This window comes from Ziziphus jujuba, chromosome 2 (genome assembly GCF_031755915.1).
Source record: "Ziziphus jujuba cultivar Dongzao chromosome 2, ASM3175591v1".
In the NCBI taxonomy this organism is placed as follows: Eukaryota; Viridiplantae; Streptophyta; class Magnoliopsida; order Rosales; family Rhamnaceae; genus Ziziphus; species Ziziphus jujuba.
In genome coordinates this window covers 27,933,658-28,005,746 of record NC_083380.1, presented here as the reverse complement: position 1 = coordinate 28,005,746, position 72,089 = coordinate 27,933,658, and the positions used below count along the sequence as shown (strand labels likewise).

Sequence of the window (72,089 nt, the reverse complement as noted above, 5' to 3'; positions counted from 1 at the left end):
AGGTGGCCGGAAAGCTTCGGCCGATTTTAAACTTGAGGGATCTCTCAAACGGTGGGGATTTTGGGAAAACTAACCCCGGAAATGGACTCAGAGGGGTCGAAAATGGTGGGATAGAGGTATGGGTCGGGCTGGTTTGGTCGGAAACGGCTAGAATCGTCGGAACAACATAACCGGCCGCCGCCGGCTTCACCGGCCCGATCTGGGTGCGTCCGGCGGCGACAGGCCGGGAAATTTGCGGGTCGAGATCGCGGTGAGGTGGGCTTCCCCGGTGGCCGGCGCGTGTGGTATTCCGACGACTGAAATCCAGCCAAACGCCGGTCAAACAGAGAGAGGGAGAGAGAAAAATTTCTGCGTGTGTGTTTTGATGGCTCGGGGAAGAAGAAGGAAAAAAAGGAAAAAAGAAAAAGAAAAAGAAAAAAAAAGAAAAGGTGTTTTCCCACATGGGGAAAAGAAAAGAAAAAGAAAAAGAAAAGAAAAAGGAAAAAGGAAAAATAAAAATAATTAAATAAAAATAAAAATATTATTATTTAAAATAATAATAAAAATAATTTGATATTACACATGGTTGACATGTGGCACCTCACTATGGTGACACATGGTCACCTTCATTAAGTCACACATGGCACATCGTTACGCGTTTAAAAATAATATTAAAATAATACGGTATTTAAAAAACTCTTCAGGTCCATAACTTTCAAACCACATGTCCAAATCGGACGTGCCGCTAGTCTACGGACTCGTATCGACGAACACTTCACAACCATGCATGAGTCAAAGCTCAACCTTGCATGAATAAAAAGTCAACTCCAGCACCCCTTGGACAGTTTGGACCTCAACTTGTTTTGCTCGTAACTTTCAAACCGTAGCTCTGTTTTCAACGTGCTACCAGTCTACGAACTCGTGTCAATGTGTACTTCGTAAGGTACCTCAGTCAACCTAAAATTCCAATCGGGTTAAAAAGTCAACTTTTGACCCCTTCGGTCAATGGTCAACAGTCAACCTCGGTCAACGTGCAAAAATTTCCGACATGGTTCGGGACGGGGTGTTACACTAGCGGTCTCCATCCTTGGCCACAGGATAACTGTCATTACATATTAGCGTGCATATATGTATGGCCATCCTGTGGGAGCTATGTGTTCTAGGTATGGCAGATTATAAGCTTCGTAACTATGTTGCCTACGAGTTTAGGGGATCGAACTGCCAATATGGACAACCATCCTGATCTGTATTAGTAGCAGAGTGCCAGCGACAGCTGGAATCATGGATCGCACAGCATATTTGTCAGGACCCGTCCAAAATTCCTCACCGGAACCCTAGACAAGCCCTGATCTCAGGGAAACCCTACCGGACCCTCCAATGGAAAATCCTGCAGAACCTCCCCTAAGGGTTGGACTTACCACAATTTTCTTGCACTGAAAACATACTTCTATATACATCCCCTTATTCCTCCCACATTACTACAATATAATTCCACAAATTTGCAGCACTCCAAATGAATAACAGAAAATCAGTGCATAATTAATAACCAAATGTCCAATACAGTATACAGAGCATTATAAAAATAAATATGGAATTAATATAATGACAAATAAGGAAGCAATACAAGATGGAAAGGAAAAAGGAAAGAAATGCTTCTTGGACTTTCGGCAATGAACTGAGACGTCGGGCTCACCCCGGACAATCAACGTCTCCCAATCCTTGTACCTAGGGGAACGAAATTTAAAAATATAAGATGCTAATCATCTCAGTGAGTGACCCTATCTACTGCACAAATATAATAGTAACGATAATCACAGTACATTTGATTAATTAAGAATAAATAAATAAATAAATAATAATTAATTGAAAATAATATTTTCTCTCAAAACTTTCACTATTCACTCCGTTGGAAAGGTTCCCCTTTTAAAACATTTTCACAAAACCCGATTGTTCATATGCCCAAAAATCAAGGAATCATTAATTTAATAAATAACAATTAAATAATCCAAATATAAATAAAATGTAATAAAACACAATAAATAATTTTTGAACACTTTAGGGTTTGAAATTTCTATCTGAAAATTTATACTTGACGCACCACACCATATACCAGTGATGCCCTCCGATACCCAGCGTCCCGAGCACCGACTGGCGGGGAGGTTAAAAAGAGAAACTTGCATACGGCGCTTCGGCGTCCCGACAGCGACGCTGCTGAAACCGTCATCTCGGCCACGGAGGGGGGCGGCTATGGCCAATATCAAACTTGCCTGCCCTTGGTCCAATGTCAACTCACGGGAGATATAATAACTTGCGCGCTAATCACATATACAGCAAGAACACCAATACTGTATGAGTGCGTTTAAAACCAATTATTAAGTTTTTTATTACAGTACCAATTTTCCAAAATTCACCGTGGGAATTATACCATTTTTCAAATTCATCATCCCACATTTTCCTTTAACATTTCCGGTACAAAATCATCGATAACAATATACAAATAATTTTTTCTCGTATCACAAAGTCCATCAAATAATATTCCACGGGCATAATTATGAAATTTGAAACCACCAATTTAAATCAATATTTTCCTTGAAATCTTTAAACCAATCATGCCCAAAAATAATATTAAAATCTAGATATAATTAATTAATGAAAATACCTTGCTCATGCGTAATAAATACAATTAAATCACAATAATAAAAAATCGGGAATTTCTTAATAACCCAAAATTTCCGTTTAGCACCAATGGGTATATATATATATATAAAATAATATTTTTTCCACAATTATATTTAAATCCCACCATATGAGCATAATTCTAGATATCAAATTAATACCATATAAACATAATTAATCACCCCAAAATGGTTTTAAAGGTGGGTCACTCACCTGGAGCACGCAATTAATCCAAGATCCTTTATGGGATCAATTCCACGATGCACCCGTACTCCTAGAACAACAACATTACACATCGCAAATAAATTAATATTTTATTAGGGTAAATAATACCCGGTACCCAGGGGGTTAAACACAAACGTTAACCAAAATTGACGAGTAATATACCAAAACGAAACTTGAGTGACGAGGATTACGAATCCGGTCTTACTTCCCGGAGATCGGACCCGAGGTGGCCGGAATCTCGCCAGAAAGCTTTCGGCCTTTAGAGCATCGATTCTCCCAAACTATCATGAATTGGAGGAAAAGGACGCTGGATCTGGGTTCAGGGTATCGGAATTAGTGGAGAAGGACCGGCGGTGCAACTGGGTACTCACCGGAATAGTGATTTCTCCGGTGAGCCGTCGTGGTCACCTGCAACAGTCACCGACGGCGGTGCATCCGGTGGCCGATGGCTGAGATTTTTGGGGATTTTGTAGATCAAGGGGAGAGGGTTCCAACGGGACCGGCGGTGAGGCAAACGGAGGCCGGACGGCGAAGAGATCTGGGTTTGAAGATTTTCGGCCCCTCGCCGGAAAATACTCCGATCCCGGCGCGCCGGAGGTCTGGTAACCGTGAAATTTGGTGGGCTGGACGAAAATAAGGAGGTGGTGAGTGGTGGCTGGTGCGTGTGGCCTAAAAATGGCTAGAAATGGGTCAAACGGCAGTGGCCAATGGTGGAGGGGAAAAATCACCGTCGCCGAAAAACGCTCCGATCCCGGCTTGTTACTGGCCGGTTGGCCGTGAGATTTGGGTGGCCGGTCGGAATTGAGGAGGCGGAGGCAGTGGGGTGGTGAGTGTGGCCCTCCGGTGGCCGGACGATGGCCAACCGGTGGTGGCCGGTGGTTTTCTCTCTCTCTCTCTCTCTCTCTCTCTCTCTTTCTCTCTCCTCCCTCTCTATTTTGCCAAAATAAAAGCCACCGTGGGTGACACTGTTCACCCATGTGGACCTCTCAGATGTCAACACGTGGCATTACTGTTCACTTAAGCCAGATATATTAAAATATTATGGTATTCGAAAAACTTCACATGTCCATAACTTCTTAACCAGATGTCCAATTAAAGCGTGCCGCTAGTCTATGAACTCGTATCGACGAGCACTTTACAACCATACAAAATTCAAAGGCAAAATTCTACAACCATAAAAAGTCAACTCCTGGCACCTTTTGGAAAAAAAAAAACTTTATTAGGAAAAAATCTATATATAATATTATAATATTATATTATGTAAAATATTAAAAAATAATATTGTTATTATATATTGTTTGTACGTTTATATACAAAACTTTAAATTATATTATACATTATTTGTTATAAAAAATAATCTAAAATAATAAATTATAATTAAATAGCAATTTGATATACTGAAACATATAATAATAATAATATTAAATATATCGTTAATATGTAATAAAATTAAATAAATATATATATATATATATATATATATATATATATATATATATATATATATATATATATATATATATATATATATATATATATATATATATAAATATCCATTATAATCGTCTCAACGCTATTAATTTTTTATTTTTCATTAAAGTTTGGAACCTCACAAAGTTTCAGCAATCGAACTTTTAACATTTGTTGCATTTTGTTGGTGTTGATCTGATTGATAAAATCGATCTGGCTGGTGATTTTTAAAAGTTTTATTATTAATAAGTATATTTGAATCTGAATTTTTTTTTTCAGTCTATATCATAAAAATCTGTTAAGGAATAAAATTTTGACATCCATATAATAATATTTAATTATGGAATTCAAATTCAAATGTGTTTACTTATCTAATTTTTTCCATAAATAAAATAAAATCACATTATTTATGGAATTTGTTTTGGTAAAATTATGTTTATTTTTATTATTTTCCATCTGAACATGTTTGTATATGTTGAGAAATGATAAAAATAAAAATTAAAAAAGATGTGAACAAATCATGAAAAGTTGAATGTAAATCCAGTTACACTAGAAGGGGAAGTTAGTAGACTGATTTATGTGCTTTGGCATTCCGATAAGCAATTTAATCCATATGACTTTCGGATAAGATTAATAATAATGTATTAGAGTTGTATTTTGAATAATGTATAAGAGTTTGTGTTATTTGAAAAATGTTTTAAAATCCAGGAATTAGAGTTATATTTTGATTAATCCAATTATTAATTAGTAGTTTAATGTAAAAATAAATAAATCGTAGTGTGGGTAGAGCTAAATTAGTGTTCCATTTGAATACATTTAATTGAGTTTCTTGCGTACAAGTAAAAGTAAAGTGATCTTTATATATATATATATATATATATATTGTTAATATATATATATATATATATATGTATATATATAAATAAATTATACTGTAAAGTAAATTTGTTTTATTTAATTAGTAAGAATAAGTTAAAAATTTTATCTAAAACTATTTTAAAATTCAAACTTTAATTATGATTTCTTCAGTATATTTTGAAGCCAAACTAGAGATGGAAGGGAAAATAGAACATCTACTTGCTTGGCAATGGCATGGGCAGTAGAAATTGTGCATGGGAGGGAAATGATGAAAAAGATGCAATGAGTTTGCTTGCTAATGGAGGATTGTGAATGAGTTCCCTTGTGACCAGTTGGGCATGGATTTGTAGTAGCTGACCTTTGCTATTGCATTCTCGCGAAAGGTAACCGATGCTTTGAAATGTGATTTGAGTTCTAGATGCCTTCTGTACTAATTGGGACAGATAAAGTTCCATTACATACTAGAAAGTAGCAACACAACTCTGTTTCAAGTCTTTGCTCAAAAAACACTGTTTGAAGTCTAATAGCTTGGAAAATGGGGAGACAATAGATAGGTTCAAGCAAGAAATAATAATTCTTGGATTTGAAAGCAGAATAAAGCAAATGAAGTAATTGGGTAGGAAGAGGTTTCGTTGGTGCAGTGAAAGTAGACGATTCAAAGGCGAGATTCTGGCTAGCTCCAGGCCGTCTTAAGAATTTTTTAGGCCCTAGGCAAAAAACAATATTTGAGGCCTTAATTAAATATTATTTTTAATAAAATGGATTTTCTATATAAAATTTAAATATATATATATATATATATATTTTTTTTTTAATATAAAGTTAGTAATTAAATTTTTATATTCAAGATTTGATAATAAATTTTTTTAATTAATTAAATTGCTAAATTGTTTCATCTTGTTGAGACATAGTTGCACGTAAATAAGATTTTATTAATTTTAATTTTGAAAAACTTCTTTCCATTGAAACTATATTAACACATAATAATAAATCTCTACATTGAGAAAAGAATTTAATTTTTTTTATAAAATTTATTATCTCAAGTGCTATTTTTTTGTTTATGAATTTATTTTTCTTTTAGATTTTTAGTTATCAAAATAAATCTAATCAATTTATTCAAATTAAGATAAGATAAAAAGGGAAAAAAAGAAAAGAAAGCAGAAACTATAGAAACATAAAGTCTAGTTTTTATATACAGCAAAAACAATTAGTAAATTTTTATAAACAGCAAGAACAATTAGTAAATATGGATTCATAGAAAACAAAAAAAGAAAAATTAAAAATATTATAGGAATGAACAATATAAATTCATTAAAATAAATAATAATTTATAAACTTACTTTTTATTTTAGACCCATTTGAATCAAAATTGCAAATTATAAAGGTTGAATATCAAAATTAGACAAATATAAAAGATGAATGAATAAGAAATGATGAAAATAAATAAGTTAGATGAGAAAAAACGCATAGACAAATGAGAAAAAGTGTACAAACAAGAGGAGTATTTAACATTTTTTTCTCTTTTTTTATCATTAAAATCTAATCAATTATGGAATATAAAATATTTAATTAGATTTAATTAGTATTATTTTTCAAAAATAAAAATAATTAAAGATAATTATTCTAATAAATAGTCAATTAGAATTCGTCCAAAAAAAATAAATAATCAATTAGAGATAATTTAAAATTCTTTTTAAATCAAAATTTTTGAATTTTCAAAATAAACTAATAATTTTATTCTATTTAATAAATACATGTATATATATTATATATATATATATATAATGTTTTTTTTGGGGCCCTAACAAAATGGGGTCCTAGGCAATTGCCTTATAGGCCTATGCCTTAAGCCGGCCCTGGTTAGCTTCCTCTTGTATCGTTTTTTGATATATGCAAACAGTTGAGGTTGGGATTAGGAAATAAAATGATGGTTTGGTAGGAATTCCGGAACGTGCACAAGAAATGAATGCTTTTGCTGTTGTATTTCATGTATCAAACTATGATGCAAAGTGAGAAACTTTTATTGTATAATCCTTGTTGGTGTGTATTTATGCGGGGTGTCAAAAGTGTCCATTTGTTTATGCATCACTAAGTCTCACTCGCGTTGTAGTGTCAGAGTTTCAGTAACTGTGGGAGATTGTGATTGTGTGTCTCAGTAGTCTGTCCATCCCTCTGTCCCACAAATAAGCTGTTATCATGTTACTCCCAAAACATAAAAATAATAATAATAAAATTTAAAAAAAAAAAAAAAAAACCCATAATCAAATGGCTATCACAGAGCCATATTCATGATGGATGACCATGCTGTTTTATAAGCAACCAGTTCTACATCAAAAAGGATGCTTGCATTTTGAACCGAAGTCAATATCACCATAAAACACAAAAAGCCAATGTAGCAACAGATATACAGTACTAGTGAAATGTATCTCAAGGATACCAAATTCTGAAAAAAGAAAAAAATCCCTACGAAAAGTTACTACGAATAATATTCCTGTGCCATTTGCTATAAAATAAAAAGCTTTCATCTGTAAATGCAAATACAGCTGCAATGGGATAACATACATCAGAAACACAAAAGATTGAAAAATCCCGGAAAAAAAAAAGTCTACTTCGGAGCCATGATGGGTCGTGTTGTATACAGAATTGCAAATGCAGAATTTGCATTAAATGGCATCCTCTACAAATTAGTGGCTAATGAAGGTAAGAACATGCTACATGATTTATATACTCATTCATTTCCTATCTGTCTTTGTTATATAATTCTCCTTTGGAGTCTGAATTTGATTTTGTCATAATATCTAGTTTTGTTTTCATTACATTTGCTTTTTGCAATCCCCTTCAATTAGCTTTTTGTGTTGCCCTACTTGGAAGTATACAAGCAGTTCCTAGTGTGTATGTTACGCAGATTCTTCAAGGGTGTCGGTAATTACAAAGTTTATTTATTTATTTATTGTTTGGACTATAAAATAATTTGCATTAACTCAAACAGCTGTATACTTCAGAGTTCATAATTGCAGATGATAATTCGACAATTCAAATAAAAGGCAAAACAAAAACAAAGAAAAAGCAATCACACATAATTTACATGCTTTGGCATTCTGGTAAGCAACTTAATCTACATGGCTTTCGGATTAGACTAATAAAATAATAAAAATTAAAATAAAACTAAGCAAATAACTACATGTGAAATTCTTTATCAAAGACTGAATAATAAGGATTATGAACAAATTGATCAATTGGTCGAAGAACAGAGAATCTTTGTGAAAGCAGAGAAACTAGAATTTAATTTGTTCATTGTATTTTATATATATATATATATATATATGCAATTTAGATAACACTCTTTCTTCTTTTCTTCTGTATACATACACTATACAAAGTACTTAAACTAGTCACAAATCTGGCATTTGAAACCTACACAAGGGACAGAATTTGCTAGTTTGGAGCCACTTGACAATACAATCTCCATGAAAGAGATGCGAGCAAGGCATACGAGTAGCTTCACACCCAGTTTCCAAATCTTCAAAGCAAACAGAACAACATCCAGCTTCTCCTTTCAAACAATCTTCAACCTTGACCCTCTCCAACTATTCAATGGAAACTCTACTGGCTGGCTCAAACTTAGGGTCCAAATCATCTTCACCATCCAATTCCACCATGTATTCATCTTCATAATCATTATCCAATTCCGCCGCCATGTCTTCATCATAATCATAATCGTGATCGCTATCCACAAAAGAGTCAATGTGAACTCCAATCCGAAAAACTTTCCGACCCAAGAAGCGTTTATCTTTGGAGATGGAAAGAGCAGCGTCCAAAATCCTCTGCACCATGAAATCTAGAACCGGAACCACTCCAATGTCGGAAAGCATTTCTTGAGTGGCAACCTTCTACCTCTCCTCATCCATTACCACATCGTAATCCATAGCCACATGATCTTTGCAGACGCTATCTATAACAAGCAGTTGGTGTTCCTCTTGTTGGCCGTCTTCTTCTTCCACCTGATCAACAACAACAACAGGGCGTGAAAGCACGGCATGAAGAAAGAAGAGGAACATGGGGAATGGTAAAGATTGGTCTTCATTCTCAATGTGATCTACCGGCCACGCTTCACACTTTGAGTCACCGCCAAACAACTCAACAGCCATATCTTAAATAATAATAATAAGTAGATGGACAAGTTAACACTGAATGAACTATTAATTAAACAGAGAGAGAGAGCGATGTACTAATACGGTACGATTAAGATTCTAGTTGAAGAAGAAGAACGAGTAGAAAAGTAGATTAGATTTGAAAAGAAAAAAGGAAACCCACAAATAAATTTTGACTTTTAGATTTTGAGTGGTGGGATTATAATATATATATATATATATATGTCCATTAAGAGAGAGTACCCTAGTATATGTCGATCTAACCTATCCGTATTGGACTTGGATTTTGATTTTTGAATCCACTTTAATTGAGTCGCTTAACCCACAAGAAAAAGTAAATTCTGATTTTATTTTTATTTTTTATTTCTTTGGGTTAAAAAAAAAAAAGAATGATAAATAGAGAAAAACTAAAAATAAAACATTGATTTCTATATTGATAAATATGTATAATAAAATTTGTAAATAATTAGCAAAAATTATTTAACTAGTGTCACTATATATAAGATGCTCTTATTTAAACTGAATTGTTGATACCTTAAAAAAAAAAAAAAATTTAATTTTGACTTGTAGACGTATCGATTAATTTTTTTTTCTCTGCTTTTGCTCATTTGTTTTCATCAAGTTTCTTGGACAGAGTCATTTATTTAGACAAATTTTAAATAAAACAAACAGTAAAGAAAAAAATAGAACATTATGTATGAGCTGAGAAGCACAAGACTTTGTGTTGACTGCCTTGCTGACCTGGATATGTTTCTGGCACCAACCAGAAACGTGTGAGAGAGTTGTAAAATATCTTAGGCCCCTAAGTTTTAACCCTTGGTAGCTCTCAAAACTGTTCGTGACAATGATTTTTTGTTTGTTTTAATGGAAGTTACAGACCTATTTGGAACAACAAAATATTTTTAATAATTAAAATAAATTGATGATTGCGTTCAGTTTTCCATGCATTCTTATTGACTGATGAAATGACTTGGGGTAAATAATCCATATCAATTAAGTCCTTGTCCAGTGGAATATGCTCATTTGTCATATTATGAGCGATTGCATCAAAGCAGAATGTACTTTTTTCTCTTTTTTGAATGCAATTCTTATTTACCATACTTATCATTTTCAAGTGTTCTATTCTTGGATAAAAAATCTATATCTATGTTCGTTCTTTTCTCTTTTTTTTTTTTTTTTTTTCGCAATTTTCTGCTTTCGTCTGTTTTTTTTGACACTGCATCTTTGAGAGTTGTTTAATGTAATAGCTTTTGGTTGGGAGCTATCAGACTTGTAGCTGACACCTCTCACGTATTCTGTGTAATGCCAGAATGAAATGTGTTTGACATAGCATTCAAACCTCTTACACCCTATTATTTTCCTTTCCCTCTTTCTTGCGGTATTAAATACCATAATCACAGCTCCTAATGCTGATAGAATTGTTGATAATGGTGTGCAGAATGCAGAGTTTATACAAATGCAGAATTTACATTAAATGGCATTCTCTGCAAATCAGTGGCAAATGAAGGAAAGAGCACACCGCACACCATGGTGTTCATATTTTAACTCATTCATTTCCTTTCTGTCTTTATCCATTACATAATTCTCCTTAGGAATCTGAATTTGAATTTGATATTTGTCATTTTATCTACGCAACAGGTGGTCTTATAGGGTTTAGTGATGTTATTTGGACAATAGAGTGTCAGAAAGTGGATGGTCAATTTGGCACGAACAAATTGGGTATTTATAATGGAAGCCAAGGCTGTTAACAAAGCCACTCCCTCCGTCACTATAACGTTGGCGATATTGTCTCCCAAAAGCTCCAGATTTTCAGTTCCAGTATTATAACAGCTGACAAAAGCCTCATTCCCATAGGAAAAATTGTTCCTGCCAAAGGAACACCACACAATATCCTAGAATCCTACGAAATTGGAAGCTTGACTAATGAGCTACTAGATGGCTATGACATGAACAATGGGAAGGGCAAAGATGGAGCTGCTTACAACAAGTTTGCTGTGGTTTCTTTGGGAGAACACAGGGTTTCCCCGACTCCGTGAATCACCAAGTTTCCCTTCAAAAGTTATCAATCCAAGAGAGGAATATTTACATTCCATGGTTCAAAACCGGCTTGACAAGTTTATCAGTTTTATTACTTGCATCATTTATAATAATTAGCTATGCAGAAACCTCACCTAGTTAACAGGCTATTAAATGTTTTATTACACTTGTCTAACCTTGGTTATAGTTTGGAATAATAAAGAAATAGTTGCTATTGCCATCTGAATTTCTGCTTTCATTACTTTTGGTGGTTTTGGCAGTCCCCGTGAGTTATTAGCTTTTATGTTTTCCTACTTTGAAGTCTATTAATCGTTCACATTGTGTATATTATGCAAATTGATAATTTGCATTAGTTCAAACAGCTGTATAATTGAGCATTCATTAATTGTAAAGAAACCCATAACACATGATTTACATGCTTTGGCATTCTGTAAGCAATTGCTTTATGACTTTCTGATTAAGTTGAAACAAATACTAAAAATTAAAATAAAACTAAGCAAATAATAGTTTGGTCAATTAATCCATGAAAAGAGAAAAGTGTAAACAGAGAGGCCATAGGACCAACATCAATTTAATTGGTTCATTGTAATTGTATGAAACAATAGAAACATGTTCACTTTACAATTTACATAACGCTGTTTTTGTATACATATATATGTTATACAAGTATTTGATAACTAATTAAGATGGCAGCTGAAATCTACAGAGGGGTCAGATTTTGCTAGTTTGGAGCCACTTGACAATACAATCTCCATGAAAGAGATGTGAGCAGCTCAACAGCCAGTTACAAAATTATCAAAGCAAACAGAACAACATCCAACTTTCTTCTTTCAAACAACCTTCAACGTTGACCCCGTCCAACTCCTCAACGAAAACTGTACTGGCTGGCTCAAACTTTGGTTCCCAATCTTCACTATCCAATTCCACCATATTTTCATCTTCATATTCATCATAATCACCATCATCATCATCTAATTCTCCATGACTTCATTATCACCATTGTTTAATTCAGCCAAGAAGAGTCCATTGGCTGGGTGAAATTCCACCGTATCTTCATCATCATCAGCTGGTGGTGGTTGGAGGTCATCCACAATGGCCTCAATGCAAACTCCCATCCTGAAAACTTTGTGACCCACAAGACGTTTATCCATGGACTGTTGTGGTTCTCTGACCACTTTAGAGAAGAAATGTGAGAAGAAAAATAAAAATGCAATTCTATTACTCTCTTGGAAATAGTTTTCAAAAACACAAAACTTCTCTCTTGGATTCTCACGTAGAATCTCTCTCTATTCTATCAAATTCTCTTTGGAAGTTGATCACTCTTCTCTCAAGCTGTAACACCCCATCCCGAAGTACATTGGAAATTTTCCAACTTGACCGAGGTTGACCGTTGACCATTGAATTTGACAGTTAACCGAAAGGGGTCAAAAGTTGACTTTTTGACTCAGATGGAATTCTAGGTTGACTGAGGTACCGTTACGAAGTACACATTGGCATGAGTTCGTAAACTAGTAGCACGTTGAAAACGGAGCTACGGTTTGAAAGATATGAGCAAAACAAGTTGAGGTCCAAATTGTCCAAGGAATGCCGGAGTTGACTTTTATTCATGCAAAGTTGAGCTTTGACTCATGCATGGTTGTGAAGTACTCGTCGATATGAGTCCGTAGACTAGCTGCACGTCCGATTTGGATATGTGGGTTGAAAGTTATGGACCTGTAGAGTTTTTCAAATACTATATTATTTTAATATTATTTTTAAACGTGTAACAATGTGCCACGTGTGACTTAATAAATGTGACCATGTGTCACCATGTCAACCATGCTTAATACCATATTATTTTATTATTGTTATTTTATATAATAATATTATTTTTAATATTATTTAATTATTTTTAATTTATTTTCTTTTTATTTCTTTTTCTTTCTTTTTCTTTTCTTTTTTCTTTTTTTTTCTTTTCCCCCACGTGGGAAAAACGCCTAGCCACCCGAAGCCTCCTTCTTTCTTCTTCTTCTTCCTCCTTCTTCTTCCTTTCCTTTCCTTTCCTTCTTCCTCTCGGGCCCTCGTCGTTTCTTCGTTTCCCGCCACCGGACGGCCACATGCGCCGGCAACCGATGAAGCCCAGTTTCCGGTGACCTCGACCTCCAAGTTTCCCAGCCAGACGCCGCCGGACGCGCCCAGATCAGGCCGGTTAAGTCGGCGGTGGCGGGTTGAATTTTTCCGGCGATTCTCGCCGTTTCCGGCCAACCCAACTCGACCTATACCTCTATCCCACCATTTTCGACCCCTCTGAGTCCATTTTTGGGGTTAGATTGCCCAAAACCCCCACTGTTTGAGAGATCTCTCAAGTTTAATCTCGGCCAATGCTTTTCGGCCAAATTTCGGCCACCGCCGGTTGAATTGTGCTCAATGGAGGTCTGTAATGTGATCCTCATATCACAAGCTTTCCATAGACATATAATTTGTCAATTTTGGTTAACATTTGTGTTAGACCCCCTGGGTACCGGGTATTATTTACCCGAATAGAATATTAATTTATTTGAGATGTGTAATGTTGTTGTTCTAGGAGCACGGGTGAGTCGTGGAATTGATCCCATGGAGGATCTTGGATTAATTGCGTGCTCCAGGTGAGTGACCCACCTTTAAAAATATTTTTGGGTAATTAATTATGTTTATTTTGTGTTAATTTGATATCTGAAATTATGCTCATGTGGTGGAAATTTAATTATAATTGTGGAAAAATATTATTTTATAAGTACGTATATGTTTATTGGTGCTAAACAGAATTTTGGGTTATTCAGAAATCCCCGATTTTTATTATTGTGATTTAATTGTATTTATTACACATGAGCAAAGTATTTTCATTAATTAATTGTATTTGGATTTTAATATTATTTTTGGGCATGATTGGTTTAAATTGGTGGTTTTAAATTTGATAATTATGCCCGTGGAATATTATTTGATGGATTTTGTGATTCGAAAAAAATTATTTGTATATCGTTATCGATGGTTTCGTATCGAAAATGTTAAAGGAAAATGTGGGATGGTGAATTTAAAAACTGGTATATTTCCCACGGTGATTTTTGGAAAATCGGTATGGTAATAATTAATTTAATAATTATTTTAGACGCAATCATACAGTATTGGTGTTCTGGTTGTATATGTGGTTAGCGCGCAAGTTTATTATGTCTCCCGTGAGTTGCCATTGGACCGAAGGCAGGCAAGTTTTATATAGTGCACATAGCCGCCCCCTCCGTGGTCGGGATGACGGTTTCAGCAGCGGTACTATCGAGACGCCGAAGTGCCATATGCAAGTTTCTCTCTTTAATCTCCCCACCAGTCGGTGCTCGGGACGCTGGGTATCGGAGGGCATCACTGTTATATGGTGTGGTGCGTCAAGTATAAATTTTCGGATAAAATTTCAAACCTAAAGTGTTCAAAAATTATTTATTATATTTTATTACATTTTATTTATATTTGGATTATTTAATTATTATTTATTAAATTAATTGATCCCTTGGTTTTCGGGAAATACGAATAATGGGTTTTGTGAAAATGTTTTAAAAGGGGAACATTTCCAACGGAGTGAATAGTGAGGGTTTTGAGAGAAAATATTACTTCAATTGTTATTATTATTTATTATTTAATTGTTGGTATTAATTAAATTCCTTTATTTGTTATATTATTAATATTAAAAGTGTTCAGTAGATAGGGTCACTCACTGAGATGATTAGCATCTCATGTTTTTAAATTCCGTTCCCCTAGATCCAGGTTGGGAGACGTTGATCGTCCGGGGCGAGCCCGACGTCTCAGTTCATTGCCGAAAGTCCAAGAAGCATTAATTTCCTTTTTCCTCTTCATCTTGTATTGCTTCCTTATCTGTCATTGTATTAATTCCACATATATTTGTATAATGCTCTGTATACTGTATTGGACATTTAGTTATTAATTACGTACTGATTTACTGTTATTTATTTCGAAGTGCTGTAATTTGTGGAATCAAATTGTAATAATGTGGGAGGAATAAGGGGATAAATATAGAAGTGTGTTTTCAGTGCAGGAAAATTGTCAGGACCCGTCCAGAATTCCTTCCCCGGAACCCTAGACAGCCCTGATCCCAGGGAAACCCTACCGAACCTTCCAACGGAAAATCCGGCAGAGCCTCCCCTAAGGGATTTACTTACCACAAAATTCCCTGCACTGAAAACACACTTCTAAAATTATCCCCTGATTCCTCCCACAGTACTACAAACTGGTTCCACAAATTTTCAGCACCCAAAATGAAAATACAGTAATCCAGTGCAATGCAAATACATAAGTGTCCCATACAGTATACAGAGCTTTATGAAGTACTACAAAATACAGAATACAGTAAAAGTGAAAGAAATAGTACAACTGCAGTAAAAGAAGAACAAGGTACTGCACGAACAAATACAGCGAGGAAGATCGAGTCCGCTCCGAGTGAACACCGACAACCTGGTACCTAGAGGAACGGAATTTAAGAGTGTGAGATGCTAATCATCTCAGTGAGCGACTCTACTACTCTACACTATCATACCACGGTAATAGGTATATAAATAATAATTAGTTGGAAATAATATTTTCTCTCAAAACCCTTACAATTCTCTCAGTTGGAAAGGTTCCCCTTTTAAAACAATTTCACAAAACCCTTTATCCATATGCCCTGAAAACCAAGATATCAATTAAATACCAGAAGTGGTAACAATTATATTTTTAATTCCAATTCAGTTTCCAAACATTTTATTTTTAAAACACAGTTCTGAAAATCATTTGATGCACCCACTATATACCAATGGCGCCAATACGGTACCCAGCGTCCCAAGGTACCGCCAGACAGGAGGTTATAGAAAGAAACCGGCATACGGTCGCGTGGCGTCCCACTGCGCCGCTGCTAACCTGGTGTCCCGGCCAATGGGGGGTGGCCGCCCTCTCCGATGGCATCCACAGGACACCCTCATAATATCAACCGCGCGCTACTCACACCCACCTACGCGCTAATCACAACCGTGTGCACACTAACCATATCACATATACCATATCACATAATCAGAACACCAGTACGTGCACGGTGCATCTAAAAATTATAAAATCCATAAATTTAAATCATAAAACAATTTTCACATTTTTCATAAGCATAGCGGGCATAATCCATCCGCTTGAACCGGGAAATTCTCCACAATTTCCTTATAATCCATACCATAAATTCCATGATTTTCAAATCCACCAACTCCCAAATCCATCAATTCAAATATCCACATTTTTTCCAAGCATAAATAATTTCTCGAAATATCATAATCAAATCCCATAATATTTTATGGGCATATTTCATAAAAATTGAAATCACCAACATAACCAAATATTTTCCTTGAAATATTTGAAAATCGAATCGTGCCCAATTTACCATTAAAACCACACCAATTTCAAAATCCTCAAAACCATAAAATAATTCCACATGGCATAAATTGGTGAAATACACATTTTCTTAAATCCGATAAATTCACAAATAATTCCACAATAATTCAAATAAATATTTGGCACATAGAAATTAAATTCCAAATATTTAAATCACACATTATATATTCACCAATTAAATTCCCAAAATTAATTTGAAGGTGGGTCACTCACCTTGTGCACGTATCTCAATCAAGATCCTCCGCAGATCGACTCCGCTACTTGCACGTGCACCTAAAACATCCACAGTACCAAAACCACAAATATTAATATTTTATTCGGTAATCCCCAAATGGGTACCCTGGGAGCGAACACCAAACGATAACTAAAATTTACGAATTATATACCGAATCGAAGCTCGAGTGATGCTAATCACGTATCCGGTCTTAATTTCCGATGATCGTACCCGACGGGGTCGGAATTTTATCGGAAGCTTTTCGGGTTTCGGCTCGCAATTCTCCCAAACCGTCGCGAATTGGTGGAAACGGAAGTCGGATTTGGGTTCAGGAGGTCGAACAGTGCGGACCTGGAGCTGGCGGAATTTTTGGGTTCTCGCCGAACAAGATTTTCCGGCTGGCCGCCACGTCACCTAAGAACCGTCACCGGAACAGTATTTTCCGACGGTGGCCGTTTGCTGTGAAATTTTGCAGATTTGTAGATCGTGAGGAGAGCAATCCAACGGGACCGACGGTGAGCAAAACGGAGGTCGGACGGCGGAGAAATCACCGTTTGAAGATTTTCGACCCTCGCCGGAAACGCTCCGATCCCGGCGCGTCGGTGGTCCGATGGCCGTGATTTTTGGTGGGTAGGCCGGACTTGAGGAGAGGATGCTGGGTGTATGGCGCGTGTACTGTATATCGTCCGGAATAGTGCCGATTCGCGGTGGCCGGCGGTGGAGGGGGAAAAATCGCCGCCAAACTTCGGACGTCCGATCCGGGCGCGTCCGGCGGCCGTTCACCGTGAAATTTGGAGGTTTTGCCGGAAATGAGGTGGGCAATCTGGCTGGCCAGCGCGTGTACAGTAACTAGGCCGGAAAAACGTGAAAATGACCGGCGGCCGGCGGGTCCTCTTTCTCTCTTTCTCTCTCCTCTCTCTCTCTCTCTCTTCTCTCTCTTTCTCTCTCTTCCCCGAGAGTTTTTCAAAATTAAAACCCTGCGTGACACTGTTCATGCCACGTGGACCACTCAGAAGCTGACACGTGGCATTTCACTGTTCACTACCCAAAAACATTAAAATAATACGGTGATCCTAGAACTTCAAACGTCCATAACTTTTTAACCACATGTCCGATTTAAGCGTGCCGCTAGTCTATGAACTCGTATCGACGAGTACTTTACAACCATACAAGAGTCAACTCACAATTACATCACAAGAAAAAGTCAACTCCCGGCACCTTTTAGACAGTTTACACTTCAACTTGTTTTGCCCATAACTTTCAAACCGTAGCTCCGTTTTCGACGTGCTACTAGTCTACGAACTCAGGGCGTCATGCACTTCGCCACGGTACCCTGGTCAACTCGAAATTCCCACCGAGTCAAAAAGTCAACTTTTGACCCCTTTGGTCAACGGTCAACGGTCAACGGTCAACGTGCACGGATTCCGGTGCGATTCGGGACGGGGTGTTACAGCCTTCCCCCCTTACAAAAATTTCGTCCTCGAAATTTCCGCACGTCACTGGAACAGGATACGGTATCGCTCACGCATCTGTGCTTCGGGTTCCCACGTTGCTTCCTCGACCAAGTGGTTCCGCCATAAGACCTTAACTAGAGGAATAGTCTTGTTGCGTAGCGTGCGTTCCTCGCGATCCAAAATCTGTACTGGCTGCTCCACATACGAAAGATCTTCCCTTATCTCTATATCCCAGGACTCTCGAGTACGTGCGAAGTGGTCTGCAATATACTTAGTAGCATCGACACATGAAACACGTTGTGTACTCGAGCTAGCTCTTCCGTAACGCCAACCTATACGCCACCGGCCAATCCTCTCCGTAACCTCGTAAGGCCCAATATAACGAGGACCCAACTTACCCCGTCGTCCAAAACGTACTACTCCTTTCCATGGAGATAGTTTTAGGAATACCCAATCTCCTACCTCGAATTCCAAATCCTTTCTACGCACATCGGCGTAACTCTTCGTCTATCTTGGGCAACCTTCAATCGATCCCTAATGATCTTCACCTTGTCCAAGGTCATCCTTAAATACTCGAATCCGACCGCATTAGTTGTTGCAAGGAGCCTCTCTTCTCCTACCTCACTCCAACACAAAGGTGTCCGACATCGCCTCCCATATAAAGCTTCATACGGGGACATTCCAAGATCGCTTGATAACTGTTGTTGTAGACAAATTCTATCAGTGGCAATTTTTCATCCCAGCTACCGCGAAATTGCATAATGCAAGACCTTAGCATGTCTTCTAATGTCTGAATTGTGCGCTCTGCTTGTCCATCAGATTGCGGGTGAAAAGCGGTGCTGTAGTTAAGTCTTGCTCCTAGTGCATCAGCCAACTTCCGCCATAGTCGTGAAGTAAAGCGCGGATCTCGATCGGAGACGATGGCTAATGGTACTCCATGAAGACTTACAATGCGTTGCGGGAACAATCGGGCTAACTTCTCGGGCGAAAACGCTCTCGTACTGGTAGGAAGTGTGCCGACTTGGTGAGACGATCAATGATTACCCAAATGCCGTCGTACCTTCTAGGTGTGGAAGGAAGCTTGAATACGAAGTCCATGTTGAGTTCTTCCCACTTCCACACGGGAATCGGTAAAGGTTGGAGTAGTCCCGAAGGCTTCTGTCTTTCTGCTTTCACTTGTTGACAAATCAAACACTTTGATACGAAGTCTGCCACTTCTCTCTTCATACCAATCCACCAATAATACTTAACAAGCGTCCGGTACATCTTGGTACTCCCAGGATGCATCGCATACATCGAGCTGTGCGCCTCCTCTAAAATCTCCTTCTTGAGTCCTGGGGTATCCGGAACACAAAGTCGTCCTTTATACACGAGGGCTCCATCCCTCCTTATGGAAAATTCCGGATCAAGACCTTCTTGTACCTTGCCCTTAATTGTCCTCAACTTAGGATCTTCCATTTGGGTCTCTACTATACGATCCACCAACACCGGTCGTACCTGGAAGCTAGCCATAAGAACTCCTGAAGGGTCAACGGTCAACGATCAACGGTCAACGTGCACGGATTCCGGTGCGATTCGGGACGGGGTGTTACAGCATTGTAACATCCCACATCGGTTGGAGAGGGGCACGAAGCGGTCTTTATAAGGCTGTGGATACCTCTCCCTTTAGGACGCGTTTTGTGAGCAAAACCTTGAGGCCAGGGGGGAGAGAGGGTGTGAACCCTGGGCCAAAGAGGACAATATCCTGATGCGGGTGGTCTGGGCTGTTACAGTGGTATCAGAGCCAGGACCCGGATCGGTGTGCCAGCGAGGACGCTGGGCCCCAAGGGGGAGGATTGTAACATCCCACATCGGTTGGAGAGGGGCACGAAGCGGTCTTTATAAGGCTGTGGATACCTCTCCCTTTAGGACGCGTTTTGTGAGCAAAACCTTGAGGCCAGGGGGGAGAGAGGGTGTGAACCCTGGGCCAAAGAGGACAATATCCTGATGCGGGTGGTCTGGGCTGTTACAAAAATTGTGGTAAGTCCAACTCTTAGGGGAGGTTCTGCCGGATTTTCCATTGGAGGGTTCGGTAGGGTTTCCCTGGGATCAGGGCTTGTCTAGGGTTCCGGTGAGGAATTTTGGACGGGTCCTGACACAAGCTCTCTCTGGAGTCTTTACAATGCTCTCAACACTCCTTTCTTGGGATTGGTTTGAGATTGCTCGGCTTGGAGATGCAACGGGATGGAGCCTATTTATAGGCTCACAAGGTCGGTTCCATTTCCATAATTTTCAACCGGTTCTGACAGTTGCCCACAATTGCTGAGCAAGTTGTTTTTCGGTGTTAATTGCAGCAAACATTGTCGACAATGGTGAGCTTGTGGCAGTGCAGTTGGTTTCACACTGTCGGTGCAGTGGTGCGGCTGGACTTCACATGGACATGGAAAGGGCAGAGTCCAAGATCCACTGCACCATGAAATCTAGAATCGGAACCTCTCCAATTTCAGAAAGCATGCCTTTGATGGCAACCTTGGACTACTCCTTATCCATTACCACATCATAATCCAAAGCCATTTCTCCACTAACAATGACGCTATCTACCATGTTGTCCGGAGGAACAACAAGCAACTGATTTTCTTCTTCTTCTTCATCTTCTTCTTGTTGTTCCTGATCATCTACGACAGGGCGTGAAAGTAAGGCATGGAAATAGAACAAGAACTAGGGGGATGGTGAAGATTGGTCATCTTCGTTGTCAATGTGATCTAGAGGCACGCTTCACACTTTGAGTCACCGCCAAGCAACTCACTTGCCATATCCTAAATAAGAAGAAGATGAACAATTTAGACACTGAATTTCCAAGAACATGAATTTCCAATCAAGAAGAAGTATATCAAATTTGATTACGGTTCGAGGCAGAAAAAGAAAAAAGAGAGGAGAGCGATCTGACACTAGCTGACTGTATTACCGTTGGATTTTGAATCCACTTACTTAGCTGAGTTGCTTACTCCTTAAGCAAAAGCAAGTTTTCATTTTTTTTTCATTTTTATCATTCTATTTTTTGGGGGAAAAAAAAGAATGATAATTGAAGTAAAATAAAAATAAAGCATTGATCTCTATATCGATAAATATGTATAATAAAATCTGTAAATAATTAACTAAAATTTGTAAAAAAGAAAAAAAAAACATATATTTTTATTTTCAAAACAAGTAAACATTCAAATATTCAGTAATAGTGCCAAAAAAATGTGAAAAATATTTTCAAAATGAATTAAAAAAGATTTTAAAATTTGTACAAGTTAAATATCTATACAACTACTAACAAAATATTATAAATTATTCATAATTAATGATATAATTTTGTTTCATTTATATATACACCTAAACTGCTTGAAATAATGCTCCCCCCCCCCTCCTTCTCTTTTGAAATACTCCATCTTAAAGTACATTAATTTAGTTTTATTAAATGTTTTTAGGAAAAAAAAGTTTCAAAATCCATTGATTAATTTGATAACAAGTCCCAGCCCATCTCTGATATGAGGAGTAGAGTCTCTGCGATTGAAGGCAATTTGAAAAGATTTATCAATATTTTTGGGTAATTCCTTCAATATTAAAATTCCTATCTCTAATAAAATTACACTTTTATGTGGGGACAACTAAAAAAAGTTATGCTTACTATATTGAATTACGAGTACTCTTAAATAATGAGCAAAAATAATAATCAAACTAAAATATATATGTATATATATATATATATATATATATATTTAAAACGTTGATTTTTATTATATATATAGTCAAATTAATTTGCATACAATTAAAAATAGTGAATTTATCAATAATTAGTAGTCCATGGTAGATGCCATTGTATTTGACCATGGCATTACAATCGGATTAAACGATACGTTGCCATGTGCAAAAAGTTGGCCACCACATTGCATCATCCGTCGGCCCAAAATCAACTATGACAGGTCCCACTAAGGAAACTTTTCTAACACTCCAGCTGCACTAGTACTCAGTACTCCTTCCATTGATTCAGTTCCATGTGGACAATTTTATCCACAGCAAAGCCACCCTTCTAATACGACCAAACCTTTAACCTTCTTTCTCCATCGCCCTTATTTTACATAACCATCCTTTTTAGTTTTCTTTAATCTTTGTTCATTACCACCAAATAAATGGAAGAAGGAAGCCAAAATTATCTTTTTTAAAATAAATTTTCCACAGACATAATATCTATTTTTTCTCAAGTAAATATTAACCTTCGGCAATTTTTTTTCTTCTTCTTTTATTTTCTGGGTCTGAATTTTTTTTTTTTTTCCTCAAGCTTTTCTTGCTTTTTCTTCTTTTCTTTTTTGCGTCTGATTTTTTTGGTTAAGCATTTCTGGGTTTGATTGAAAGAGTTTTTTATTTTAATTTTTTGATAGAAATTGATTAAAAGAGTTGGATATGAAACTTAAAGAATAATACATCAATCGGTTTAGATGGGAATGATGCCCTGTTCTGCTATTGTGTTGGGAAGTTTGGGTTTGGGAATTGAGCGATGCTGTTTCGTAGAGGGAGAGAGAGAGAGAGAGAGAGAGAGAGAGAGAGATAAAACTGTTATTTGGGTATTATATCATATTGTAATGGTTTGGTGGGGTATTAGAAAGGCAGTTTGGTTGGTTGGGATGGTTTTGACAACTATCTGATGTGGATAAAGTTGTCCAGATGGCATTAAATTAATAGGAGTACTGAATACTCGGTGCAACCGAGTATTAGAAATTTTTCGCCCCTACTAAGAATCCTTGTAAATGACACACGGCATTACAATTGGATCAAATGACTGCCACGTGTCAAAAAGTCATTGGCACATGGCAACACATGTGGCTACGTACGTCACATACAACCGGTCATTGTATCCGGTGGAGATTAAATATGACGGGTTATCGTGAGAACCTTCCTGGTATCTTAAGAGCCCATGCCTCACAGTTAGAGTGGCAGCCAAGCAACTCCAACTCAACAAGATGATCAATAAGCACTGAATGAACAACAATTAAACAGAGAGAGCCACAAAATGCCATTGAATTGAATTGAACAATTCAAGTAAAATATGTACTTGCAAAATGACAAAAAATTCGTATAACGGACAACATCTACTCGGGCAACGCCCATATATTACAGCCAACCGTGCTTTATATGTATTGTATATACACACACACTAGGCATGGCCATATGGAACCACTATTTAATAATGTTAAATATTATTTTATTAAATTTTTATTATATATAAAATTATACAATTTGATATATCTAATAAAATTTTTATTGGATTAACTTATAATATAAATTTAAAATATTACAAACGATACTATCAATTTAAAAAAAAATTATTTAAAAAAAATAGTATAGAAAACTACAATTAATATGTGTAAATAAGTGTATGTGTTAATATTTTTATTATTTTTTGTTGATAAAATTTAAGCATTTTTATTTGGAATAAAATAAAATAATTTTGACCTTTCTTTCTAATGAATGAGAATATTGGGATGGGGATAAGCAACTCCATTTGTGTAAGTTTCCATTTTTTTTTCTTTTTTTTTTTTTCTTTTTCACTGCCAAGCTCAAATCTAGATAGGGATGGGTAACAAGATGGCAGTTGCCATCTTGATTGCGACCTCGGCCGCATTCTATTTGTATTTTTTAATATATATATATATATATATATACACACTCACACATACATGTATTTTTTAAGTGTTAATAGGTCCAATTTAATTATAAAATTTATATTTATTCTGTATTTTTAACTAAAGCAAAATAAATATTTTAATATAATAAAAACCTTTATTTTATATTTCCTTTTTCAATTGAGCCATTTTTATTTATTTAATTAACTAAAACTATAACAATTTATATAATATAATTACAAAATTAATACTATTTAAAAACTAAAATAATCAATAAAATTTGATAAATTAATAAATATGTATCATTAATTAATTAAATATGTGAATTTTTTTTCTCTTTTAAATTAGAATCCTTTAATTTTTTTTTATTAAGGTTTCCCTTATTTTCTATTCCTACAATATTTTTTTATTAAATTATATTACTTTCGTAAATCTATTTACAATTTATATTTTTTATTTTAATTATAAATAAATAAACAACTATCACATACTATTATTTTAGAAATAAACGAACAACTATCAAATGTTATTGTTTTCTTCATTTTGATTATAAAACAAATTAGCATTATTTTTTTAAAAAAATTTTAAAACTGGATTTGCATTCTTGTAAAAGAGATGAATGGCAGTTTCGTAATATATACTAAATTCCATAGCTTTTATTTAAATTAAAATATGCTTCGGTTTTCTAAAATGTAGAAGACACGTGGTAGATGCAGGAAAGGGCAAGTGCATGAGTAGAATGTCCAATTTCGCCATTTATCCAACTTGCAATACAGTGTTAAAACAATGCAATTTGAGAAAGAAAAGGAAGGGTATATCTGTATTTTCAAGGGGGCCCAAAATTTGGAACAGAGTTGGAGATTGCGACTTTTATACAAAGCTAAAGAAATTAATCATCTTTTTCTTTCTACATTGTGGCGGTGGATTGTTTCAACTCGAGAACTGGAGAACCCACGTAGGGCCCAAAAGGGGGGGTGGGAGAGGAGTAGCATCTGCCCCTGGGTTTTTCCCATAACTAGCCACCTTATAATTTCATTTTAAAAAAATAACAAAATTTTTTTTTTAAAAAAAAACTAACCACCTTGGGACAAAAATATCCTTTATAAAATTGAAAATTACACAAAAGCTTTCCTTTCTTCTACACAGCCGTTCGTTCGTGGGGGTGGAGTTTATACAAAACTGTTCGTGGGGTTTCTCTAAACTCTTTGCATCTCATCGCCTCTCACTCTCATTTTTTTGTATTTTCTCATATCTCAAACTAAAATCAGGTAAAAATTTTATCTTTTTTCTTATTAGATGGAAGTAAGGAAATATGTGTTTTTTTTTGTTTTTTCTCTTTCTATTTTTTTTTGTAAGTTTTATTAGTTTAGGGTTTTTTAAGCTTTTTATTTGATATGGGTATACAAGAAATTGATTTATGAGATGTTCTATGTGATTTTAAAGATACTTTAGGTGGCATATGGTTTGAAAATGGGAGAAATTTTGTGTAAAACTGAAAAATCGCGAAAAACAGTAAAAACGGAGGAAATTTGGCGAAAAAGATGAATTTCTGCCAATTTCCTCCAGTTTGTCAGTTTTCGCAAATTTCCGCCAATTTTCCGCCAGTTTTCCGCCAAATTTCCGCCAATTTTCCGCCAGTTTTCCGCCAGTAGGAAAAAGCTATATTTGGCCCGAAAAAAAAAACAGAATCAACTTTTTTAATACAGTTAATATGTTTGTTTAATATTATTCAAAATTTTATATATTTATTGATGTAGTTTAACGTTATTCATTTAATTCTGTAGTCAAATGGAAGATGATGACATTGTAATTGCGGTTTTATACAATGGAACATTGGTACAAAATGATAGTGGTGATTGGGAATATCGAAATGGTAAAAATGTAATGGTTTCCGTCGGCAAGAGATGCACAAAATCAGAGTTAGAGGATGAGATTTTCAATTCTATTGAGATAGATCGAAATGAATATTTGCTAAAGCTAAAATGGATATATGGACGATGTGCAGAAAAGTTGGATCCTACAGAAATACGATGTGATAGGAATGTGAAATGCTTTCTTCAAGAAGTGAGGAATGGAGGGATGACAATGATGCGGCCTCCATTGTATGTTGAGGTGATTTCAAAAGTTGAACATGTATGTAGAAATGTTCATCAAACAAAGATTTGCTTCGGATAGTGGGAGTAATCTTCATTCTTTTTCTTGTCCTCCAATTGGCGGTCGTCTACCACAAGCTTCCGCATCAACCAATTCGTGCTACATCTCAGAAATTATGGTCCAAGAAACTCAGTTTAGAGATCAAGTTGATGTTCGTGGGGGGGCCTGGACATCATTTAACATTCACGAAGGAGTTGATGTTGGAGGTGACTATGCTGAACGGTTTCCTAACGACGAGGAGTATGAGCAGTTGCATCATATTGATCATGATGAGACTTACAATGCAGCAGGGGATGATGTTGGTCATAATGATGTAGATTTTGATCATGAGTTGCCGGATAATGATAATGATATGCATCCTGAAATGAACAATGAAGGAGTTGATGATGTTAGGGTTCATCGTGCTACAAGTGACCACATATCATCTGTTGCTCGATGATAGGATGGAGTTTTTTTTCTTTGTTTTTGTTTTTTTTTTTTTTTTTTTTTGTTTTTTTGTTTTTTGGCTATGGCTGTTATCCTTCCTGATAGAAATGGTTGGTCTTTCTCTGCTTCTTGTTACTTTTCATTTTTTTTTTTTTGTTTTTTTTTTCACCCTGGATTTATATTTTGCTATTGGGAAAATCCCAAGAAACCCAGATTTTGTTTTTTTCTTTTTTTTCTTTTTGGGTGTAGTTATATTTGGTTGTTTTTATGCTTCCAGGGAAATTGGATGATGTTGTTCTTGGATTCGACACGCCTAAGGAGTATATGGTGAGATTCATAAATTTGGTTTAATGCTTCTTTGGTTTAATGCTTTCTTTTCTGTTCATTTATTTATTTTTATCTAGCTTTTTCATTTTATTTGTTTTAATGGAAGTTACAAATCCAGTTAGAAGAATTAAAATTAGTTCCTATAATATTTTGAAAATATATAATAAGTAATGATTGGATTCACTTTTCTATGCATTCTCATTGACTGATGAAATGACTTACCTAAGTAATCCATATCAATTAGCCTGATAACTGGGTCTAAGTCCTTGTCCCCATCGGGCATGAATCCAATAATGGAACAATTTGGCATACATTATGACCAATCGCAACAGATGTACTAGAACTATGCAGTATGCTCTTTTAATTTTGAGGTGTCATAAATGTTCTCACCATTCTTTTATTTTTGGAGTTCGTTTAATGTAACAGTTTTTAGTACACCTCTCACCTGTTCTATGTAATGACAGAATGAACTGGCTTTGGTATAGCATACAAGACCCTTATACCTTAATATCATTTTCTCGCCTCTTTCTTATGTTATTATAATAACATCACTACAGCTCCTAATGTTCTTAGGATTAATCATAAATGTGCAGAATGATACAGTCTACTTTGGAGCCCTTGTGGGTCGTGTTGCAAACAGGATTGCAAATGCAGAATTTACATTAGATGGCAAAGTCTACAAATTAGTGGCTAATGAAGGAAAGAACACGCTACACGGTATGTATATTTTTACTCATTCGTTTCCTTTCTATCTTCGTCTCTTACATAATTCTCCTCTGGAATCTGAATTCAATTATCAACTTTTTATAACAGGTGGCCTTATGGGGTTTAGTGATGTTGTTTGGACAGTAGAAAGTCACAAAGTAGATAGTCATATAACATTCACCTATAACAGCTATGATGGTGAACAAGGTATTATCTTTTTGGCTGATATTTGGTTCTCTTTTTACCATTCCATCCTTTCAATGTAACTTTTTGTGAAATGTAAATGTTAGAGCTATGAAGAATGTATTTGTTTGTTCTATATACTTCACTGACATTGACATTTGTCTAAAATATTTTAGGCTTCCCTGGAAATCTTTCTGTTATGGTAACATACATGTTCCTTGGCACAAACAAATTGGGTATTAAAATGGAAGCCAAGGCTCCCAACAAGGCCACTCCAGTAAACCTAGCTCATCATGGTTACTGGAACCTCCGTGGCCATAACAGCGGCGATATCCTCTCCCAAAAGCTCCAGATTTTTGGTTCCAGTGTTACACCAGTTGATAAAAATCTCATCCCCACTGGAAAAATTGTCCCTGTCAAAGGAACACCGTACAATTTCCTTGCTTCCCATGAAATTGGAAGCTTGATCAATGAGCTACCAGACGGATATGACATTAACTATGTGCTGGACAAAAGTAACCCAGAACATTTGAGGAGAGCGGCTTTGATGCAAGACCCGGTTTCAGGGCGAAAAATGGAGCTTTGGACTAACCAGCCAGGGTTGCAATTCTATTCAAGCAACATGTTGCACAACGTGAAGGGCAAAGATGGTGCTGTTTACCACAAGTTTGCTGCAGTTGCTTTGGAGACACAAGGTTTTCCCAACTCTGTGAATCAACCAAATTTCCCTTCACAAATTATCAATCCTGGAGAGAAATATTTGCATGTCATGGTTTATAGATTTACTGCAGACGAGATTAGAACCAGCTTGACAAGTAAACCAGTTTCATTAGGAGCAATCATTTATAATAATTAGCTCTGCAGGAAACCTCTCCTAATTGACAATTTATTAAATGTTTTATAATACTTGTCTAATCTTGGTTATAGTTTGGAATAATAAAGAAATAGTTGCTATTGCAGATTGATAATTTGCATTAATTCAAGCAGCTGTATAATTGAGCATTCATTAATTGTAAATGATTAATAAAAATAAAGGCAAAACAAAGAAAGCCATAACACATAATTTACGTGCTTTAGCACACTGGTAAGCAATTCAATCTTTATGTCCTTCGGATTAAAGTGAAAATGGCAAAAATTAAAATAAAAATAAGCAAATAACGATTTGACAATTAATCCGAGAACGGAGAAAAGTGTAAACAGAGAGAGAGATAGCAGGGTCAGAGATATATGACGGCCATGGGGACCAAAAGTCCGATTGATTGGTTCAATGTATAAAACAATAGATACATATCCACTTTAAAATTTACATAATACTCTTTCTGCATACATATATATGTTATACAAGTATTTGATAACTAATCAAGATGGCAACTGGAAGCTACCGAGGGGACAGAATTTGCTAGTTTGGAGCCACCTGACAATACAAATCTCCATGAAAGAAATGCAAGCAGGTTATACGAATAGCTTCACAGCCAGTTTCGAAATCATCAAAGAAAACAGAACAACATCCAACTATCTTTCAAACAACCTTCAACCTTGACCCTGTCCAACTCTTCAATGGAAACTGTACTGGCTAAAACTTAGGTTCCCAATCTTCACCACCAAATTCCACCATATCTTCATCTTCATATTCATCATAATCACCACCATCATCATCAGCGTCTATTTCTGCCATGTCGTCATCATCACCAGCATCCAATTCAGCCAAGAAGAGTCCATTGGCTGGCTCAAGTTCCACCACCATCATCAGCGGGTTGTAGTGGGAGGTTATGCACAATGGCCTCAATGCAAACTCCCATCCGGAAAACTTTGTGACCCACAAAACGTTTATTCATGGACATGCTGCGTCCAAGATCCTCTGCAGCATGAAATCTTGAACCGGAACAACTCCAATTTCGGAAAGCATGCCTTTGATGGCAACCTTGGACCTCTCCTCATCCATTACCACATCATAATCCAAAGCCTTTTCTCCACTAACAATGACGCTATCTACAATGTTGTCAAAGAGCAACAACAAGCAGTTGATTTTCTTCTTCTTCTTCTTCTTGTTCCTGATCATCAACGACAGGGTGTGAAAGCAGGACATTGAGACAGAACAAGAACTTAGGTGATGGTGAAGATTGGTCATCTTCGTTGTCAATGTGTTCTAGAGGCCACGCTTCACACTTTGAGTCACCAAGCAACTCAATTGCCATATCCTGAAAAAGAAGATGATGAACAATTAGCGCACTGAATTACCAATACGATTGAGATTCTATTTCAAGAAGACGAAGTATATTAGATTTGATTAGGGTTGGAGGCAGAAAAAAGAAGAAAGGAAACCACAAATATTTGACTAGCGTCAGAATATATATATATATCCGTTAAGAGAGGAGAGCGGTCTAACCGTATCTGACCGTATTACCATTGGATTTTGAATCCCACTTACTTTGTTGAGTTGCTTACTCCTTAAGCAAAAACACGTTTTCATTTTTATTTATTTTTATTATTCTATTTTTTTGGGGAAAAAAAGAGTAAAAATTGAAGTAAAATAAAAATAAAGCGTTGATTTCTATATCGATAATTATGTATAATAAAATCTGTAAATAATTAATTGAAATTTGTCAAAAAAAACATATATCTTTTTTTCAAAATAATTAAACGTAGTGCTTCAAAAATTTGAAAAATATTGTCAAAATGAATAAAAAAAAGGTTTTAAAATTTGTACAAGTTAAATATTCTGTACAAGTACTTACAAATAATTATAAATTATTCATAATCAATGATATAAGTTTTGTTTCATTTATATATACAACTAAAACCTGTTTAAAATAATGCTCTTTTTTTTTTTTTTTTGTCCCTTTCTCTTTTGATATTCAAAATTCTCCATGTTTAAGTACATTAATTTTTTTTTGAAATCCATTGGAAAAAAAATTCAAAATACATAATCTTTTCATTAATTTGATTTTTCTTTTCATTTTTTTGATTTTTTGTTGATTAATTTGATAGCAAGTCCCAGCCCATCTCTTATCTGAAGCAGTAGAGTCTCTGAAATTGAAGGGCAATTTGAAAGACACCTGAAAAGATTTATCAATATTTTTGGGTAATTTTCAATACTAAAAATCCTTTCTCTAATAAAATTACACTTCTATTCATTTGGGATAAAACTAAAAAAAGTTATACTTACTATTGAATTACGAGTACTCTTCAATAATAAGCAAAAATGATAATCAAACTAAAACAAAAAATATATAAAACGTTTATTTATATTATATATAGTCAAATTAATTTGCATACAATTAAAAATAGTGAGGTTATTTCTATTATTCTATTTTTATAAAAAAAAAAATCAAAAGAATGACAATTGAAGTAAAATAAATAAAACCTCAACAATTAATATTATATATAGAGAGTGTTCACTCTACATATATATATATATATACACACACACACACACATATATGATATATCACCCATACAAAGACATAAAGAGAAAAAGAGGAGAGAGAGAGAGAGAGAGAGAATTCAAAATGGGTTTGAGCACTACAACGTCCTGAACGTACAAAACTTATAAAGTGGTTCATGTCCTTCCAATAGTACGGTTATAAGAAGCACCTTATTGACTTCCTTCTTCTCTTGATTATGACGTATCTCAAGTTTATATCTGTTAGTTTTTGTTTTTTTTAAAACATTGGTGGGTTCAAACTAAAACTTAATATAAAATTTACAAAAATTATAAATCTAATTGACTACTATAATTATAATTATGACAGTGCCCCAACAATTACCAAAAAACTTTATTTTTAATAAAATATTTAGCTCATGAAATTTTTATTTTTATTTTTTAAAGAAAACGTAGTTTATTACCAAAATATATATATATATATATATGTGTATATATTTTTTTACAAATGCTTAATAGCTTATGAAAAATGAATTTTAATTAAATGAGAGAAGAATTTAAACTTTTTTTTTCATCGCGTTAACTTGTAATATGAAAAAATATATTTTAAATTCAAAATGTTTTCTTTTTTTTGGGGAATATAACTGTCAGGACCCATCCAAAATTTCCTCACCGGAACCCTAGATAAGTCCTGATCCCAGGAAAACCCTACTGGATCTTCCAATGGAAAATCCGGTAGAACCTCCCCTAAGGGTTGGACTTACCACAAATTTCCTGCACTGAAAATACACTTCTATACACATCCCCTTATTCCTCCCACAATACTACAATTTAATTCCACATATTTGCAGCACTTCAAATAAATAATAGAAATCAGTGCATAATTAATACATAAATGTCCAAGACAGTATACAGAGCTTCATAAGGTACTATTAAGTATAGAAATTATACAATAAGGATGAAAGAAATATTACAATTGAAATAAATGAAGACAAATATAACTTCTCGAATTACAACAGCGACGGACGATTTTTCCGGCGAAGGCTATTTTTCCCCTCCACCACCGGCCACCGCCGATTTGCCCAGTTTCTGGCCACCCCAAGTCACATGCGCCTTACCGGTCTCTCACCCATGGGAATTCCGGCCTACCCACCAAATTTCATCGCCACCGGACCTCCGACGCGCCTGGATCGGAGTATTTTCCTGCGAGGGGCCGAAAATCTTCAAACCTAGATCTCTTCGCCCTCCGGCCTCCGTTTGCCTCACTGCTAGTCCCGTTGGAACCCTCTCCCCTCGATCTACAAAACTCCCAAAAATCTCAGCCATCGGCCACCGGACGCGCCGCCGCTGGCGACGATTGCCGTTGACCGCGGTGGCTCCCCGGAAATCACTGTTCCAGCGAGTACCCAGTTGCACCGCTGGTCCTTCTCCACTAATTCCGACTCCCTGAACTCAGATTCGGGGTCCTTTTCCTCCAATTTGCGACGGTTTGGGAGAATCGAGGCTCGAAAGGCAGAGAGCTTTCCGGCGAGATTCCGGCCACCTCGGGTCCGATCTCCAGGAAGTAAGACCGGATTCGTAATCCTCGTCACTCAAGCTTCGATTCGGTATATTACTCGTCCATTTTGGTTAACGTTTGTGTTTAACCCCCCGTGTACCGGGCATTATTTACCCAAATAAAATATTAATTTATTTGAGATGTGTAATGTTGTTGTTTTAGGAGCACGGGTGAGTTGTGGAATTGATCCCATGGAGTATCTTGGATTAATTGTGTGCTCCAGGTGAGTGACCCACCTTTAAAAATATTTTGGGTAATTAATTATATTTAATTGGTGTTTAATTGATATTTGAAATTATGCTCATGTGGTGCAATTTAATTATAATTGTGGAAAATTATTATTTTATAAGTACATATATGTTTGTTGGTGCTAAACGGAATTTTGGGTTATCCAAAAACCCCGATTTTTATTATTGTGATTTAATTTTATTTATTACGCATGAGCAAGGTATTTTCAGTAATAAATCGTATGTGATTTTAATATTATTTTTGGGCATAATTGGTTTAAATATTTTAAGAAAATTATTTGTTTAAATTGGTGGGTTAAATTTTATAATTATGCCCGTGGAATATTATTTGTTGAACCTCGTGTTACGAGAAAAATTATTTTTATATTGTTATCGATGTTTTCGTACCGGGTATGTTAAAAGAAAATGTGGGATGGTGAAATTGAAAACTAGTATATTTTCCACGGTAATTTTTGGAAAATCGGTACGGTAATAATTAAATTAATAATTATTTTAGACGCACTCATACAGCATTGGTGTTAAGGTGTATATGTGGTTAGCGCGCAAGTTATTATGTCTCCCGTGAGTTGCCATTGGACCGAGGGCAGGCAAGTCTTATATATTGCGCATCAGCCGCCCCCCTCCTTGGCCGGGATGACGGTTTCAGCAGCGGTACTGTCGGGACGCCGAAGTGCCGTATGCAAGTTTCTCTCTTTAATCTCCCGCCAGTCGGTGCTCGGGACGCTGGGTATCGGAGGGCATCACTGGTATATGGTGTGGTGCGTCAAGTATAAATTTTTGGATGGAAATTTCATACCCCAAAGTGTTCAAAATTATTTATCATATTTTATTACATTTTATTTATATTTGGGGTATTTATTTATTGTTTATTAAATTAATTGATCCCTTGGTTTTCGGGAAATACGAATATCGGGTTTTGTGAAAATGTTTTAAAAGGGGAACATTTCCAACGGAGTGAATAGTGAGGGTTTTGAGAGAAAATATTACTTCAATTGTTATTATTATTTATTTATTTAATTGTTGATATTAATTAAATTCCTTTTATTGTTATATTATTAATATTAAAAAGTGTTCAGTAGATAGGGTCACTCACTGAGATGATTAGCATCTCATGTTTTTAAATTCCGTTCCCCTAGGTCCAGGTTGGGAGACGTTGATCGTCCGGGACGAGCTCGACGTCTTGGTTCATTGCCGAAAGTCCAAGAAGCATTTCTTCCCTTTTTCCTCTTCATCTTGTATTACTTCTTATCTGTCATTGTATTAATTTCACATCTATTTGTATAATGCTCTGTATACTGTATTGGACATTTAGTTGTTAATTATGGACTCGATTACTATTATTCATTTGGAGTGCTGTAAATTTGTGGAATCAACTTATAGTAACGTGGGAGGAATAAGGGGATGTTTATAGAAGTGTATTTTTAGTGTAGGAAATTTTTGGTTAGTCCTACCCTTAGGGGAGGTGCTGCCGAATTTTCCGTTGGAAGGTTCGGTGGTATTTCCCTGGGATCAGGGCTTATCTAGGGTTCCGGTGAGGAATTTTGGACGGGTCCTGACATAAATAAATAAATCATAAATACTAATTCTTTGAAAATAATATTTTCTCTCAAAACCCTCACTATTCACTCCGTTGGAAAGGTTCCCCTTTTAAAATATTTTCGCAAAACCCGTTATTTGTATGCTCAAAAATCAAGGAATCATTAATTTAATAAATAATAATTAAATAATCCAAATATAAATAAAATGTAATAAAATATAATAAATAAATTTAGAACACTTGCATGAAGGAAATATAACATAAAAGAAGAATTCAATATATAAATCATATAATTTGAATTAAATAAATTAAGATAAACAGTATCAAAAATATAAATTAAATAATTATAAATTGATGATAAAACAAATTAAATACATTTAATTTAAATACGATTTTAAAACCTTTAGGGTTTGAAATTTCTATCTGAAAATTTATACTTGACGCACCACACCATATACCAGTGATGCCCTCCGATACCTAGCGTCCCGAGCAACGTCTGGCGGGGGGGTTAAAGAGAGAAACTTGCATACAGTCACTTCGGCGTCCCGACAGCGCCGCTGCTTAAACCGTCATCCCGGCCATGGAGGGGGGCAGCTTATGCGTACTATATAAAACTTGCCTGCCCTCGGTCCAATGGCAACTCATGGGAGACATTATAACTTGCGTGCTCATCCACATGTACAGTATAGAACACCAGTACTGTATGAGTGCGTCTAAAATAAATAACCAAATTTTATTATAAAAAGATACGCAAACTTTTCCAAAATCCACCGTGGGAATTATACCATTTTTCGAACTCAACCTCCCACATTTTTCTTTAACATTTCCAGTACAAATCCACCGATAACAATATACAAATAATTTTTCTCGTATCACAAAGTCCATCAAATAATGTTCCACGGGCATAATTATAAAATTTGAAACCACCAAACTTAAACCAATGTTTTCCTTGAAATATTTAAAAATCAAATTATGCCCAAAAATAATATTAAAATCCAAATACAATTAATTAATGAAAATACCTTGTTCATGTGTAATAAATACAATTAAATCACAATAATAATAATCGAGAATTTTTTAATAACCCAAACTTCCGTTTAGCATCAATGGGTATGTATATATATATATAAAATAATATTTTTTCTACAATTATATTTAAATTCCACCACATGAGCATAATTCTAGATATCAAATTAATATAAAATAAATATAATTAATCACCCCAAAATAGTTTTAAAGGTGGGTCACTCATCTTAAGCATGTGTATCAATCAAGATCCTCCGCAGGATCAACTCCACTATCCACACGTGCACCAAAAATATCCACAATACACAAAACCAATTATTTTAATATTTTAATCGAGTAACTCCCAAATGGGTACCCGGGGAGCGAATACAAACGACAACCAAAATTGACGAGTAATATATCGAATCGAAGCTTGAGTGACGAGAATTATGAATCCGGTCTTACTTCTCGGAAATCGGACCCGAGGTGGCCGGAATCTTGCCTGAAAGCTTTCGGGATTCAACTCTTTGATTCTCTCAATCCGTTGAGATTTGAGGAAAGGGGACACCAGATTTGGGTTCAAAGGGTCGGAATTAGTGGGAAAAGAGGGGCGGTGCAGCCGGAAACTCTCCGGAAAGTGAATTTTCCCGGCCACCCGCCCTGGTCACCGAAACTCGTCACCGCCGGCGGTGCATCCGGTGGCCACTGGCCATGATTTTTAGTGGGAAGGTAGATCTGGTGGTGGGTAACTCAATGGGATTGGCGGTGGCCGAAATAGGGAGAAATCGGGGTTTGAAGGAATCGGCGCCGCCGTAGGAAAAAGCCTCGATCCAGGCGCGTCGGCAGTCGGTTGGCCGTGGTTTTTGGCTGGCCAGCCGATTTTCAGGTGGTCCTCAAGGTGGGGTGGCACGTGTGAGAAAAGGGTGGCCGAAAAATGGTTAAGTTGTGGTGGCCGGTCGTTTCTCTCTCTAGCTCTCTCTCTCTCTCTCTCTCTCTCTCTCTCCTTTCCCCACCGGCTCACCCGTTTTGCCAAAATAAAAGCCACCGTGGGTGACACTGTTCACTCACGGGGATTGGCTAAAATTGCGACACGTGGCATGTACTGTTCACTCAAGCCAGATATATTAAAATATTACGATATTCGAAAAACTTCACATGTCCATAACTTTTTAATCAGATGTCCAATTTAAGTGTGCCGCTAGTCTATGAACTCGTATCAACGAGTATTTTACAACCATACAAAAGTCAAAACAAAATTCTACAACCATAAAAAGTCAACTCGGGGCACCTTTTGGACAGTTTGAATTTCGACTTGTTTTGCCCATAACTTTCAAACCGTAGCTCCATTTTTGATGTGCTACTAGTCTACAAACTCGGAGCATCATGTACTTCGCTACGGTACCACGGTCAACTAGAAATTTCGACTGGAACAAAAAGTCAACTTTTGACCCACTCGGTCAACGGTCCACCTCGGTCAGCATGCAAGAATTCCGATGTAGTTTGGGACGGGGTGTTACAATAACATTTATGTCAAAATTCAAAGAGATGGAACTTAGTTTTTCCAAAATTAATTTTTTTGAAATTAAATTTTCATCCTATTATATTTATAAGAAATTAAAAAATTAAAATTTATAAATAATTAAATTTAATATTATATGTAAGTCAAAAATAAATTTATATTTAAAAAATTTTTAAATTATTTTTGAACTTTTAAAATGACATTTTTATCAATAGGAACAAAAATTCCAAACAAAAAAAAAATCATCAATTTTTCAAAATAATTAGATTTCTATAAATTTTATCACTATCCAAATAGAAATTGAAAAATGTTCTAAGCTAACCAACTAAAAATTTGTTAAAATTAAATAAATCAAATTTTAAAAAAATAAAATAAAATGATAATCAAACTAAATAAAAAACAAAGCAATTATTTACAAGATTCAGTCTTAGGTCACCTTAGTTGAATAACTTTCAGAACATCAAACAAAGAAACATGGGGGAAAAAAAAAACCAAAAATGTTAAAATAACATAAATTTTTAACAATTAAGATAAAAAAAGAAAACAAATTGAAGTAGTACTCCATCACCAATCACAACCAAGGAAGAAAAAAGTCGAAGAAGTCACCGAGATATAGTCGACAATGTCGAGTATCGTCGACCACCGACAACGATAGAGGGGGAAAGAAGTTTCCATCAGTGATGTCGACAAAAAGTTGCCGGTGCCGTTTATTGTCGCCGTTGTCAGAAGAAGTCGCCGAGATATCGCCAAAATCAATGGAAAGCCGGCGAAATTTCATGTAATGTCGCTGTTCACTCCTCTGAGATAATTTCAAACAACTCTTGTGAGTACCCAGTATTCCACGGATGATTTCAAGTGGGGAATTTAGGAAAAAAAAAAAAAGACAGAGTGATGTTTTCAAGTGGGCAATCGATCCTGTGCAATGATGAAGGTTTTTTGTTTTTGTTAAAGTTTTAACATTATAGCTTTGATTCTTTTGTGAATGAAATCGGGGGTCAGAGAAAGAATGAAGGGTAGTTTAGTAATTAGTGAAATCATGGAGTCCTTAACTGATTACACGTAAGCAGGAGCCGAGTAGAAATACTAATAGAAGTTGAGAAACTTGTGCGAGGATTAGATCAATAGCTATGAGCTATAGCCATGTGTTAATATTTGCTGTAGATTTTTATTTATTATTTTTTTGGACTGGCGTATTTATCTTTTCCCGAAAAGTTTGGGGTTTTTGAATAAATAAATAGGCATTGCAGTCTATTAAAAGTAAGTTTGAGAAAATTGGAATAACAACTTCTGAGACGTGCCAAAATAAAAAAAAATAAAAAAAAATCCTTTTGATACATGATTTTTAATTGCGTGTTTTGCAAATACAATTGTATCCTTGGTATCACGTGAAATGGTACCATTTCAATTAGTTAAATATTTGTTATATCTTTTTATTATATTAAATTATTCAACTCACTATTTTTTTTTTTTTAATTTTGAGAAATAAAAAAGAAAACTTTACTTCCAAATCTTCTTTTTTTGTGTCTTCCTTTCGATATCGATGATGTGTTCTAAATTATGTTTGATAATTTCATGTATCTTAATATTATTTGTTAAATTTTTTATATTTTGGTAATAACAAATGTAACACCCCGTCCCAAAGTACAGCGGAAATTTTCCAACTTTGACCAAGGTTGACCCTTGACTTGACTTTGACCTTTGACCGAAGGGATCAAAAGTTGACTTTTTGACTCGGATGGAATTCTAGATTGACTGAGGTACCGTTACGAAGTACATGTTGGCACGAGTTCGTAGACTAGTAGCACGTTGAAAACGGAGCTACGGTTTGAAAGTTGTGAGCAAAACAAGTTGAGGTCCAAACTGTCCAAAAGGTGCCGAGAGTTGACTTTTTATGGTTATAGAATTTTTCTTTGACTTTTTTATGGTTCTAAATTGCTCATCGATATGAGTTCATAGACTAGCAGCACGCTTAAATTGGACATCTGGTTAAAAAGTTATGGACGTGTGAAGTTTTCCGACTACTGTAATATTTTAATGTTTTTGAATCGGTGAACAGTGAAATGCCACATGTCGACATCTGAGAGATCCACGTGGGTGAACAGTGTCACTCACGGTGGTTTTTATTTTGGCAAAACGGGGGGAAGGAGAGAGAAGGAGAGAGAGAGCTAGAGAGAGAAATGACCGGCCACCACCGGTTGGCCACCGGAGGGCCACATGCGCCAGCTAGACAGGAGCGCCTCTCCATTTCCGACCGACCACCCAAATTTCACGGCCACGGGACCTCCGACGCGCCCCCAGAGTATTTTCCGGCGAGGGGTCGAAAATCTTCAAACCCAGATCTCTTCGCCGTCCGGCCTCCGTTTGCCTCATCGCCGGTCCCGTTGGAACCCTCTCCCCTCGATCTACAAAACCCCTAAAAATCTCATCCATCGGCCACCGGACGCGCCGCCGCCGGTGACCGCGGTGGCTCGCCGGAAATCACTGTTTCAGCGAGTACCCAGTTGCATCGCCGGTCCTTCCCCACTAATTCCAACCCCCTGAATCCAAATCCGGTGTCCTTTTCCTCCATTTCGTGACGGTTTGAGAGGATCGAAGAGTTGAATCCCGAAAGCTTTCCGGCGAGATTCCGGCCACCACCGGTCCGATCTCCCGGAAGTAAGATTGGATTTGTAATCCTCGTCGCTCAAGCTTCGATTCGGTATATTACTCGTCAATTTTGGTTAAAGTTTGTGTTTAACCCCCGGGTATCGGGTATTATTTACCCGAATAAAATATTAATTTATTTGACTGTGTGTGAATTGTGTTCTAGGAGCACGTGTGCGTCGTGGAATTGTTCCCATGGAGGATCTTAGGTTAATTGCGTGCTCGAGGTGAGTGACCCACCTTTAAAAAATATTTTGCGGCAATTAATTATATTTAATTGATGTTTAATTGATATTTGGAATTATGCTCATGTGGTGCAATTTAATTATAATTGTGGAAAATTATCATTTTATTGTGATTTAATTTTATTTATTACGCATGAATAAGGTATTTTCAGTAATAAATCGTATGTGGTTTTAATATTATTTTTGGGCATATTTGGTTTAAATATTTTGAGGAAATTATTTGTTTAAATTGGTGGTTTAAATTTTATAATTATGCCCGTGGAATATTATTTGTTGGACCTCGTGTTACGAGAAAAATTACTTTTATATTGTTATCGATGGTTTTGTACCGGGTATGTTAAAGAAAAATATGTGGGATGGAGAAATTGAAAACTGGTATATTTCCCACGGTAATTTTTGGAAAATCGGTACGGTAATAATTAATTTAATACTTATTTTAGACGCACTCATACAGTATTGGTGTTCCGGTGTATATGTGGTTAGCGCGCAAGTTATTATGTCTCCCGTGAGTTGCCATTGGACCGAGGGCAGGCAAGTTTGATATTGGCCACAGCCGCCCCCCTCCTTGGCCGGGATGACGGTTTCAGTAGCGGTATTGTCGGGACGCCGAAGTGCCGTATGCAAGTTTCTCTTTTTAATCTCCTGCCAGTTGGTGCTCGGGACGCTGGGAATCGGAGGGCATCACTTGTATATGGTGTGGTGCGTCAAGTATAAATTTTCGGATAGAAATTTCAAACCCCAAAGTGTTCAAAAATTATTTATTATAATTTATTACATTTTATTTATATTTGGGGTATTTATCTATTATTTATTAAATTAATTGATCCCTTGGTTTTCGGAAAATACGAATATCAGGTTTTGTGAAAATATTTTAAAAGGGGAACATTTCCAACAGAGTGAATAGTGAGGGTTTTGAGAAAAAATATTACTTCAATTGTTATTATTATTTATTTATTTAATTATTGATATTAATTAAATTCTTTTATTTGTTATATTATTAATATTAAAGGTGTTCAGTAGATAGGTTCACTCACTGAGATGATTAGCATCTTATTTTTTTAAATTCTGTTCCTCTAGGTACCAGGTTTTGTCGGTATTCATCGACCTGATCTTCATCGCTATCTTAGTTCGAGAAGTGCCTTTGTCTTCATTTATTGCAATTGTAATATTTCTTTCATCCTTGTTGTATTCTATGCTTAATAGTACTTCATGAAGCTCTGTATACTGTCTCGGATATTTATGTATTAATTATGCACTGGATTACTATTATTCATTTGGAGTGCTATAAATTTATGGAATCAACTTGTAGTATTGTGGGAGGAATAAGGAGATGAATATAGAAGTGTGTTTCAGTGCAAAAAATTTGTGATAAATCCAACCCTTAGGGGAGATTCTGCTAGATTTCCCATTGGAGGATCTGATAGGGTTTTCCTGGGATCAGGACTTGTCTAAGATTCCGGTGAAGAATTTTGGATGGATCCTGACAACAAACATTACATTTTTTTTAGTTATAATAATTTTTAATATTTGTGGACTATGTCATTATATTTGTATTTTAATTATTACATTTTTTATATTATTTTACTGTATTAATGATCTCATATGTAAAAATTTATATTCTAAATTAAATTTTAATAGTTTTCGTAATTTGGTCAATATTTCCATCAATATTTCCATAAAATCTTACTTTTGATATTTCCGTCGATACCGATATTTGGATCACTGATCACCACAGACCATGAATTCAAAGGTAAAAATATGAAGCATTAGTCTTACTTAAAATTAAGCATTAATGTTCTCTTGTTTACTCAAATCTTTTAGCACAAGGAGATCTCTATTACATTGCCGCTACAAATATAACCCCCGGTTGTGTACCTGAAACATTACACCAAAAGCACATATCATGTAAAAATACTATACAATATACATATATATATATATATATACACAAAATGTTAGTGTATATATGATATAATGTCCAAAAGAACTATAAAAGAGAAAGAATGGCAAAGAAATACTTAAAACTCTGTATAAAAAACTACAGGATTGAAAAGTATACTACAGCAGATCAGAGGAAGAAATTATCTACTAATTTATTCAAGTTTCAAGCAAAGAATTAATGAGGCATTTGCTTTCACTGATTTTGCTTGCTCTTTTTTGTTTTTAATTATATAGCTTCCTTTTGACCCAAAGTCACTGAGGCGTTCTGGAACTCTCATTAAAAAATCAAGTCCAGGAATAAAATTGTTCCTTAAAAAAATCATTATAGCCATGATTAACATACATTGGTAGGAATGCAAACTTTTAATTCGTGTGCAATATAATTGTCTATCCTATCTTTATTTTACATTTAGAATAAACATAATTGTTTATAAACCCATACAGGAAAAAAAAAAAAAAAAAAACTGGATTGTACGGTAACTATATATTTTACCGATCTAATACAACATGAATGAATGGATTGAATAAAAAATGATTCATATCTCTATAATAAGATGAATTAATTGCTTCCACCTTAAAAGGAAAAAAAAAAAGTCCATTTTCTTTTGCTTTTCCAAAAAGGCTAACATAAAACACATATTTCGAATAAAAACACTCGGTCTTCCTCTATTTCGAATTGTTCAATCCAAAATCCACACTCTTGTTTTTTTTTTGGGGATTTCAATCAACATCTCCAACAAAAATTAACAGACACAATAATGTACCAAAATGTGGTTTTTTAGGAAATTAGCTAAAATTCGGGATTCGTCAAAAAATTTATTCCAAAAAAAAAAATAATATTAAAGTTTTCAAGGAATGACCTGATCATCCATATACAAGACACCAAATTACTTGCAGAGACCACTCGCAATAGATATACATTTGAGGAGATGGCTATTCTTCAGACGGATTTAACGGAGTGATATCTGATGTAAGAGAACAATGAATAATGAATAGAGTTACTGACATGTATTTTGTAAATATTATTTGTGAAAATCTTGATGTATGAGCTCCTTCAAAACTACATATCTATTTTCTTTTTTTCTTATTAGAAAAAAAAAAAAAACTGATTTCTGTTATAAAAAAATTGTAATATAGTTTTGAAAAGCTCAATTTTTTGTACTAATAATATAACATTTCGGAGAATGAGTTGATATATACCTTTTTCAGTGGAGAGCTCTTGTAATGCAGTACGGCGATGGTGGCTCGGGCAGTGTTTTGCTATGATGCTATTAATACCAACCATCCAATTAGAAGACGATTCTGTTTCTGATTCTGATTTCAACTTGGATTCCAATTCTGGTCCTCTATAAGAAGTACCATTAATAGATATTTCTTCCAGTTGTTGGGTGCTTATAATACTATGTTTAGAGAAATTTTGCATGTCAAAGCACCTATTGACACTCAAAAATTCTAAATTTGGAAATCTTATTGTATAGTTCCCAGAATAGAAGTTCGTGAGAGTGGGTAAATCATCGAGCACCAATTGATCTAACCAAGTAAAGACAATTTCACCACCTTTCGAATGGTCAACTCCCGCATCAGAAATTATCTCTTCCATTCTTTTGCAACTTCTTATTTCCAACCAACGAAGTTGTGTCATGCTTTTGGCTGTATGGGAAGATAGTAAATGTAGCATTCCATGGCAATCTGTCAGCATCAAGGAGTTCAAGTTCTGCAAGGATATGGAGGACGGTACCAGGTTCTTTAACCTTTCACATTCCACCACTTGTATATCTATCATATCTGGAATGAACAATGTTTGCGGCTGCTGCAGGGAGCTCTCCTCCTCCTCCTCCTCCTCCTCCATCAAATGCATCAAGTTTGGCAGTTTACCTAGTTTTATTTTGCATTTGCAATCTCTACCAAATGGAACCTGCAAATTAATTATACAACTTTTATCTTTAAATTAAGTACTATATATACAAGCCAACTTTCTCCTCTGCTTACTGCTTTTTCTAACGTAATCGACTACTATCTATATGGTTGAAAAATGAAAGTCTTACTTTGGTGGAGAATATTGTAGAGAATAGTGACTCATGCCTGCCTTGATAGCTCAAAAGTTCTGAACCAGAAACAGCCTTCACCTTCAAGCACTCCGTCAGTTTTAAACTTTTTAACGAAGGAAATCTTAGGGTGTGTGTTCCTGCATAGAAACTCACTAGATTGGGCAAACTTTGGAGCTTGATTTTCTGTAATAGAGGGAATACAAACGCATCATCAGGGGATACTACTGTCTCCAATCCTTCCTGCTTACCAGCAACTTCTTCTATCCCACAATTTGATGTTTCCATTTCAAAGATCTCTTCCACCATTTCACATTCACTTATTTTCAACCTTTTTAGATTCCCCAGTCTTGTATGCATACCAGATGAAAATATCCCCATTAGATTCTTACATTTTTCAACTTCTACATCTTCCAATTGGCAAAAGGATTCAGCATTATTAGGGAGTCGTCCGTATTGCCATATCATCTTTAACCCATCCACGCCTTCAACGCATACAGTCTTCAAGCTGGGGAATGCAACCTGCAATGTAATTATCATATTAGAAAAATACTTGCTTAATTTTTTTCCCCAAAAAAAAAAAAAAAAAAAAAGAAAAAAAAGAAAAAAAAAAAAGAAGTCAGATACTATTACGAGTCTAAATGAGATAATCTCATTTTGTAACCTGCACTACACACACATTTAGCATGTGAGCACCCAATGCATGGGGGGGGGGGGGGGGGGGGGGGGGGGGTGTGAAAGGGTTTCTTTGGCTTTTGTTATGTTTTTCTGATCAAGAGAATTCAGTAACAACAAACCAAACCAAAATAATCAAAATAAATTATTTGAGGTTGAGAACAAAATCAGGGCATCCTAAAAGTGAACATCCAAAAAAAAAAAAAAAAAAAAAAAAAAAAACAAACATGTTCTCATTTTCGTTAATCACTAGGTATAAGAAAATATTTCTCTCCCAAAAGAAGGTATAAATCAATCACTGATCATCTACCAGCTGTTGGGTTGCCCATCAGCAAGTGCTCAATTGATTGGTTGGTTAATTCGTTTAAAAAAAACAAAAAAAAAAAAAAAAGTTTCAAAACAGGACATAGTTGGGGCAGTGTTGAAATATGGTGATGCGAATTTCTTGATGCCTAACAAAATTGCTTAGTCATTTTTGTTCATTACATGCAAACCGCATATGTTACAAGGTAGTATCATGCATGAAGTTAAATTGTATAAACTTGACACCTATTGTATATAACCGCATGAAGTTATGTTGTTTATTGGAGAGTACTCGTTTCTTATTCAATTACTATCAACTATTTTTTTGGAAAATACCAACTTATAAAATTTGATCAGCTCAGCTGAGCTCTAAACGAAGTAACTAATTCATCATTCGATTTAAGGAATTAGAAAATTATTTGTATTTATATTATCATTTTTGTAACTATATTTTTGTTTAAACAAAAGGAGAAAAAAATCTCTAAACAGGACATAGTTGAGGAGTAAAGCTACAAAAAAATAATAGATCAATAGATGATTGAAATATAAAAGAGAGAGGGAATAAAAATCAAATCAAGGGACAACAGAATATGAAGAGTATAAAAATAAAAATCATATAATAATAATAATATTAGATGCTTCATTTAAAAAAATAAAAAAAGGACCATTACAATATTAAAAAAAAAGAAAAAAGAAGGAACTTACATTTTCGTTGAAGAGAGATGGCATGGTGGTGTTTGCCTTCTCTTCGAATGACTCGGAAATAAAAGTCTTCAGTTCAGGGCAATTCCGAATATAAAGATCACGTAACATTGGAAACTCACTGAAAATTCCAGAGGAGAATTTGGACAGTCTTGGAAGATTCCTTAGCCTCAAAAGACTTAGTTTGGGAAATGACATCTTATCCATCCTCTCATCCCTTCTCACTATTAATTCCATGGCCTCACACTCCGTCACCTCAAGATGCGAGAGCTGTTTAAAGCTGGCAGCCGTAGAAGATGAAACTACACATTTCAAAAACTTGCAGTTGGCCACCACCAATTTTTTTAAGCAACAAAAAGAAGTAGAGCTTGGTGGAAACTGATCATCTCGTATCTTCTTGACACGACATCCTCGCAACTCCAAGTTCTCCAATTTCGGGAAACAAATAAACTGCATGGCACAATTAATGTCCGCATCTAAATATATTATTATTTTCTCATTTTAGAAAAAAAAAATTAAAAAAATAAAAAATAATAACATGCTGAATTGTAAAGCAATTTTTTTTTTAATTATGCCTAAACAAAAAGGGGGGAAAAAAATTAATCCTAAAACAGAACTTAGTTGAGGAATAAAGCTATATATTCTACTACTGCTACTACTACTAATAATAATAATAGATCAATAAATGATCAAAAAATTAGAAGGAGAGAGAATAAAAATCAAATTAAGGAACAGCACAATACAAAGAGAATAAACAAATTGGACCTTTCTTTTTTTTTTTCCATAAAAAAGTATAAGAAAATATTTCTCGTAGAAAAAAGGTATAAATAAATATTTACTGATCATCTACCAGCTGTTGGGTTGCCCACCAGCAAGTGGTCAATCAATTAGTCGGTTAATTCGTCAACATAAAAAGACATGAAAAAAAAAAAAAGATGAAAAAGGAAGAAAAATTGTTAACGCCCTGAGAGTGAAAGAAAAAATAGCTCATATATATATATATATATATATATATATATATATTTATAGATTTTGTATTTGAAAATAATTCAATACAAGTTCATTTCTCTAAAAATACCAATCCTCATGTGTTGTTTCCTATCCAATTTACTTTGGAATAAATTTATGTTTTAAAAAAAATTCTATCAAATTCCAGAAAGAAATATAAAGCTACATATATATTTCAAATATATTTAAACTAGATTAATTAATGAGAAAAAAACAAAGAAGAATTAGAGAAAATAAAAAATCATTGAAAATCTCACCCTTTCATCAAAGAGAGATAAGCCTTCTGATATCTTGGTGAAAGACACCATGTTGGCATTATGGGAGATAGTCAGAGACTGAAGCTGAGGAAATGAGATGTTATCCATGCATTCATTTAACTTGCTCATTATTTCTTCCATTGTTCCACAATCTCTTGCCTCAATAGATTGGAGTTGCTCGAAACACGAAGCCATAGCAGATGAGAATGCATACTTCAAAAAGGGACAATTGACTACCTTCAAACTCGATAAGCAACAAAAAGTAGAGCTTGTTACAAGCTGATCATCATCCCATATCCTCTTGAAATTACATTCTTGCAGTTTCAAATTCTTCAATTTCAGGAAACAAAGAAACTGCAAGCACAATTAATGACCATGTGAATAGATGCTTCTTCTATTAAAAAAATAAAAAAATAAAAAAAAAGAAAAAGAGAGAGAAAAGAAGATTATTTACATTTGAAGGTAGTTCATCTTTAATTTATTGGAAAAGAACCGCTTTTTATTTAATTACTATCAACCACTTTCTTAAAAAATACCAACTTATAAAATTTGATCAGTTCAAATCAGGTCCAAACAAAGTAACTACTTCACCATTCAATTGAGAAACTAGAAAACGATTTCGTTTTTATTATGTCTAAACCAAAGGGAAAATAAATCCCAAAACAAGACATAGTTGAAGAATAAAGCTATATAATAATAATAAATCAATAAATGATCAAAAAATGAAAAGGAGAGAGAATGAAAATTAAATCAAGGGACAGCACAATACGAAGAGCATAAAAATAAAAATTATATAATAATAATAATAATAATAATAAAATAATAATATTATATGCTTCTTTCTTTCTTTTTTTTTTTTTTTTTTTTAAAGGACCGTTACAATAAAAAAACTTACATTTTGGTTGAAGAGAGATGGCATGGTGGTGTTTGACTTCTCTTCGGATGACTCGGAAATAAAAGTCTTCAATTCAGGGCAATTCCCAATACCAAGATCACATAACATTGGAAATTCACTGAAAATTCCAGAGGAGAATTTGGACAGTCTCGGAAGATCCACTAGGCTCAGATTAATTAGTTCAGGAAATGACATCTTTTCCGTCCTCTCATCCCTGCTCACTATTATTTCCATGGCCTCACAACCTTTTACCTCAAGATGCGAGAGCTGTTTAAAGTTGGCAACCATAGAAGATGAAACTACACATTTTAAAAACTTGCAGTTGGCTACCACCAATGTTTTTAAGCAACAGAAAGAAGTAGAGCTTGGTAGAAACTGATCATCCCATATCTTCTTGACATGACATCCACGCAACTCCATGTTCTCCAATTTCAGGAAACAAAGAAACTGCATGGCACAATTAATGTCCAAATCTAAATATATTATTATTTTCTCCTTGAAAAAAAACAATAAATAAAAGATAAAAAATAGTACCATACTGAATTGTAAAGCAATTTTTTTTTTTTTATTATGACTAAACAAAAAGAGGAAAAAAATCCCAAAACAGGACTTGGTTGAGGAATAAAGCTATATACTAAATATATTATTTTTTTCTCCTTTTAGAAAAGAATATAAGAGATAAAAAAATTTGTATCATACTGAAGTTTAAAGCAATTCTTCAGGTTTCATTATATTGAACAAATAATAATGTACCTTCCCATTGAACAGAGGAGGCATGATGGAATCTTCAACAAATGGTTCCTTTTGTTTTTTAGATGAACCAATTTTCTTCAATAATATTTCGGAGCACAATTCTCTAAGCTTTGATAAATTTTTCAACTCCAAGGTGCGCAACTGAAGAAGCTCTTCCTTGTTATCATCATCATCATGGACGTCATCTTGTATTTCATGAGTAAATATCTCCTCCATCGCATTGCAATCACTTATTCGAATTTCCTCAATCTGTCTAGCGTTGAAGAGCGGCAACAACTTCTTCAGTCTGTTACATTTTCTCACCGTTACGGCTCTCAACATTTTGAATGACTCTACTGTAACTTCCCCATGACATATCTCCTGGAGATTGCTCAAATCTTCTAGGAACAATGCCTCTAATCTACCAAATACAATACAAAGATGAATTTGCCCCATCGAATTAACCAAGTGCTGAATCGTGTTGTTCCTTCTCAATTCCAAACTCCTTAATTCTGGAAAGCCCTCTGTATCTAACTCGTTCACAATGTCATTCACACCATTTAATCCCTCTAACAACAACTCTTCAGACCTTTTCATTAACATTTCAAGCCCGTGCTCGCGCAATAGACTGCTTTCGGTCTGCCTGATTTGCAACTGTCTTGAAACATGCTCGATTGGCAAGTGTCTTGACCTTTCGTTAATTTCTTTCTGCCGTCTCCATTTTCCGATATTAATTTCAATTTTATATTGCTCCAATTGCTGACTGAGTAAGTCTTCTGGTAGCATCTTGACGTCAACTACAGATACATCCAAAGCAGTCAAATGAACCAAATGTTTTAGCTCATCAAGACCCGCATTCCTTCTCTCCCCATTATTATCTACTTGATCAATTCTATGCCAGTTGTTAAACCCATCCGCATACAACTCTTCTAAAGATTTCAAATGCAGTATGACATTAGGTTCAATCATTTGAAGACATATACAATTACTCAAATCTAACATGCGTAGACGAGTAAGTTGCCCTATCTCACCTGGCAATTTCTCAATTTTAGATCCAGAAAGGTCAAGAATTTCTAGGTTCTTGAGTTTTCCAATTTCAGCTATGTATCTCACATCATAATCACGTAAACGCAAGGTGCAAAGATTTTGCAGGGGTGATAAATGTGAAGCAAACACGCTTGGAAGCAGATATACATTCGCGGAGAAAACCAACACCCTAAGCACTTTTGTCCTCCCAAAAAAATCACGTGGGATTATTTTTAGAGAAGATTTCTTCGACATACAAATCATTAACTGAAGCTGTGTGTATTCCGACCTTCCAATTTTGAAAACTAACTCATCCAGATAACCATTAGGCAGTGAAATTGCTTTCAAGTCTTCAAATTTCTTCTCCTTGAGAAATTTTTCTACCTCACTACCATCTCCAAAACAATGCATATCATGATTTTCTTTCGCAATTGATATGGCAACGTCACGAACGACGTCATGCATTTTAACTAGACCAGAACGATCACCATCCAACAACAAACAGCAATCTTTGAGTTCCTCAACCAAACAGTACACTAAATCTCTTGCCTCTTGCAATGTATCGGCATCATTAAACATTTTGATTAGGCCCACACAATATCTCATTAAATTCTCCATGCTTATGTTTGCATCCTCTTCGTGCAGGGAACAGAGCAAAAGTAATTGCTTTGCTTCATCACTCCGTAACTTATCATAACATAGTTTGATAGCGGTTTGCACAACTTCATCATGTTTAGAGCCCTGTAGTTGTCTCCAGACATTTCTCCATAAAGGCAACTTATCACAATTTTTCAATGAATGTGCAGCCGTTACAATGCAAAGTGGCAGGCGCCCACATTTTTCAACAATCTTATTTCCATATTCTTGGAATGCAGGAGTTGTAACAATCTTATCGCCCACTATGCTCTCGAACCAATTTCTTGCTTCATCTTCTGAAAGAATATCAACTTTGAAATTCTTATCAACACCTATATCATTACCCAATACTCTCTCAAATCTAGAGGTCATTAATATCTTACACCCCTTCTGATCACTTTCAAAAACTATTCCAACATCCTCAAGCTTCAGCTTATCATTCCAAATGTCATCTAAAATTATGAGGAACCTTTTTTCATTCTTCATTCGATTTCGGAGACGAAGAGCTCTTTCAGATATCATCTCCCCATCGAATTTTAGACCCAGCCTATCTGCAATTTGCTGTTGGATTGTTTCAAAAATTGGAGTTTCTGATACTGTAACAATAACAGCATCATCGAATAAATTCCAATCATTTGATAAGGCCTTTCTGGCAATTTCTTTGGCCAGCGTGGTTTTACCTGCACCAGGCATGCCATGAATGCCAATCATTCTGATATTACTGTCTTCCAGCGCCTTCCTAATTCCATCCACAAATTTCTCTCTTGTGGTAGAGTTTAGGTAATCTTTATTTTCAAAAATATTTTTGAGTTTAGGACGGAAAGAAATGTTATCAAACCTGATCTTGCCCTTGATTTCAACAACAGACTCCCTAATCTCTTTTGCTCTCTTGCTGAATCGATAGCGTGCCACCAAATAAGAAAAACACCCCCTCAAACCACACTTGATGTTTGTGTCGTCTATAAGATTTTGTGCATCTTGGGTGATCTCAACCACTTTGGTTAGGCAGTCTTCAATATCATCTTGTATATTTTCTCCGCGTCTTTTAGCTTCATCAGCCAAATCCTCCACTATTTTCTTCTTAACATTCATATCCTCTGTTTCTGTTTTCAGGTCGTGTACATTGCGTCTATAGTGGAAGATATAATCCAGATGACAGCCAACCGGTGCAACTGTATACTCTGCTATTTTTCCAGTAATCGAAGTACCACATGCAATGAGAAACTCCATGCTTGCCTTAAATATTTAATGTAAAACAAAGGATGAATAGTTTAGATTCTACTCAAAGGATAAAACTAAATTGAAACACAATAAGACAAATGTCAGGAAGCTAAAGGACGTAAACCATTAACCATGTACCTGTATATTATATATTATAGTTATATCTTTTGGGATGCCAATTGTGTGGAGCTTCAAGAGAAGAGTATATTTAAATCCTTTCTTCTTCTTGTCTGTTTTCCTCTATTGGGCGAAATAAATGCTGGGTTTTGTAAGAAACTAAAAACAGGTAGAACAGAAAAATCAAAACAAACGAGGATCACAAACCAGTAAATTTATTAGTACCAAAAAACACCAAAAAAAAAAAAAAAAACCAGAAAACCGAGGAACAGAGGAACTGACTTTCCACACTAACAGAGGAGCTGGTTAGTACCCTTTTTTTTAAAATTTTTTTTTTTTTTAAATTTTGGAAAGTGAGAAGGGCAAACCAAAAAATCTATTATAAAAAGAACAAAGAAGACATGAAAAAGAAGGAACAAAGGAGTGAGTTTCCAAACTGACAGAGGAAATATATATGTTTAATATATATATATATATATATGTTTTTTTAATTTTGCAAATTAAGTGAATGCTAGGATTTAAAAATAGAAAGATGGTGACAGCAACAAAATGAGGGGACAAGCGCAATCCATGAAGTGCGTAGCTCTGTTTTCTGAAGGTGGCCTTAAGATTCACAGAACGACTGAAGACTGCATGTGAGATGAGATATTTTAATTTCGTATATTTTAACTAGGAATAAGAATAAAAATATTTACATATAATTACAATATAATATTTTATATATTAATCTGCACATTATAATTTAGACTTTAATTTACTATAGTAATAATTATACGTTGCTTACATATTCTTCCAGAAAAACATTATCGTTACACTAAAAGAAATTTTGTCCCAAAAAAAAAAAAAATGAAAGATAGATTAGAAACAAACTAAAATAAAAAATTTAAAAAAAAAATGAGAAGAACGAGATTAAAAAAAAAAAAGTGAGAGAAAACAAGATTATTATTAATATTATTATTTAAAAAAACATGATGTGCTTGATTGTATATAATTTAAGATCCTTCCTAATTTGTTTTAAATGTAAATCTACTAAATCACAATAAAAAGACGGTAGGATCTCATCAAAACCAAAATAAAAAAACAAAACCAAAATCAGAAGATGATCTTAAAAATCCAAAGATTAATGAAAATGAAAGTAGGAAAAAGTAATGGATAGAATTGCGTACCTTACTGAAGCTTACACCCGATGGAGTGTTGTGGAAGGTTAAGAGGAATTCCTATAAAACCAGGTCATATAATGAATAACTATCCTTTCCATTTTTTACCCAACTTTCAACTTCTATCACTGTACTCGACATTGACTTCTAGTCTTCGGACAAATGACAAAACTAAATAATTAAGCACCAACTAGTTTTGCATATACAACTTTGTAATTTTTAGATATTACATAAATATTCCACTACATTTCATTTTTTGTTGCAATTCGTCACTATTTTTTTATTTATTATATACATATTTTATAAAAAGTTGGCAGTGCTGTACCTAAACAATTTATTTTGACATTTTCCATCTCAAATTTACATATTCTTTGCACAGTTGATCCTTTGTCGGAATAGCAAACGGAATTAATCACGTGAGCTGCACATAAGGGCAATGAATGTCATTTCACATTGCCTTTTTTTTTTTTTTTTTTGGTTTCATTTTTTCTTAAGTTTTTTACCTTCTTTTCTGGAAACATCTTACTGCACCGTCTGTACCCATTGGATTCATAGTCCTACAACCGATACCGTCGTTCAACCTATAAGCTGAATTTATTAAAGAAATATAAAAAAAATCCATATTAAAAAAAGTGCTGAATTTTACTTTGAGTCCACTCTCTGTATTTTGTCCACTTTCTAAGAAATCTTGGAGGAGAGCCCAATTTTACTTTTGTAAAATAAATGTCCAATGCAAGAATAATCATAGAATTAGAAAAACAGTGTAGCTCACGTGATCAGTCTGATACCAAATGCAAGAACAATCTCCGGTGAGGTAAGATTATTTCAGAAAAGAAAAGAAAAAAATTTAAAAAAAATGGCAATATGAAATGACAACTACTACCTCTGACAATGCATCACGTTATTAGTTTTGTTTGCTACATTGACTGACGAACCAACTGTGCAAGTGACACAGTTTGGCTTTCTTATATTGGATTCTGCTAGATTATCTATGCATTTGAGCCACATCATTTTTTTTAATATATATATATAATTAACAATTAGCACTCCTCTTTTTCTAAAGCCACTTTAATTAAAAGAAAAAAGAAAAAAGAAAAAAGTGGCTTTACACCTCATGTAGGTCAAAATTTGTCCACCTTCCCACTTACTTTCGAATTTGTGGCATTAAGTTCCTCATCTGGGCCACCACATGGAAAACAACTGCAAGATCATGAAACATGACTCTACTATTCCCTGTCAACATGAGGCAAAATTACTCTTTTTTTTTTTTTCTTTTTCTTTTTCTTTTTCCTTTCAGTTGGAAAAAGATGAATCTGTGCATGCTACATTTAAAATAGTAGAGTGAGCACCTATACATTAGTAAAACTATGAATAAATTACAGTTTTTAAAGGAAAATGTTTTATAAATAAAAAGAACCTAAAACATAATTTTGGAAAAGACAAATTAAGAGGGGTGTATTTACTTATTTTATATTTTGAAACTAGAGTAGACTGCAATGCATACAAATGAAATAATTTAATTTCACGCATCATAGCTAGGCAACCAAAAACTCATAGTTTGTATATGTATTTATTGATACAAAATACCAATAGAAATGACACAGTTTTGCTTTCTTGAGTTGGATGATCTGCTTGATTATCTTGCATCTGAGCCACATCAAATTTTTCTTTTATATATAATTAACAAATTAGCACTCCTCTTTTTCTAAAGCCACTTTAACTAAAAAGTGGCTTTACACGTCATGGGGTCGAAGTCTTTCCACCTTCCCTCGAACTTTAGAATTTGTGGCATTACAGTACCTCATCTGGGCCTCACATGGAAAACAACTGCAAGCTCATGAATTATGACTACTATTCCCTGTCAACATGAAGCAAAATTGCCTTTTTTTTCATTTTCTTTTTCTTTTCAGTTGGAAAAAATGAATCTGTGCATGCTACATTTACAACTGTAGAGTGTGCATATGCTACGTTAGTAAACCTAGGAATAAATTACAATTCTTAAAGGAAAATGTTATATAAATTAAAAGAATCCAAAATATAATTTTGAAAAAGAAAAATTAAGAGGGGTATGTTTTCTTATTTTATATTTTGAAACCAGAGTAAACTGCAATGCATGCAAATGAAATAATTTAGTTTCACGCATTATAGCTAGGCAACAAAAAACTCAAGGTTTATATACGTATATATGTATGATATTAATACAAAATACCAATTGAAGTGACACAGTTTTGCTTTCTTAAGTTGAATGATCTGCTTGATTATCTTGCATCTGAGCCACATCAAATTTTTTTAATTAACAACTAGCACTCCTCTTTTTCTAAAGGAAAGCCATTTTAATTTATTAAAAAAAAAAAAGTGGCTTTACATTTCATGTAGGTCAAAGTTCGTCCACCTTTACATGATGAACTTAAGAATTTGTGGCTTTACCGTAGCTCATCTGGGCCTCCACATGGAAAACAACTGCCAGCTCATGAATCATGACTCTATTGTTCCTTCTCAGCATGAAGCAAAATTAATTATTATTATTATTATTATTATTTTAACTTCTGAGTTGAAAAAAGAACCAGTCTTGAATCCGTGCATACTACATTTACAACCATAGAGAGTGCATAGGACACATTAGTAAACCAGTGTTTGTTTACTCTTTCTAAATATGAACATTCCCACTGATAAAAAGAAAGATGGTATATGTTACATGTCGGTTTATTTAAACTGACAACAATACTCCTCGACTCCTAGTTGGATTGGATTATATAGGAACAACGATAAATATAACCGAAATAAAGAACATATATTTAGAAATACAGGCCAATCAAAATTTGGAAAGTAATAGCGCCCTAACTTTTTTTTATAAAAAAAAAAACACGTTGATATAACACGCATTAAGAAGGAAAGATCGTTTTGGATTCTTCCGAGGGGAAGATGTGAGTAATACTAATATGCCCCTCTCTCTTTATTTTATTATTATTATTATTTTTCATTATTTTGACATGGGAGTTAATATTTCTCTTTGTTTTGCAAATTGATTGGAAGCCATATGATCAACCAGAGGGCTTGATCCGTGAAGAAGAGAAGAAATATTTATGGGTGAAATATTGTGAAGTTCCTTGCATGAGTTTCAACATTATGGACTACAACCATCCAGATTTTGTACCCAAACATCCAGATTTTGTAACCAACAGTCCAAATGTCACAATTAATTTAAGTCGCTGAAACTGTCGTAGAATGACTGAAGACTGCATGCAAGATGAGATATTTTAATTTCGTATATTTTAGCTAGGAATAAAAATAAAACAAAAATTACCTATAATTACAATATAATATTTCTTATATATTAATTTAGACTTTTATTTACTATAGTAATAGGGGTATTTACATGTTCTTCAAGAAAAAACATTACCATTACATTAAAAAAGATTTTGTCCCCCAAAAATTAAAAAAAAAACAATGGTAAAAATAAAAAATGAAAGATAAATTAGAAACAAACTATATATATAACAAAAATGAGAAGAACGCGATTAAAAAAAAAAAAAGTGAGAGAAAACAAGATTATTATTATTATTAATAAAAAAAAAATGTGCTTGATTATATATGGTTTCAGATCCTTCCCCTATCTAAATGTATATCTACTAAATCACAATAAAAAGACGTTAAGGTCTCATCGAAAACCAAAACAAGAAGACAAAAACAAAATTAGAGATGATCTAAAAAACCAAGGATTGATGAAAGTGAAAGTAGGAAAACGTAATGGATAGAGTTGCGTAAGCTACTGAAGCTTACACCAAATGGAGTGTTGTGGAAGGTTAAGAGGAATTCCTATAGCACTCCTCTTTTTCTAAAGCCACTTTAATTAAAAAAAGTGGCTTTACACCTCATGTAGGTCAAAGTTTGTCCACCTTCACAAGCACTTTGATATAACATGCATTGAGGAAGGAGACGAAACAGAGAAGACATTAGACAAAAGCAGAGGAATCGGAAAGAAGTAGAAAAGAAGATATAGATTTAGATAAGATTCTGATATGATATAGTGGTGAGGGCTTGGTGGTCTTAAGAATGGTTCTGGTGGGGGGTTCACTTAAGAATAAAGAAGACGAATAGAATCTAATTCATGTTCATGCTAACAGAAAAGCGGATCCACTACCAAGACGAGTGCATATTGCTCACCAAATTCTCTTAAGTATAAAGAAGACGAATAGAACCTAATTCATGTTCATGCTAACAGAAGAGCGGATCCAATACGAACACATTGCGCACCAGGCCAGATTCCGGTTTGGTGCACATAGCAAATCAGATGCTGCCAAATGTCAAGAATAAAATATAAATTAATAGCCTAATCAGCCATATTAATGCTGTTTTCACTCCCGATACAATAAAATAAAAATAAAAAAGACGTTGCCATCCCATTTCTAAATCCAAGAGGGGAAGCTTTTCAGAGAAAGAAATCTTGGCTACATTTGGATATATTTTTGGCAAAGATGGAGATGACAAAGCTTGGTTGGTTGCCAAGATCTCTAGTCTTAGGCAAGGATAGAAGCGGAGGACTCTGAAATTGACAAGTAGGCATTCCTCTTTTTCACTTTCCCTAACTTGTGGCTTTTGCTTTTGAATGGGGTTGAGAACAGAGGTTCCCCAACTGGACCATCTCTATTTTCACTTCCTAACTTCTGTTCTAAATATTAACTTCCATAGAAATTGGATGCGAGCTTCTACATCCTGTAGCTCATTATCCTCAAATTTATTATATATTATATTCTATGAAATATATAATCTTTTTTTTTTGGTCAACTATGAAAAATATAACATACAGCTTGATAGTTCTTATAATATATATATATATATATATATATATGTATATGTTTTTTTGGTTTGCATCATCCTAGACTTGATTCTCCAAACATAAGGCACAGGATAAGAGATCAGGTCCTTCTTCGCCGTTTGCTCACCGATTGTCAGATTTTTACCTTCTTGGTAACGCCAACAACATTCCTCTTAGAGTTTGGAAGGGAGAACGACGTTTGTTTTTTTTTTTTTTTTTTTTTTTTTAAATGGATTGGGAACGGTGTCAGTCGTGGCTAATTGGGTTATTCATTTATATTTTTATTCTTGACATTTAGCAGTATCTGATTTGCTATGTGCACGTACCAAATCAGAATCTAGTCGGTGCACAATGTGCATCGAATAATTTCTTCTAGTTTGGTTAGAGTTATACTTAATTTAATTTTGTTTCCATGTTTGGAAATTGCTTTTACTGAGTTGCTTGCTCAGCAAGTAACAAAAGAACAAAAACAAAAAGAATGATATTCAAACTAAAATAAAAACAATGTCTTGTCCCTAAAGAAAACTAAAATAAAAATACAATGTACGTTGATTTCTATATTGATATATATATATATATATATATATATATATCTATATCTATATATAATTTAATTTGATTCACTTATTTAATTTTATTTATTTTTTATTTCAATTTTCTCAAAAATACTTTAATCTTTTAGGTGACATGCTTGCATCATTCATTTAAAAAATATCCAACAAAGTATGGGGGGCATACATATGAAGCCAACTTTACATGATTATAAAACTAGCTATTTAAAGGAATAAATTACAAATATAAAGAAAAATTTTGTATAAATAAAAAGAATCTACAACATAATTTTGGAAGAGAAAAATTAAGAGGGGTAAATTACTTATTTTATATTCTAAGATAATATTATAAATTTTAATAAAGAAATTATTACAATATTTAAAAATAAAAAAAAAAGAAGAAGCAAAACTGGTTTACAAAATTGAATTGAAAATTATGGCTAAACAAGATGTCTCAACAGCCCCAAAAACTAATTTATTAGTGATCAATTTAAATATAATTATGAGGCTCCTCCTACTTAAAATTTTTTTATATGACCTAGTTGCTCAAATAATATACTACTTTTATCTATTTTCTTATTTTCTTTTTCTGTTTTTTCCACTTTTTAAAAAAATACATTGGCCGGTGGATCATTTGTTTTAGGGGGTTTTACCATTTATATTGGTCGCCATGTAAGGCATATTTCAAAAAAGTTCGAATTTGAAGTTTGGACTGGTTAATGGCCTAAATATATATAGGACTAGGAAACAAACCCACCCCCCCCCCCCCCCCCCCCCCCACACAAAAAAAAAAAAAAAAAGACTCCGAAACTTATTTACCAAAAATAGAAAATAAATACTATTGTTTGCATATATATATATATATGGATTTATAAATTATTGGATCTCAACACCTAAAAAGCAAACCACTACTCTAAAGCTTCAACCCCAAAAAAAAAAACCCACTAGTGTAAAGCTTCCACAAGCAAATACATAATAGAGAAATTACCTTCATTTAAGTTGGTTGGGTTCGTATGCCTCAATTATAAAGCTTCCAAAAATGGAGAAATTACCTTCATTTAAGTTGGTTGGGTTCGTATGCCTCAATTATAAAGCTTCCAAAATCTAAACTGTTTGGTGTATGCAAAATACCAAACAAATCGATTTTTAAAGATTTTGAAAGAATAATGATTTCAGGTCATTGTGTTGCTTACAAGTATTTGATCAGAAAAAGGTGTCATCTAGATTGTATTTTCTGAACCCATTTTCCTTCTAACAATATTTAAAGTTTTGCTTGCGTTCATAGAATCTATGGTGTTAGTGATATTGGTATTCTCAAGATAATAATATACATATATACATACACATACATATATATATCCTTCTTAACAAAAAATATATGCATATTTCTTAATTACTATACTCAATTTTAATTAATTAATTTGTTTATTTTTCTTTTCTTTGGGTGCCAACTTTTTATTTGATTAATTGGAATTAAGTGGAACTCAAATATGCAAAGCAATAAAATTAAATTAAATAAAAAGACTTAAAATTTTAATTGATTTATTTTTTGTCGTTAATTTGATTTTCTTGTGTTTTTCTTTAGCAAATGTAAGCTCATCTATGAGATGAAGCTGCAGAGTCATTGTATTTGGAGGCAAATTGTAGAATTGAAGACCCTGTTTAAGGATGTTGAATTTTTTTAAATTACATTAACAAATATACAATGCAAAGAGTGTAATATTACATATTACTTTTGCCATTAATTTCTACAACACCTCAAATTTCAGCTAGCTCTATAGAAATCCAATTTCTTTGTGTATGTTATGCAGTTTCTCAGTGATTAAAAAAAAACAAAAAAAAGTGATAAAAAATTAGAGTGCAGAGTAGTATTACTATTATATCAACTGATTGTCTGGTACATGTACATGTCCATTATCAATCTTTGATTTCTTTCATAGTATAATGTCCGTTATCACTCTGTTCCTCTTACATGTTTCCTCTCTTTCCAATTTTTTCCCCCTAATTAAGCTTTCAAGATTTACAAGTGTATTTTTTTTTCTTTAATGTTAAAGGTAATTTAGCTCTAATTAATCAAGGATTATTAATATTAATTGCATGGCAGGCATGGGTATGTGGACTGAAGCAAGGCCAATTCCTATGCTAATCAATCCGAAGAATATCAGTACGCCTCCGGGAGGCTTCGTCTTGCCGATGAGAAACACAAAGAATTAACAAATCAGTCATAAATAACTGAACCACTTTTGTAATGTTCATGAATTAAATTAATGTTTATCATACCTTTTGTTGTTTTAGTTGTTAATGAAGAAAATATTGCCACATGTAGATCCAATTAAAATTCTTTGAATGGCAACATTAATATTTTCCAAGTAAAATGAGCAAAATACTGAAATTTTCCGTTTTATGTAACATTATTATAATGATATTATACTTTCAAAAAAACAATTTTCTAGAGTACAATATGCAGAATTTTTTTTTTCCATAGAAAAAGAAGTACAAATAGTCTTTTATTAATTATTATGAAAATTCTTTTACAAAAATTTAGTAATAATTTTTATAGAAAATACATGAATTCCATAAAAGGAGATAACCAAATTCTCAATTTTCAGCACATATGCATTCCTTTCTATACAATTTTTGGAGAAAAAATAGCCGTTAGAAAATATCCAGCAAAACGTACATGCAACACATACTTATTGGTATATATATTCTCTTTTTAATCAAATCAAAGATATGAAATCTTTTATAAGATTTTCTTGTTAATTATAAAATATAGATTAATTAGATAGATTGTCAAAGATTTTAAATGAGTAATGATTTTAGGTCGTTGTGTTTGCTTACAAGTATTGAGAAGGATGATGTGCCATCCAGACTGTATTTTTTGTAACACCCCGTCCAGAAGTACATCGAAAATTCTAGATTGACCGAGGCACCATTGCAAATTACGCATTGACATGAGTCCATAGACCAGTAGCACGATGAAAATGGAGATACGGTTTGAAAGTTATGAGCAAAACAAGTTGAGGTCTGAATTGTCCAAGGGTGTTGGAGTTGACTTTTTACTCTTATGAAATTGAGCTTTAACTCATGTATGGTTGTGAAGTATTTATCGATACGAGTTCATAGACTAATGGCACACCTAATTTAGACATTTCGTTGAAAAGTTATGGACCTGCAAAGTTTTTCAAATATCGTAATATTTTAATATATTTTTAAATGAGTGAACAGTATGTGCCATGTGTCATGTTCTCAGCAATCCCTTGAGTGAACAGTATTACCCCCTTGGGTTTTTTTATGTAGCCTAAAAAGAGTGTGAGCCAATAGGGAGAAGAGAGAGAAAGAGGAGAGAGAGAGGGGAGAGAAACCGACTGTCAGCCATTGCCGTTTCAACCCTTTTCCGGCCAGCCCTTACCACACGTGCTTGACCACCTTGTAGCCCATCCCATTTCCGGCCAGCCACCCAAAATCCACGGCCAACTGGCTACCCACGTGCCAGGATCAAAGTTTTTACATCGACGGTGCCGATTGTGTTTTCTGGTGATTTCTCCTAAACCAGCCACCCATTTTTGTCACAACTAGTCCCATTAGAATACCATCCTCCAATCTACTTCTCCACCAAATTTCGCAGCCATTGGCCACCAGATGCACCACTGGCGGTGAACTTTTCCGGTGGAGCATGGCGGCTCGATGGAAAACACCGTTTCGGTGAGTTTCTGGTGATTCCACCTACCATTCTCCACTAATTCGACCTCTCTAAATCCAAATCCAAAGTCACTTTCCTCCAATTCATGACGGTTTGAGAGAATCGAGAACATTTAGTCCGAGAGCTTTCCGGTGACATTTCGGCCACCACGGGTCCGATCTCCAGGAGGTAAGACTTGGTTTTTATTTAATCCTTGCATTGTAAGCTTCATTTCAATATATTATGTAACATCCCACATCAGTTGGAGAGGGGCACGAAGCGGTCTTTATAAGGCTGTGGATAACTCTCCCTTCAAGACGCGTTTTGACAAAATGTCAGGACCCGTCCAAAATTTCTCACCTGAATCCTAGACAAGCCCTGATACCAGGGAAACCCTACCGGACCCTCCAATGGAAAATCTGGCCGAACCTCCCCTAAGGGTTGGACTTACCACAAATTTTCTGCACTAAAAACACACTTCTATATTCATCCCCTTATTCCTCCCACAATACTACAAATTGATTCCACAAATTTACAACACTCCAAATGAATAACAGGAATCAGTGCATAATTAATAAAATGCATCCAATACAGTATACAGAGCATTATGCCAGTAAATATGAAATTAATACGATGACAGATAAAGAAGTAATACAAGATGGAGAGGAAAAAGGGAAGAAATACTTTTTGGACTTTCGGCAATGAACCGAGACGTCGGGCTCTCCCAGGACGATCAACGTCTCCCAACCTGGACCTAGGGGAACGGAATTTAAAAACGTGAGATGCTAATCATCTCAGTGAGTGACTATATCTACCGAACACTTTTAATATTAATAATATAACAATAAAAAGAATTTAATTACTCAATCCAAACAAATTAATAAATAAATAAATAATAATCATTTGAAGGTAATATTTTCTCTCAAAACCCTCACTATTCACTCCGTTGGAAATGTTTCCCTTTTAAAACCTTTTCACAAAACCCGATATTCGTATTTCCCGAAAACCAAGGAATCAATTAATTTAGTAAACACTAGATAAATACCCCAAATATAAATAAAATGTAATAAAATATAATAAATAATTTTTGAACACTTTGGGGTTTGAAATTTCTATCTGAAAATTTATACTTGATGCACCACACCATATACCAGTGATGCCCTCCGATACCCAGCGTCCCGAGCACCGACTGGTGGGGAGATTAAAGAGAGAAACTTGCATACGGCACTTCAGCGTCCCGACAGTACCGCTGCTGAAACCGTCATCCCGGCCAAGGAGGGGGGCGGCTATGCGCACTATATAAAACTTGCATGCCCTCGGTCCAATGGCAACTCACGGGAGACATAATAACTTGCGCGCTAACCACGTATACACCAGAACACCAATACTGTATGAGTGTGTCTAAAAAAAATAATTATTAAATTTCTTATTACCGTACTCATTTTCCAAAAATCATCGTGGGAAATATATCAGTTTTCAAATTCACCATCCCATATTTTCCTTTAACATTTCCGGTATGAAAACATCGATAACAATACACCAATAATTTTTCTCGTAGCACAAAGTCCATCAAATAATATTCCACGGGCATAATTATAAAATTTAAACCACCAATTTAAACAAATAATTTCCTTAAAATATTTAAAAATCAAATTATGCCCAAAATAATATTAAAACCACATATACAATTAATTAAATGAAACCACCTTGCTCATGCATGATAAATACAATTAAATCATAATAATAATCAAAAATCCGTTAATAAAACAAATTTTCATTTAGCAGCAATAAACCTATACGCACTTATAAAATAATATTTTCCACAATTATAATTAAATTTTCACCACATGAGCATAATTCCAGATATCAATTTGACACCAAATAAATATAATTAATTACCCCAAAATATTTTTAAAGGTGGGTCACTCACCTAGAACACGCAATTAACCTAAGATTCTTCATGGGATCAATTCCACGACGCACACGTGCTCCTAGAACAACAATTCACACAGTCAAATAAATTAATATTTTATTCAAGTAAATAATACCCTGTACCCAGGGGGTCTAACACAAACGTTAACCAAAATTGACAAATTATATGTCTATGGAAAGCTTGTGAGATGAGGATCACACTACCGACCTCCATTAAGCTCAATTCAACCGGCGGTGGCCGGAATTTGGCCAGAAAGCTTCGGTCGAATTTAAACTTGAGGGATCTCTCAAACGGTGGGGATTTTGGGCAATCTAACCGTGGAAATGGACTCAGAGGGGTTGAAAATGGTGAGATAGAGGTATGGGTCAAGCTGGAAAACACAAGAAAAGAGGAGAGAGAAAATTTCTGTCCGGCGGCTTCTCCGGCCCGATCTGGGCGCGTCCGGCGACTGGTGGCCATGAAATTTTGCAGCTGAGCTTGCCTCCGTCCCCCTCTCTAGCCGGCGCGTGTGGCTGTCTGGTGGCCGGAAACAAAGAAACGGCGATGGTCCAAGAGGAAGAAGGAAAGGAAAGGAAGAAGAAGGAGGAAGAAGAAGAAGAAGAAGAAAGAAGAAGGCTTTTTGGTGGGGGGGGGGGGGGCCTGGTGTTTTCCCACATGGGGGAAAAGAAAAAAAAGAAAAAAGAAAAGAAAAAGAAAGAGAAAGAAAATAAATTTAAAATAATTAAATAATATTAAAAATAATATTATTATATAAAATAACAATAATAAAATAATATGGTATTAAGCATGGTTGACATGTGGCATCTCAACATGGTGATACATGGTCACATTTTTTAAGTCACACGTGGCACATTGTTACACGTTTAAAAATAATATTAAAATAATACAGTATTTGAAAAACTCTACAGGTCCATAACTTTCAAACCACATGTCCAAATCGGATGTGCCGCTAGTCTACGAACTCGTATCGACGACTACTTCACAACCATGCATGAGTCAAAGCTCAACTTTGCATGAATTAAAAGTCAACTCCGGCATCCCTTGGACAGTTTAGACCTCAACTTGTTTTGCTCATAACTTTCAAACCGTAGCTTCGTTTTCGACGTGCTACTAGTCTATGAACTCATGCCAATGTGTACTTCGTAATGGTACCTCAGTCAACCTAGAATTTCATCCGAGTCAAAAAGTCAACTTTTACCCACTCGATTAACGGTCAATGGTCAACCTCGGTTAAAATTGAAAAATTTCCGTTGTACTTTGGGACGGGGTGTTACAATCTTCCCCCCTATAAAAATTTCATCCTCGATCGGTGTGCCAGCGAGGATGCTGGACCCCAAGGGAGGAGGATTGTAGCATCCCACATCGGTTGGAGAGGGCACGAAGCGGTCTTTATAAGGCTGTGGATACCTCTCCCTTTAAGACGCATTTTGACAAAACCTTGAGGCCAGGGGGGAGAGAGGGAGTAAACCCTGGGCCAAAAAGGACAATATCTTGATGCGAGTGGTACTGGGCCGTTATATATTATTTGGAAACTTTGGATACCATTTGTATTAGCTCCCCCGCGTATCATATATTAATTACCCGAATAAATTATTAATTTATTTGTTTCTATGTAATGTTAATATTTGCGGAACACGTATGGATTGTGGAATCGATCCTATGGAGGATCTTGATTGAATTGTAGGCTCGAGGTGAGTGATCCACCTTCAAAGTTAATCTCAGGAGTCAAATTAATTATATTTGTGATATTTTAATATTTAAATGTTTTTATTTTATGTTAATTATTAGATAAATTGTGAATTAAATTTTGATGCCAATATTTGGATAATTTGAAATATATATATATATATATATATGTGTGTGTGTGTGCATCGAAGCATATTTTGATTTTGATAAATTATGGAAATTCATTTTATGAAATTCGATTTAAAGAAACTGTGAATTTAACATTATTGATTTATCGTTGAATTTATTGTGAGTTTATTTCAAGAAATAAAAATGCATTTATATGGATTTACAAATTTTGGAATTTTTATGTGACTTTAATGAAATTCTGCTTATCTTGAATTTTGAGGATTGAAGGATATTGTTTTAAGATTATGCCTAAGAATATATTTATGCATTTGAGTATTGTGGATTTGAATTATTCATGGTGCAATTGATGGAATTTAAATGATGGATTTATGATGAGGATTTAAAAGAGAATGTGGAAAATTATAGGTTTAAATGGATGGAATAAACCTGATGATATTTTAAATAAATACTGAGTTTATGTTTTACGAGTTTTAGATGCACCATACACGTAGTGGTGTTCTGTATATATGGATATAATTAGTGCACATGTGGATATGATTAGCGGATAGGTGGGTATGATTAGCGCATAGGTGATTTATGGAGTTGTCCTGTGGTTGACATCGAACCAAGGGTAGGCCGCCCCCTCCATGGTCGGCATGTCTGTTAGCAGTGGCGTTATGGGACGTCACGCGACCGTATGTCGGTTTGTCTCTTTAACCCCCTGTCTGGCGGTACTTGGGATGCTGAGTACCGTAGGCACCACTGGTATATAATTTGGTGCATCAAAGTGTTTTCCCAATATGGTTTTCAAAATAAGGATGTTTTAAAGGAGTATTTAACATTAAAATGTATTTAATGATGTTTTTATCAATTATTTAAATTGATGTTTTAAAATATGCATTTTACCTTGATTTTTACAATTTGAATTGATTTGATGATTTAAAAAGGATTTTATTATATTTTTACCATTTATTTCAAATAGATGTTTAAATTGATTTGAGTATTTCTTTTATTAATTAAATGATTTATTCTACTTATTTTAGATTGATTGTTTAAATGTATTCTATTCATGTTTTTATCATTTATTTTAATCGAAGTTTTAACATGAATTTTATTTATACTTCATTATCAAATCCAAGTTGAAGTTTCAATTTAATTAAAATGTTTCTTTGATTATTTCATTGATTTAATTAAATAATTTGATAATTTATAGATTGAGCTTATTTTTGTGTTACGCCAAATTTCTTTAATACAAGCTTATTTATGAGTTTATTTTATTGCATCTTATGATACCCTATTCTACATTTAATAATTGGTTTTTAAAGTGTTTTCGATGTAAACTTGATGTCTAAATTATTATTTGCATTTTATGTGCATCTTAATTTATTGCATTTTATTTATTTAACATTTCCTTGATTATTTCTGATATAAATTTTATTGTGATTTGTTTTATTCTATTTACGACAATGTGTTACAATTTAATAATTGTTATTGAAATTATTTTAGTTTTCATTATAGGTTTAGATCTTTAAATTATTGTATCTTATTTGCGATTTATTTAATTAATTATTTCTGGATTTTTGGGGAAAATAAATATTGGGTTTTATGTAACACCCCGTCCCAAAGTATAACGGAAATTTTCCAACTTTGATCGAGGTTGACCGTTAACCGTTGACTTTGACCGTTGACCTTTGACCGAAGGGGTCAAAAGTTGACTTTTTGACTCGGATGGAATTCTAGGTTGACTGAGGTACCGTTACGAAGTACACGTTGGCATGAGTTCGTAGACTAGTAGCACGTTGAAAACGGAGCTATGGTTTGAAAGTTATGAGTAAAACAAGTTGAGGTCCAAACTGTCCAAGGGTGCCAGAGTTGACTTTTTATTTATGGGGAAATGAGCTTTGACTCATACATGGTTGTAAAGTGCTCGTCGATACGAGTCCGTAGACTAGCGGCACGTTCAATTTGGACATGTGGGTTGAAAGTTATGGACCTGTAGAGTTTTTCAAATATTGTATTATTTTAATATTATTTTTAAACGTGTAACAATGTGCCACGTGTGACTTAATAAATGTGACCGTGTGTCACCATGGTGAGATGCCACATGTCAACCATGCTTAATACTATATTATTTTATTATTGTTATTTTATATAATAATATTATTTTTAATTTATTTTCTTTTTATTTCTTTTTCTTTTATTTTTTCTTTTTTTTCTTTTCCCCCACGTGGGAAAAAAGGGCCACGGGCCCCTTCTTCTTTCTTCTTCTTCTTCCTTTCCTTTCCTTCCTCCTCTCGGGTTCTTGCCCTTTTTTTTTATTTCCGGCCACCACCTAGCTACACGCGTTGGCCAGAGAGGAGTGGGGGACGGAGGCGAGCTCGGCTGCAACATTTCACGGCCACCAGTTGTCGGACGCACCTAGATCGAGCCGATGAAGCTCGACGGCCGGAGTTTTTCTCTCTCCTCGATTTGTGTGTTTTCCGGCCAACCCAGCTCACCCCATACCTCTATCCCACCATTTTCGACCCCTCTGAGTCCATTTGAGGGGTTAGATTGCCCAAAATCCCCACCGTTTGAGAGATCCCTCAAGTTTAAACTCGGTCAAAGCTTTCCGGCCAAATTCCGGCCACCGCCGGTTGAATTGAGCTCAATGGAGGTCGGTAATGTGATCCTCATCTCACAAGCTTTCCATAGACGTATAATTTGTCAATTTTGGTTAACGTTTGTGTTAGACCCCCGGGTACCGGATATTATTTATCCGAATAAAATATTAATTTATTTGACTGTGTGTGAATTGTTGTTCTAGGAGCACGTGTGCATCGTGGAATTGATCCCATGGAGAATCTTAGGTTAATTGTGTGCTCCAGGTGAGTGACCCACCTTTAAAACTATTTTGGGGTGATTAATTATATTTATGTCGTGTTAATTGATATATGAAATTATGCTCATGTGGTGGAATTTAAATATAATCGGGAAAAAATATTATTTTATATATAGATATTTACTCATTGATGCTAAACGAAATTTTGGGCTATTAAGAAATTCTCGATTATTATTTTATTGTGATTTAATTGTATTTATTACGCATGAGTAAGGTATTTTCATTAATGAATTGTGTTTGGATTTTTATATTATTTTTGGGCATAACTGGTTTAAATATTTTAAGGAAAATATTTGTTTAAATCGGTGGTTTTAAATTTGATAACTATGCCCATGGAATATTATTTGATGGACTTTGTGCTACGAGAAAAATTATTGGTGTATTATTATCGATGTTTTCATACCGGAAATGTTAAATGAAAATGTGGGATGGTGAATTTGAAAACTGGTATATTTCCCACGGTGATTTTTTGGAAAATCGGTATGGTGATAAGAAATTTAATAATTATTTTAGACGCACTCATACAGTATTGGTGTTCTGGTGTATATGTGGTTAGCGCGCAAGTTATTATGTCTCCCATGAGTTGCCATTGGACCGAGGACAGGCAAGTTTTATATAGTGCACATAGCCGCCCCCCTCCGTGGCCGGGATGACGGTTTCAACAGCGGTACTGTCGGGACACTGAAGTGGCGTATGCAAGTTTCTCTCTTTAACCTCCCCGTCAGTCGGTGCTCCGGACACTGGGTATCAGAGGGCATCACTGGTATATGGTGTGGTGCGTCAAGTATAAATTTTCGGATAGAAATTTAAAACCCCAAAGTGTTCAAAAATTATTTATAATATTTTATTACATTTTTTTTATATTTGGGGTATTTATCTATTGTTCATTAATTAATTGATCCCTTGGTTTTCGGGAAATACGAATATCGGGTTTTGTGAAAATGTTTTAAAAAAGTGAACATTTCCAACAGAGTGAATAGTGAGGGTTTCGAGAGAAATTATTACTTTCAATTGTTTATTATTATTTATCTATTTAATTGTTGGTATTAATTAAATTCTTTTATTGTTATATTATTAATATTAAAGGTGTTCAGTAGATAGGGTCACTCACTGAGATGATTAGCATCTCACGTTTTTAAATTCCGTTCCCTTAGATGCAAGGGGTGGTAGACGTTCTTCCGGAGCGAACCAAATCTCCATCGCTGTCGTAGTTCGAGAAGTTACTTTTGTCTTCGTTTATTTCAATTGTATTATTTCTTTCATCCTTGTTGTATTCTATGCTTAATAGTACTTCATGAAGCTCTGTATACTGTCTCGGACATTTATGTATTAATTATGCATTGGATTACTGTTATTCATTTGGAGTGCTGTAAATTTGTGGAATCAATTTGTAGTAATGTGGGAGGAATAAGGGGATGAATATAGAAGTGTGTTTTCAGTGCAGGAAATTTGTGGTAAGTCCAACCCTTAGGGGAGGTTCTGCCGGATTTTCCATTGGAGGGTCCGGTAGGGTTTTCCTGGGATCAGGGCTTGTCTAGGGTTCCGGTGAGGAATTTTGGACGGGTCCTGACATTTTGTGAAAATATTTTAAAGGAGAACTTTTCCAAATGAGTGAAATGGTGAGGGTATTGAGAGAAATTATTATTTTAACTATATATTATTTAATTACTTATTTAGCATTGATTTATTAAGTTTCTTTTATTGATATATTATTATTATTATAATTGTGTGGTAGTTAGGGTTACTCAAGATGATTAGCATCTTACATTTTTAATTTCGTTGCCCTAGACTCAGGTTAGTAGATGTGATCGACTGGAGCAAGCTCGACGTCTTTGTTCGTTGTTGGAAGTCCAAAAAGCTTTCCCTTCTTTTCCTCTCTATCTTGTGTTATTTCTTTTATCTTTTGTTGTATTAAATCTTATGCTTAGTTGTACCTTTGTAAAGCTCTGTATAATGTTTGGACATTTATTAATTTAATAACGCACTGATTCTCTATTATTTATTGAAGTGCTGCAACTTGTGGAAAATAAATTGTAATAAGACAGGAGTAATAAGGTGGTGCATATAGAAGTATGTTTTCTGTACAAGAAATTTTGTGATAAGTCCTACCCTTAGAGAAAATGCTATCGGATTTTCCATTGGAAGGTTTGGTGATATTTTTCTGGGATCAAGGCTTGTCTGGGATTTTGGTAAGGAATTTTGGACGGATCTTGACATTTTTTCATTCCATTTCCCTTCTAACAATCCTCGATGATTTGCTTGGTTTCATAGAATCTATAGTCATTGTAAATATTCACAAGATTTCCAATGTGAAGTCCCACATCGGTTGGAAAGGGGAACGAAGCATGGCTTATAAGCATGTGGATATCTTTCTCTTGTAGACGCGTTTTAAAACCTTGAGGGCTGGATTGTAAGAGGATTTTCCAGGTCCAAAGAGGACAATATCTATATGCGGGTGATCTAGGCTATCACAGATGGTATCAAAGCCGGATCCGGATTGGTGTGCCAGCGAGGATGTTGGGCCCCAAGGGGGGAGGATTGTGAAGTCCCACATCGGTTGGAAAGGGGAACGAAGCATGGTTTATAAGCATGTGGATACCTTTCCTTTGTAGTCGCGTTTTAAAACATTGAGGGTTGGGTTGTAAGAGGATTTTCTAGGTGTCAGGATCCGTCCAAAATTCCTCACCGGAACCCTAGACAAGTCTGATCCCAGGGAAACCCTACTGGACCCTCCAATGGAAAATCCGGCAGAACCTCTCCTACGGTTGGACTTACCACAAATTTTCCTGCACGTAAAACACACTCCAATAAACACCACCTTATTCCTCCCACCTTACTACAATTTGTTTCCACAAATTTACAGCACTCCAAAATAACAACAGGAAATCAACATATAATTCAATAAATATGTGTCCAATCAGTATACAGAGCGTTACATAAATAAATATGACTATAAGATAATGACAGATAAAGAAGTAATACAAGATGGAGAGGAAAAAGGGAGGAAATGCTTCTAGGACTTTTGGCAATGAACTGAGACGTCGGGCTCACCTCCGACAATCAATGTCTCCCAACTTGGGCCTAGGGGAACGGAATTTAAAAACATGAGATGCTAATCATCTCAGTGAGTAACCCAATCTAATATACAATTATAATAGTAATAATAATTATAGTACACTTGATTAATTAATAATAAATAAATAATAATTAATTGGAAATAATATTTACTCTCAAAACCCTCACCATTCACTCCATTGGAAAGGTTCCCCTTTTTAAAACGTTTTCGCAAAACCCAATCTTTTAAGCCCCAAAAATCAAGGAATAATTAATTTAATAAATGATTAAATAATCCAATTACGAATAAAATGTTATGAAATATAACAAAATAAATTTAGAATACTTTCATTAAAGAAATATAACATAAAAGAGAAATTCAATATATAATTCGTAAAATTTGATTTAATAAATCAAAATAAACAGTGTCAAAAATATAATTTAAATAATTACAAACAATCATATAAAATAAGTGATAGAAAAATATTATATTATTCGTTTTGAAATATTCAACCAATCTATATAATATTTTTATGGCAAGATGCATTTTAAAAACATTGATTTAAAATAAATGACGTAAAAACTTTAGGAT

The 72,089-nt window shown here is 34.7% G+C and overlaps 2 protein-coding genes and 1 pseudogene across 3 annotated transcripts; 2 read left to right on the top strand and 1 right to left on the bottom strand.

The window, feature by feature from the left end:
- Positions 1–7,739: 7,739 nt before the first annotated feature.
- On the top strand, positions 7,740–11,513 carry LOC132800771 (uncharacterized; annotated as a pseudogene).
- Positions 11,514–26,780: 15,267 nt separating this feature from the next.
- On the top strand, positions 26,781–28,893 carry LOC132800445 (uncharacterized). Its single transcript, XM_060814112.1, has 5 exons — positions 26,781–26,829; positions 26,997–27,046; positions 27,640–27,763; positions 27,860–27,958; positions 28,111–28,893. The coding sequence occupies exons 1-5, from the start codon at positions 26,802–26,804 to the stop codon at positions 28,788–28,790; spliced, it is 981 nt and encodes a 326-aa protein (XP_060670095.1). The 5' UTR covers positions 26,781–26,801; the 3' UTR covers positions 28,791–28,893.
- Positions 28,894–41,814: 12,921 nt separating this feature from the next.
- LOC132800433 (uncharacterized) lies at positions 41,815–51,894 on the bottom strand. 2 transcript variants are annotated; one of them, XR_009635516.1, is made up of 9 exons: positions 51,651–51,894; positions 48,651–51,527; positions 47,898–48,344; positions 47,003–47,356; positions 45,741–46,187; positions 44,058–44,579; positions 43,213–43,927; positions 42,873–42,977; positions 41,815–41,946 (listed from the first exon to the last, which is right to left on the bottom strand). XR_009635516.1 is itself a non-coding variant. In XM_060814045.1 (8 exons), the coding sequence occupies exons 2-8, from the start codon at positions 51,519–51,521 to the stop codon at positions 42,946–42,948; spliced, it is 5,388 nt and encodes a 1,795-aa protein (XP_060670028.1). In that variant the 5' UTR covers positions 51,522–51,527; positions 51,651–51,894; the 3' UTR covers positions 42,611–42,945. The 2 variants fall into 2 exon arrangements, 1 of the variants encoding a protein (XP_060670028.1); XM_060814045.1 differs by lacking the exon at positions 41,815–41,946 and having other exon boundaries at positions 42,611–42,977.
- Between the last annotated feature and the right edge of the window lie 20,195 nt (positions 51,895–72,089).

Coding starts and splice junctions, on each gene's coding strand:
- LOC132800445 (XM_060814112.1), top strand. CDS start 26,802: ATGGCTGTTATCCTTCCTGATAGAAATG. Junction 27,047..27,639: donor ACACGCCTAAGGAGTATATG/GTGAGATTCATA, acceptor ATAAATGTGCAG/AATGATACAGTCTACTTTGG. Junction 27,764..27,859: donor AGGAAAGAACACGCTACACG/GTATGTATATTT, acceptor TTTTTATAACAG/GTGGCCTTATGGGGTTTAGT.
- LOC132800433 (XM_060814045.1), bottom strand. CDS start 51,521: ATGGAGTTTCTCATTGCATGTGGTACTTCGATTACTGGAAAAATAGCA. Junction 48,345..48,650: donor CTCCTCTGTTCAATGGGAAG/GTACATTATTAT, acceptor TGTGCCATGCAG/TTTCTTTGTTTCCTGAAATT. Junction 43,928..44,057: donor CTACAATATTCTCCACCAAA/GTAAGACTTTCA, acceptor ATTAATTTGCAG/GTTCCATTTGGTAGAGATTG.